A 63,320-nucleotide genomic window follows, 5' to 3' on the forward strand; every position below is an offset into this window, starting at 1 on the left:
CAAGTGCCCATCAGTAGATGAATGGATAAAAAAGCTGTGGGACATTTACACTATGGAATGCTATGCAGCTGTAAAAAAGAGGGATCTCTTACCCTTTGGGACAGCATGGAGGGACCAGGAGAATATTATGCTAAGTGTAATAAGCCAAACTGAGACAGACAAGTATCACGTGATCTCACTTATTTGTGGAATCTAGTGAACAAAATGAATTGACCAACAAAATAAAACCCAAATCATGGAGGCATGGAACAGACTGGCATCCCTTGATGTGGAGTTGGAGGGACGAGAAGAGATAAACCAAAGAACGTACATACTTCTATGCCCATGGACACAGGCAATAGGGTAGTAAAGACCTGGGGTGGGGGAGGGGAGGAGGTAGGGGCTGGGAGAGAGGGGGAAGGGGTGAGGAAGTGGGAGGTATCTGTAATACTATCAACAACAAAAAATATATTGAAAAATAAATAAATCTGTGTCTTAACAAGTCAACCCATCAAAGATTCAGGTGCAGGTTGGGGCAAGAGAATGAGAGCTGGAAGCTGGGCTGCGCAGGAAGCACCGCGGATCACACCTTCTCCACCTGTGAGGAAGCCTTGTTTGTGGTCGGTCCCCAGCCCAGCACCCCTACAATCATATCCCACCACCTCTCAGGTTCCCCGGCCTCCATCTGCCATCTGTCTCCCTGCTGACTCTGCCGTCTGCTCCCTAAGGCCTCCCGGCTGAACAGTCCAGCACTTTCCCCATCACCCGGCCCATCACCTTCCACGTCCCCAGACCCACGACCCCTCCTGCTGTTTTAGGACAAACACTGCACTCGGTCTCAGCTCACGTGTGGAACCTGCGTTTCTGCCTGGAGACGCCTTCCTCTCTGGTTAACTTCCTGAGACTCAGTGCCTTCCCTTGTCGGTTGGATGAAACCAGAGGTCCCAGAGGTTACCCCAGCTTTCCCACTCATCCCCAGAAAGCTTCCAGCCCCCATACCCAAAATGCCTCCTCCCCATTGAAGAAGCCCCGGGCCAGAGTAGGGGAAGGTTCAAGGGGCAGCAAGGCCAGTGTCCTTGCCTACAGCCCTTGCCTGCAGGTTGTCCAGCAGTGGGCCTGCAGGAAGTGCCTTACCTGAGCTGGCAGGCGAGCCTCGGGGATTCAGGGGGGGCGTCCAAAAGCCCAGGACAAGGGCAAATACCTCAGGATGTGCAGGGAGGTCTCCATTCCCACACTCCCTGCGCCCCCCTGTCCCCCGCCACCCCCCCAGGCAGAGCTCTTCCTCTGACCTCTGGTCCACAGCTGTAGTCTCAGTTACAGGGACCTCGCTTTCCAAACAGAATGCCAAGACACGTGCTCTGACAACCAGACGGCGTATGGAAAACCCGGCCTGTCTCCAAACATCTGGAACATATGGCCACCACAGCACACGGCCTCCAATTCCTTCCAAATTGTGCATTCTCTGGGGAAATTTGCTCAAAAAGATACACTGAATGAATGAGAGAAGGAAGGGACAGAGGAAGGAAGGAAGGAAGGAAGGAAGGAAGGAAGGAAGGAAGGAAGGAAGGTCCACCAGTTACCTGCTCTGTGACCTTGAGCCAAGTGACACCCTGTCTGAGCCTCAGTTTCCTTTACTGTCAAATGGGAGCAGTAAAGCCTACTTCTTGGAGCTGTGTTGCAATAAGGAGCATAGGAAAAGCTCTTGGCACAGTGGAGGCCACTGTCCATGCTCAGTTCATGGCAGGCGGTGCTCCCCAGGTTCACGGGCAGACTGCCATCTCTATCTGTGCACCTCGGGGACTCACTCCCTGCCCAGCCGAACTTCATCTTAGCATGAGGCTGCACAGCTGGGGCTGTTGCAGGCATTCAGGAAGTCTGTGTCAAGCTCTCAGCAGCGCACCTGGCTGGTGATGAATTAGCTATTGTGGCTCCGGGATTCCATACCAGAACCCCGGAGGCAGCTGTGATTCGGAAGTCTGCCTTTTTCAGGTAGAAAGGCACCAGGTATTATGCCATCCCTGCAGCAGGGCCTGAGGCTACACCCGCTGAAGTCTCCGAGGTGAAACGCGAACACCCACGCAGCATGGGACATGAGCGGCACCGACCCCGTGGAAAAGCTTTTGATGTGCAGAGCTCAGGACTGTTGGGAGTTGCACCTAGAGACCGGAGAACCTGTTACGATCATCAGCCTCTCCCGCTGGGAAATGCCATCATTTTCCCTGGGATGGCCTTATTTGGGGTGTGGTGCCAAGGAACGCGGTCAGGCCTGCCGTGAGGCCAGCCGGGCAGCACAGTGGCCAGTGATTGCGATGGCCTCACCGGAGACCTTTGGCCAGCCGCTTTCTGAAGACCCATTAGCCTGCCACTGAGCGGACATCCTTCCCACCCTCACCCTTACCCCCTGCAGCTCCTGGAAGCTCCTGTTCTCGAAGCCCCTAAGGTTGATGGGAATGTCCTGATTCGCCCTCCCCGGCAGTTTGCTGCAGTTGGCACATCATTCTCATTCCAGGGAGCGGCTGGGGAGGCACAGGGCCAGCAGCACGCCCTGAGGCAGCGAGGGCTTTTTGAAAAGGATAAGAAGCGGATGAAGTTTCAAGTCTGCAGGAAAGACGCAGATCACAGACTGAGCAGACGTTAACAAGCAAAGAGCAATGGCGGGGAGCCAACTGCATGTGAATGCGCTTGGCCAGAGTCTGTTTGCAGCTCCACATTCCAGGGACGGGGCCCTGCCCCGTCATCAGCTCTGAATCCAAAAGGGTTAGAGCCGTGGTCGGCAAACCGCGGCTCGCGAGCCACATGCGGCTCTTTGGCCCCTTGAGTATGGCTCTTCCACAAAATACCACGGCCTGGGTGAGTCTATTTTGAAGAAGTGGCGTTAGAAGAAGTTTAAGTTTAAAAAATTTGGCTCTCAAAAGAAATTTCAATCGTTGTACTGTTGGTATTTGGCTCTGTTGACTAATGAGTTTGCCGACCACTGGAGAGGAAGATGAGATGCCAGAGTGGCTGGAGAGAGCGGTGGGCGCGTCTGTGAGTGGTGGTCCTGGGCTCAAGACTAGTCAGCACAGCTCCTGCCCGGGTTTGAATTCTGGCCCTCCATCTACAAGCTGGGTGACCTTGAACAAGTTACTGAACCCCTCTCTGCCTCATCTATAAAATGGAGATAAAATCATAATCACAGCGACCCATCAGGTTGTGGGAAGGTTAAATGCTTTAAACCATGTAAACCTCTGCCCCAGTGCCTGGTACATGGTCACCACTCGTTAAATGTTAGTGGTTTTTATAGCGGGTGCTCAGTAAACACTTGTCAAGTGCTGACCTCAGATCTGAACCCACAGCTCCTGCATTCAAGTCCAGTCCTCTAAAAGGCAAAACTAAAAACAATTTAAAGCATAGATATATAGATATAGATATAGATATAGATGATATAGATATAGAGACATATATTTAAAGGCTTTCTGAAACAGAAGGTGGGGACTGAAGGGAGACCTGCTGAGGAGCCTGTGCCCCCAAATCCGAGCCATTGTCAGCTGCGGAGTAGCCAAGGTAGGGGCTGAGCTCAACCCTGGAGTTCTGTGGACTTGGGCAGAGCCCCCTGCCCCTCTTTTCACCCCTCTCCCCAGGGGAAGAGGCCAGTGTAGAGAGGAGTGCCTGGAGATAGTGTCTTTGCTGGGTGTGCTAAGCCAGGAGAGATGGGCCCTGCCCCGCAGTGCCACAGGCAGCTGGCATGCACTGGGCAGGCAGGGTGGGGCCATGGAGTGTCTGCCCAGGGTCCCTCTTTCGGAGCTGAGCAGACCTGCTCCCATCAGGACACAAAAGTGCTTGCTAGAAGCCTGGGGCCTTGCTCACTGACAGGAAGATTCTGGCTCGGTATCTTCAGACAGGAACTCCACACACACACACACACACACACACACACACACACACCACACACACACACACACACACACACACACACACACACCCTCACACAGACCAGCCACACACACACACACACACACACACACACACAGACCAGACCAGCCAACCCACCCATCTGCTGGGCGGATTTCCCCTCCTTTCCCAGGCAGCCACCCAGACCTATTTCCATGCTCCAGGATGGAGCTCAGTCCGCCTCCCTGAAGGGCCCTGGCCGGCTGCCTTCCCCTGGATGACCCTCTAACTTTAAGCCTCTTGGTCAAGTGGTGTGAAAAGAAAGAAACAGAAACGAGTGCCCTCACTCTGCTTTGGCAATGAAATGTTCCTCCACATTCCTCCCTCCTTAACGCTTTCTAGGATGACAAGAGTCTAGCTCCCACCTCTGGCTGAAGGTAGGTCCACCAGGCAGGAGGGAGGGAGGGGGGACTCCGGAGGGAAGGCAGAACGGGGCAGTTAAATGGACACTGTGGAGTCCAGGAGGGGCACAGCCCTGGGTAAGGGCATCCTAGGGAAGAACTGAGAAGAAAAGGGGAGGAGAAAATGCAAGATGTCAACAGAAGACAAATGTATTGATGATTGAAGAGAAACACCTGAACCTTTGGAAGCCGAACTCCCCCTTCCAAGGGCCTAAATCTTGCCCAGGACACGGCTGCGTCCTTGTGCCCACTGAGGATGCCAGGCATCATAGCTGTTCGTAGTGAGCCGCCCCGCCCCCATCGGAAGCTCCTTGAGACGGTGGTAAAAGATCTAGAGGAAGGCACAGGGCCCCCCCAGGTGGTTTTATGGGGAGCGCTAGCAAACCTTTGAGAAATACATGATTCCTACTTAAAATGTCCAGGACAGTGGTCGGCAAACTCATTCGTCAACAGAGCCAAATATCAACAGTACAACGATTGAAATTTCTTTTGAGAGCCACATTTTTTAAACTTAAACTTCTTCTAACGCCACTTCTTCAAAATAGACTCGCCCAGGCCGTGGTATTTTGTGGAAGAGCCACACTCAAGGGGCCGAAGAGCCCCATGTGGTTCGCGAGCCGCAGTTTGCCGACCACTGTTCCAGGACACTAAAGATGAAAAATTCTGAATCCATTTCATGAGATCTGCTTAATTTAAAAAATAAGACGGCCATGGAGTGCACAAAAAGGGAAACCTTAGATCACATGTGACTGTATCTGCAATGATTCTAAATAAAATGTTAGCAAATTAAATCCCGTGGTCCCTAAAAGACTAACACGCCGCAGCCCAATGGGTTGATTCTGGGAACGTAACCATGGTTTGGCCCTAGAAGAGAACAGAGAGGGAGAACCAGGATGGCAACGCAGGTAAACACCGGTACTCCCCGCCTCCCACAACCACATCACACAACAAAAATACACAACCATCGGCACCCAAACAGCCTGAAAGCTGGCTGGATAGAAGTGCTCCTAGAGAAGTAAAGAGAAAAAGCACAGTGAGATGGTCCGAGGAGCGAGCAGCGTTCCTGGAGGCCTGGAGCGGCTGGGCTGACACCCACGTGTGCTGGGTTTGTAATCAGGAGGGAGATGGTCTCTGCAGAGGCCGCCCGTGAGGAGCAAGGGGTCCCAGCCCCCCACCAGACCCCCAGCCCAGGGTCCCAGAGCTGGGAAGAGAAGTCCCCGTAACTTCGGGCCATAAAAACCACCGGGGATTGTGGCTGAGTGACAAAGAGGCTGCTGGAACCCCAGGGCCCGCGCACAAACTTACATGGTCCCGCTTCTTCTGAGCTCCAGCGCTGGGGGACCCAGACACATACAGGCAGGGACTGGATGGCCTGGCATCGAGGCAGGAACTCAGGGGTGCCTTTCTCCCACATAGGGGTGCTCGCAGGGGTCATTGTTCTTGTGCTGGGACCTCCCCTGTCGTAGGGCTGACCCGCAGCCATGTCTGTTTCCATCAGTGTGGCCCACACTGTTTGCTCCGCCCTGGTGATTCCCTGAGACTCCGCCCATCCAATTTGCAGCCCCACCGAAGCTGTTTGCAGCAGCTTTTCCATAGGAATGGGCTGTCTGGATCAGGCTTCAGACTTTGCCAAAACCTCTCTAACAAGCTGCAGCTGGTGACACGTGCCCCAAACCTATCAATAAAAGGCCCGAGACCCGGCTCTAGCACCAGCGGGCCTTGCTTCACAGCTGGGCCTCACAGCCAATTGGCCTGGAGGTCAACTCCTCCCAGAGACGCCAACAGCAATCAAGGCTCAACTACAAGACTGTGCACACAGCCCACACAGGGGCACACCTAGAGGGCCCAGCTCAGGTGACTGGGGAGGCTGAGCCACTGGGCCCTACAGGACCCCTACTACACAAGGCCACTCTACCAATTCCAGGAGACATAGCAGCTCTACCTAATACATAGAAACAAACACAGGGAAGCAGCCAAAATGTGGTGACAAATAAACATGTCACAAATGAAAGAAAAGGAAGCAAGCAAACTACTGGATACAGAATTCAAAACCACAGTTATAAGGTTACTCAAGCCTCTTCATGAGAGCTTCCAGGGACTTAGTAAGACTTTCAAGTATCTTAGTGGTTTGAGAGTGAATGTAAATTCTAGAATAAAGCATAGGAGATTACTTCAATAATCTTACCATAGTGACAGCCTTTCTCAGAAGGCATGAAACTCGAGTACTCCAAGCGAAAGGAAAATAGATTTGACTCCATGAAAATTAAAATTTTCCACTTGGCAAAAGGCACCATAAACAAAGTCAAGAGACAAGTGAGAAGCTAGAACAAAATAATTACAACATAACTAAAGGGGAAAAGATTGATTATGCTAATTAGATTCAAAGATCTAACAAATTAACAAGGAAAGAACAAACATCTCAAGAGAAAAAGGTGCTCACAGAAAATCAAATACAAATAACTACTAAATAATTGGAAAGATAACCTCATCAGTGATTAAGGAAATGCAGTTTTAGAAGTAGGTTTCCCTGCCTGGCTAGTGTGGCTCAATGGTTGAGCATTGATCTATGAACCACAGTTTGATTCCTCGTCAGGGCACATGCCCGGGTTGTGGGCTTGATCCCCAGTGTGGGCATGCAGGAGGCAGCCAAACAATGATTCTCTCATTGATGTTTCTATCTCTCTCTCTCCTTTCCCTTCCTCTCTGAAATCAATAAAAATACATATATTTTTTAAAATTATAAAATAAAAGATAAAAGTAGGTTTCCCTATCAGTTGAATAAAAACAAAGTTTGAGCATAGCAAGTGTTGGTGAGGTGGTGGGAAGACATTCAGTCTCCCCCCCCGCTGGTTGGAGTATAACTTGGCACCCCCATTTTGGAGGGAAATTTGGCAGTTTCCCTCAAAATAATAAATGCTCATACATGCCCTTTGAGCAGAAATCCACTTATGCAAATATAGCTGGCAGAAATAATTGCACACCGTGCAAAGATGTTCATGACAGCACTGTTAATGATTGGTGAAAAGTTGGAGCCTCCTAGTGTTCATCCTAATGAGAACAGCTAAGTAAAACACGGCACATCCCTGCCTTGGAATTCCATGCGGTCATCAATATGACCTGGGTTAACCCAGGTGGCTGGTACAGAATGTAGAAAACAGAGTCAAGTAAAAGCAGTGAGCTGACAAACATAGATGATTCTATCCTATATAATAAAAGCCTAAAATGCTAAGTGTCCGGTTGTCCGTTCAACCAATCAAAGCATAATATGCTAATGATATGCTAAGGCCACTCAACCGCTCACTATGATGTGCACTGACCACCAGGGGGCAGACAGTTGACGGGTTGACCAGTCACTATGATATGCTAAGGCCACTCAACTGCTCGCTATGACGTGCACTGACCACCAGGGGGGCAGATGCTCCAACTGGTAGGTTAGCTTGCTGCTGGGGTCTGGCCGATTGGGACTGAGCGAGATGGGCCAAACACACCCTGGAGCCCTCCCGCAGTCCCTCCCTGGGTGGCCAACCTCCTGCGTCCTTCCCCAGCCCTGATCGTGCACCAGTGGGGTCCTTCAGCCTGGCCTGTGCCCTCTCACAATCCAGGACCCCTCGGGGGATGCCGGAGAGCCCGTTTCGGCCTAATGGTGGAACAACTGGTCACTATGATGCGCATTGACCACCAGGAGGCAGACGCTCAATGCAGGAGCTGCCCCCTGGTGGTCAGTGTGCTCCCACAGGGGGCGTGCCACTCAGCCTGAAGCTGGGCTGCCAGCTGGTGAGCGCAGCTGCGGTGGCAGGAGCCTCTCTCGCCTCCACGGCAGTGCTAAGGGTGTTCGACTGACGGCTTAGGCCCGCTCCCTGTGGGAGGTTGGCCAGCCGGGAAGGGACCACAGGAGGACTCCAGGGTGTGTCTGGCCCATCTCACTCAGTCCTGATCGGCTGGACCTCAGCAGCAAGCTAACCTACCGCCAGTCGGAGCATCTTCCCCCTGGTGGTCATAGCAAGCAGTTGAGTGGTCTTAGCATATCATTAGCATATTATGCTTTGATTGGTTGACCGGACGACCGGACACTTACCATATTAGGCTTTTATTATATAGGATTTGTATGCAGTGTGAGTGTAAATAAAAATACAAACATACACATCTCTAGGGAACTTCATGTTTTATCTTATGTGCTTCTATTAGTTATGAATTTGGTTTTGGTGAGCATATATTACTTTTATAATCCTTAAACCAAAAACATAACTGAGTAAGAATTGAACATCTAACGCCTATAAAGACAAAATGCTTAGTGTTTCATTCCTTAGACCTGAGTTGACTTTCAGCCCAGGCAGTTCCCAGCAATGAGTATAACCCATGAAGACCCTTTATCTCATATATGTGTGCGGGCATGTACACATGCCACATACACCTACACACATCTACACACACTCATACATACATACAGACACACACTTGTCCAGTTCTGCATATGCATGTGGGATGCATAATTTTACAGTATATGGAACAGTTCATAGAACATTCTTGAATGTCTTTATTGGTGCAAGGAAGTACATAACCATTGCTGAGAAGGCAGAAAAGAATGTGGTGAGATTGAAAGCCCAGCACCCCTACCACTTCCACGCAGGTGGCATAGCCCATGGCATCCATGCTGCCCTTCTGGCTCTGGCTTTTTCCATTTGTCTTCAAGATGGGCGAACCCAAGGACATGTGGCCATCAGCACAGGTGCTCATCCAATCAGGTCATGCTGTGAGCCCCCCACCAACGAGGCAAGAGCCCTCCTGGGCAGTGTGGGGTTCATGGGTCCTCGTCCCTGAAGACTGTCAGGTTGTGCTTCCAGATGTGTCCCAGAAGGACCTGTCCTCGCCGCTCCAGGGTCTGGAGAACCTGCTTCAGGCCCCGTCTCCCGCCGTGGCTTTCCCAGAACACCGGATCCACCTGCAGTGACTTGAGCAGCATATTCTGTAGACACCCTGACTGGAGAACCTTCACAACGGACTCGGGAAACCTGGACAAAAGTGCCCAAAGGTCAGAAGAGAAAGGAAAAGCAAAGGTGATCTCAGGGAGTTTCTGAGCAAGGTGAAGCCGGAAGGCCAGAACTTGCACAGCCGGGAACCCTGGTCCCAAGGGCCGCACCCTAGATGACTTGTTACCAGGGACTCTTCCACCGCTGAGCTGTGAGAGCAGGCAGGGATGAAGCTTTCAGCTGGTCCCATCCCACAGAGAAGCCAGGCCAGTCAGCTCTGCCCTTCCGGGGACAATGCCTGCTGCTCTGCTGGCAAATGCCAGAGAGTCCTAGGAAGGCTGAGCTGCCTGCCAAGACTGAGCAGGAAGACAGGAAGACATGCTACCAGGCTACCCCCACCCATCTAGGGTAAAGGAAGGGCTAGCCTGCCTCTACCCCACTAGGGCAGCTGATGTCCTGTGGGCCAGGAGGCTCTCTGGATACTGGGGGTGGGGCACTCCATCCAGGAGTTGAAGGGCCTGCTGGCTGTATACCTCTCAGCTTTCCCAGGTCCCCACACCCCTCCCAAGGCTCAGACCTAACAGCTTTTGTCTGATGGCAGACTGTGGACTTCTCCAGAGCCCCGATTTAAGGTCCCGTAGTCTCCAGCAGGGCCATCAAGCCTCAGTCCCTGAACCTCCACCCAACCCCTTTGACCCTCACCCATCTATGCCCTCCAGCAGCCGAAAGTTCAGCCTGTCCTCAGGGTGCTGAAGGTTGCCGGCATTATCGATGTAGACCAGATGAGATGGATCGCTGCTCCGGACCTCAGGGGAGAAGATGGGCAGAGACAGAGGTGGGGGAAGTGGCTGGCGCTCTGGGACTGTGTCAGGGTGAAGGCGCTCGGGGGCCCTGAGCTGTCAGTCGCACTATCCACCTGCTACTTGCCAGATGGTCCCCAGGTGCTGAGCAGTCAGCTGACGGTGCTGACACTGCTCAGTGCTTCCAAGCATCATCTCAGTGAGCCCTCTCAGCAACCTGAGAAGGGGGCCACTAGTGTGAGCCCCATTTTATAGAAACAGGCACAGAGAAGTTAAGTAATTTGCACAAGGTCCCACTGCTAATAAATAGCAGGCTGGTTCAAACCTGGGCCAGGCCACAGCGCCATCCTGTGGAATTGCAAGGCAGAGGGACTGAGTCCTGCTCTGGTGGCCAGAGGGGTGAGGAGCATGGGTGAGAATGGGGCAGGTGCACAGGTAAGCTGCCCGCAGGACTGCAGGACGTATGGCGCATGTATAGGCTCACACACACAGCTCACCACCACCCCCAACACCTGTGCCCAGTTTTACGTATTATTCAAAGGGTTCTGCTACTAAAAGGAACAGGATTGGGAACCCCTGGACCACACGATCCCAGAACCTCACTAACAGCATCTTCGGAAGGAGACAGGGAGACCGGAGTCTGGGTGATGAGGGACATACCAGGATGTGGACCAGTCGCAGCTCGCCCGGGTTTGTGCATTTCTCCCGGAGCCCCTCTTCCACACAGGGCTCTGAGGGCTCAGGTTCAAAGCCACAGCAGTAGCGATCCAGGCGGTCATGGACCTGTGGGGACACCTATCCTCTGAGGGCGGGTGGCACAGCACCCAGGCCACTGGCCCCTGAGCCACGCGCTGGGGGCAGTCCTCCGTGGCTCTGTAGCTGGCCTCTGGCTCCTAATGGGGCTGCTGCTCTGCCCCTCTGGCCGGCGGCCCACCCTGCACACTAAGCTCAGGCCAGCAGGGATTTCCAGCCACACCCACCGCTTCATCTACAGCTGCTCCTGCCCTCGGGCCTGAGGTCTCAGCGTCTGATGCTGAACGCATGTCCACTGGGAGGCCACACGTGGCTCCAGGCCATCCTGTGCAGATTTCAGCTTGCTGCAGTGTTTATTTCCAGAGAAAGCTACAAGGAATACTGGCCTGTATGACACGTGTATTGCTGGCTTCCCCAAATCTTCACCCATTTAGTGTCTAACAAGAAGGGTCTGGCCGGGCCTCGTCGCCAGTTTGATTATTGAGCCACACCATCTGGTTATTTTTTTCCACTTAAGAGAAATTCCGTTAAACAACAGCAGACTAGCAGCCAACAAAACCAACTTCAAATTTCATTTCCACAGCCCTTCAGGATTTGATTCTTTCCCCCCTTTTTGAAAAAATGAGGAGCTACAAAAAAAAAAAAAAAAAAAAATCCTTCGCTGTTCTAATTTTCTGACCAACCTACCAATGTTGCATAATCATGATGTGAACTGAAGTTTTTGTTTAATTGAACTTAAGCCGTTTGCAAAGCCCTTACTCTGTGCCACATACCACTCTGAGTGCTTTACACACCATTAACTCCTCCCAGCAGCCAGGACGTCGATCTGTTATTATCCCATTTCAAGGATGGGGAAACTGAGTCACGGGGGCTGGGTAATGTGCGATGTCTGACAGTGTGCAAGTGGTGGAGTCTAGACCAGGCAGTCTGGCTCTGATGGCTAAGTTAGAATGTGGCAGGCACCTGTTTTCTGGCATCAGTTGATGGCAAAAGTGTAGGTGTGATTCAAGCTGATCCCAGCACCCAACACATTGTGCAGCCCAGCCAGGGACTTAGCCGAAGTTTTGGGGTGGAAGAATGAATGGATGAAGTACATGGCTGGCTGGCAGCAGGAAAGATCTAGAGGGGGCTTCACATGAGGACTGTGATCACAGAAAAGCCTGCCCATCACGCCACCTCCCTGCCCTGAGCGCCATCACCAGAAGGCTTCAGGGGGAGGCCTGGCTCTGTGGTCTCCAAACAGGACATCTGGACAGGACAATACACTGCAGTCTTCCAGGAGGGATACCAGGCCCAGCTGGGGAGGAGGCGCGGTCTGGAGGGAGCCCAGCGCAGGGCACGAGGCGTGGCCAAGTCCTCTAACTGACCCACCAGGCTCCTAGGCCGGGACCGGTTCTTCAGCCAGGGCCTGACCTGGGTCTGGTGGATTCCAGAAGAACCGCAGGCTGTCCCTGGTGGCCCATGCCTCTCTCCCCCCATTCCTGATCCGCATCCATTAAAAGATGACTCCTCCACAGCAAAAACTGTAGAACTTGTCCCAAGTCTGCAGAAACAAGTCACCGTCGTCATGCCATTAATATTTACCATTGCTCTGGAGGCACCAGCAACGTCATGAGGTAGGAGAAAGAAAGAAGAGGTGATTACAAGATATTCATTACAGATAAAATGATGGTGAACTTGGAAAGCCAAGGACAAAGCAAACAACTGTTAGCAGGTGGCCAAACGAAGTTAGCAGGTGGCCAGTAACCAAACTAATACACAGAAATAATAGCCTCCACACAGACCCAGAGCTATCAGCCAGAACCTATAGAGGAGGAGAAAGGTCACGTTTTCAATGGCCACAGAAGACGAGATACCCAGAAATAACCAAACATAAAATCGAGGACCCAGCTGAGGGAAACATCAAGATGCTTTTGGGAGCGTGAATAAAGGGAGAGACATATCCTACTCTTCTCTGGAAGACTCTACATTTCAGAGTGTAAATTATTTCTGTCTCAGTTCACACAAACTTAATTTGATTCCAATAAAATCCCAAAAGGACTTGGGAAGGAGAAGGAAGTAACAAGCTGACTCTTAAGTTTCATGAGAATAGTATGCAAGGATATGGGGGAAATTATAAGAAAGAGCAATGAGAAAGACCACGCCCTGCTGGTTAGTAACATAAATTATGAAGCACAGTAATTAAAACAGTGTGATTCTGGCATATAAATAGACCCTTTACTGGAACAGAAAATAGTCCAGAAATAGACCTACATACATATGGAAACTGGCAACATTGCAGACTGGGGGAAAGATGGATTATTCAGCAAATGGTGCTGGGACATTTGGGTTGCCATTTGAGGGGGGGCAGGGCGGAAATCACTGTTTTGTACCTTATTTTTTGTTCCAAGTAACTTCCAGAAGGATCAAAGATATATGAAAACACATGGGAGAACTTTCAAAACAGCCTAGAAATGAGGACGGCCATCTATAATAAAAGCATAATATGCTAATTAGACCGGACGTCCTTCTGGATGTCCTTCCTTCCAGACAAAGCCACAGCAGGTGGGGGCTGAAGCAGAGGCGGCAGAGGCCCCTGGCCGCTGCCGTGGCTGGTGGGGGCCAGGGCCAAGGCCCTTGCACAAATTTCGTGCATTGAGCCTCTAGTTTGAAATATACTAACCTAGAAGTCATAAAAGAACAGCTCAATAATATACAAATTTTAAAAATTTCTGCCCGGCAGTGTCTGGGAACCCTATGGACTGTATGTGTGGGTGTGTGGCTATAGCACATGTGAGCTTATAAGGTGCATGTATAAGCGTGCATTTGTTTGAGATGTTGTGACTGATTTGATGATTGTCCAACAGATATTTTCTCCGCTCCGCCTTCAACTCTGGGCAGAGTGTGCTTCCCGTCCCTGACAATGGGCGTGGCCATTCACTTGCTCTGGCCAAAGGAGTACGAGTAGAGGCCTTAAACATGCTCCTGCAGTTTGGTTGAGCTCACGGCTTGTTCCCTTCGCCGGGAGAGGGTTGCCCAGGTGGTACTGCTCCTGCAGCCTGGGCTCCGGAATGAGAAGTGAAGAGCAGGTGGAGCCCAAGTTCAACTGAGCCCCCCTGACCCACAGACCCTAGAGCAGGGGTGGGAAAACTTTTTGACTCGAGGGCCACAATGGGTTCTTAAACTGGACCGGAGGGCCGGAACAAAAGCATGGATGGAGTGTTTGTGTGAACTAATATAAATTCAAAGTAAAGGAGCGGAGGGGAGAGCAAGAGAACCGGATAGAACAGCCGGATCCGGCCCGCGGGCCGTAGTTTGCCCACGGCTGCCCTAGAGCAAGACCCGGAGAGCTGGTGTGTTAAGCTGTTGAGCTTGGGAGAGTTTTGTTACACAGCATTATCTCTACAACCACTAATTCAGAGTGTTATGTGGGATTTGAAAAGCATAGGACTCGTGGGGGTATAGAAATGTGTATGTGTGCAGTTCCTGTGTATTCTGTGTCCAGGTAAATGGTATGTTGTGATACACACACACACAGAAAAGCAAGGGTTTGTACTGGATCAAACAAAATAAAGGAGCAAGCATAGAATAAAGTGGGCTGTAGGTGGAGTCTGTTCCCAACGCCCGGTCAGAAGGTACCTCCAGTTCCTGGGCTGGGAAACCCACAGCCCCGCCTCTCTCCACTTGCCAGTGGTCTCTAGGAAGGCAGCATCAGCCAGAGAAGAGTATTGGACTTGACCAGTCTTCAGCAGACCAGGGAAAAGGTGGCATGAGGCCAGCCGAGTCGCATCTGACCACACACCCAACCTGTGTGTGCTTTGGCGGCTGAGACTTCCATCCCCACAGCAGGCCTTGGCAGCTGAGGGAGGTCCCACACCGCAGCCCCGGGGCACAGACAGAGGGCCTCTGTGTGGAGCAGAAAGCTGCCGTGTGCACATCAGCTGGACCGGGGCCTTGCGCGGAGGTACCCCAGTCTCAAGGGCATCCCTGCAATGGTCCCCTTTTCCTGCCCTCAGTCATGGCCAGGTGACTAGTGATGCTGATTGAGAGGGTGAGCTCTGGAGTCAGACCATCCAGGCTGCATCTCCGCTCCTCCAGCTGTGACCTTGGGCAAGTAACGTCACTGCTCTGGGCCTCAATTTCTCCACTTTAACAGAGATAAATGTAGTATCTCACCCATAAGCTTTCATGGAGAGTGGATGACTCCATTCCTGACAAGTGTCAGGGGCAGTGCCTGCTCATTCTTGAGCGTGTGCCTCCACCAGGCACTGCCTTAAGTACATTTCACAAAGGATCTCCTGTGCAGAAACCTCACAGGTCAGTGTCATCATCTGGGACAGACCGAGACAAGGATTCGAGTGAAAGCAGTTTATCTGTGAACTAATCCCAAACCCAAGCAGGGGACGAGACCCAGGGAGGCCAGCAGCGACCACTGCGGGTACCTGGGGCGCAATCCCGGGAGGCAATTCTGAGAAACATGGAATATGCACCACAGAGCGACCCCAGACCAGACAGGTAACAGCTGATGGCCGCAGTCCCCCAGTTACCCCTGCGCCCTGACTGAGGGTCCCCAGAAACTCCAACCTGTTGTCCCCAGAAACTCCAGGTTACCTGCTGGCACAACAGGAACCTCAGCTGCCCGGTGGCTTCCTTCTCTCTTCAGTGCCCAGGCTTGACCTGTATCACCCATTTCCTCTCTCTCTCTCTCTCTCTCTCTCTCTCTCTCTCTCTCTCTCTCTCTCATTTTTTAAATTACACAACCATGTTGAGTCCTTGCCGAGTCACGGATAGAATGTGATAAACAGTCGTGTGCTGGTAAATGGTTAGCTCCCCAGGAGGAGGGGGCCCATATGCAGCACGTGCTGACTCTCATGGTGTAAATAGTCGCACCCTGGCCAATCCGAGCTGCCAACACGACTGACAGCGGAGCTGACAGGAGATGAGCCACCGCTACACAGTATTTCCCAGACACGCAAATAGTCTCAAGCTCACAGATAACAGGGAAAATGTGGTGAGAGAATTAGGAAAATGTGGTGAGACAATTCATTTTCCCTGAATATCTACTACCTTTGTTGCTAATTATTACATTGTTAGTTTATATAATTTTTTTCCTTTTTTGTTTTCTTGTTTATAATTAAATTTTTTCCAGCTCACAAAACTCCTGAAAATATGAACCATCGGCTCTCATGAGCTGCCACTCGCCATTCCAGCACTCGGACCTGGATGAATAAGCCCGTAGGCTGGAAAATAACAAAAACAGGTGCCTGGTGCTCAAAAGACAAGGCTGGGGGAGAATCACCATCCATCGCCACTTCTGCTGCCCTCCAGGACTCAGCCCGGACCCACATACCTGGAGCAGGAAGTCGAAGAGAGCCAGGCGTGCCCACTCGGCGTGGTGGATGTCCAGGCAGGGCGCCTGGCCCGGCCCCCTGCAGCCACGTGCCAGCAGGGCCTGGTACTGCAGCCAGCCCAGGGCCAGAGAGTTCTGGTCATTGTCAGGGTCACCCAGGTGCTGCACGTCAGGTGCCCACCAGATGACGGGCCTGGCGCCACCGTCCGTGTAGCGGTAGGGCAGCAGGGGGCTGTGGAAGCGCCGGGCCACAGCCGGCAGGCTCCGGCGCAGCCCCAGCACGCGGTCCACGTGGAAGGACAGGACCTCGGACAGGTCCCCGGGCCTCTTGATCAGGCCGCAGAGTCCCTGGGAGCAGAGTCCGCTGAGCCCAGGAGATGTGTCCACAAAGGCACCCTCAGCGGAGAAGCCGACCTGCAGCACCTGCCCGTGGCCGGGGACCCTGGCTTTGCCCACCACCTCCCCCTGGGCCAACAGCCGGAGGATCTGCACATCATGTTCTGTGAACCATGGGGGCACCAGACCGTCAGTCCCCGAGCCGGTCAACAGCCCAGGGGTCTCGGGGGCACACCACATGGATCCCTGCAGCTCCCCGACGGAGCCAGGCCACCGGCGACTCCCTGGGGCCGGGGTGGGATCCCCTGCTGGCTGCCCACCAGTCAAGGCACTGCTCCCAGCCCCTGGCAGAGCCCTGCCTCTCTCTGGATGGGGCCGCAGGGTCGGGCCAGCAGCAGTTCTCTGGTGCCCTGTGACGGGGCTGAGCAGGGCGCCTATGTCACTCTGTGCCTCCCGGATGGGACCATTCTCCCAAGGGGGCCGCAGGTCTTTGGCTCCTGGACTCCTGACCTCATCCTCCCTCAGGGGCACAAGACGCGGGGTACTGAGTCTCAGATCTCCTAGAGATGCCAAAGCAATGTCCCTCTTGACCCGCCCCACATGCCTGCTGTCCCCTCCGGGGGACCTGCTGCTGTCCACTCTCCCCCGGTGGCCTTGCTCCTCAGTGCACACTGGGTCGGAACTCGTGGGCAGGGCCCAGCCTCTCCAGAAACGCAGGTTCCTTGTCCACTGCCTCCAGCGAGAGGGCAGAGCCTGCGGGGCGTGGGGGGCAGGGGTGCCGGTGACCCCCTGGGGCTCCACGGCAGCTTGAGGCTGTGCGGGGAAACGGGTGACAGCCATCACAGACAGGGTCATCAGGAGGCAGGATGCCATGACCAGCCGCCTCTTGCCGCGCAGCTTTCTCCAGACCCAAGGTGCCTGGGGGCGGGGTAGAGAAAGAAAGTTTGAGATTGGGGTAACATCAGCCCAACCCACAAAACAAGGGGGCTGCGGAAGGGAGGCCCATCCTGGATCCCTGAGAGGGAAAGGCACAGAGGCCAGGCGAGTGGCATCCAACCGCCTTCAAGAGAGGTGGGCACCTCGGCCAGCACTCCTGCTTCAAAGCTTGGCTTGCCTATGTCCAGGGCAGCCTTGGCAATGCCTGCAGGCAGACAGGGGCTTCCCCCTTGAATAAACCGCCATATGACACTGGTCACCAAGCACCGTAAGTCTCTTCCACATCTGTCCCCACCGCTGAGTGCCGGCCCTCTCTTCATCTCCATGGGAGTCCCAGGGCCACTCTGCGGGCCTCTAGTTCCCACAAACACACTCTTCCTTCTCCCAGGGGCACAGGGCTGCTCAGCTACGGAGGACTCTGCCTCCCTGCCTCCAGGGGTGGCCACGTGACTAAGTCCTTGCCCATGGCAGGAGTCCATCACTTTTACCTGCCCCTCTTGCTCAAAAGGAAGTGGGCTGCCAGCCACCAGCTCTGCACCTGTTGGCAAGGACACACCCTGGGACAGTAATTTTCAACACGTGGTCCCGGGACCATCAGCATCACCTGGGAACTTGTCAGAAAGGCAAATTCGCAGGCCCCAACCCAGAACTACTCGATCAAAACAGGGGCCCAGAAATCTGAGTTTTTACAAGCTCTCCAGGTGACTCCAATGCTTGGGCACCGTGGAGTCACCAGAAGGAAGGAGCTGGGGAGCCTGCAGGACCCATGGGAGCAGGGCTGCCAAGAGCCGTTTGAGCCACTGTGTTGAAGTCAGAATTTATTCATCTTATTACCTATTCAACTTAAGACAGAAGGCAGTTCTATTTTTAATACGTTGAGAAACCTCCATACTGTCTCCCATAGTGGCTGTACCAATTTCTCAGTCTACTACAGGTGGCAATTACTTTTAGCATAAAGGAGGTGACTAGCCCAGCCAGTGTGGCTCAGTGGTTGAGTGTCAACCTAGGAACCAGGAGGTCACAGTTCAATTCCCGGTCAGGACACATGCCGGGTTGCAGGTTCGATCCCTAGTAGGGGGTGTGCAGGAGGCAGCCGACCAATGATTCTCTCTCATCATTGATGTTTCTGTCTTTCTCCCTCTCTGAAATCAATTATAAATAAATAGATAGATAGATAGATAGATAAATAAATAAAAGGAGGCAATTACTCCATAGCTTGCTTTGGTTGACATGACAACATGTCCCGAGGCTGTTTCCATCTCTGCCTTTTTCCATGTAAAGTTACTTAACTTGCTACACAATGGTTTACAGGGGGACTGTGCCACAATCCTTTACCCATTCCTCTACAGGAAGGGTCTTTAGGTCATTTCCCATTTTTATTACAGCCAAGAACTCAGCACTGAAGATCCTGTCCACGCAGCTCCGGGGGAAATGGTGAGGATTTCTATAGAGGAGACCCCGAAGGGTGAAGTGTTGGGCCCCACTCCTTCTCATTGATGTTAACTTTTCATGGCAGGTCGGTTAGCATCTCCTTTCATCTCCACAAGAACATAAGGAAGTGGGATCATAGCATTCCTCTTTTACAGATGAGAAAACAACCAAGTCCAGAGCGCTAAGATCTGCCCAGGCTCACACAGCTGGCAAGAATGCCAATGTTTTACATTAAAACTAAAAGGAGAAATGGCCACTGACAAAGACTCTGGGTGTTGTTTTCTTCCTTCTAAAAAGGAAAATGTTTTCAAGTTGGATTCGTCAGCGGTATTCTCAAATTTTTGGATACCACTGGGGGAAAAGAAATCATCTTTTTAAAATGTCTCAAGTAGACAAAATGTTTGGATCCCTCCCCAGGCCTTCCTTGGCTTCAGACAACCTGGGGGAGTTGGCAAGTGCGCAGCTGTGCCGAGAGAGAGGTTCAAACGGCCCTGAGCAGATGTCCCCGCAGGGCCACCCAAGTAAAGCTTTGAGGAAAGAAAGGCAGCTTTGATCAAATTGGGGGGAGGGAGGAAATCCTCTGAAGAGAACTATTCAGCTGAATAATAAAGAGTTCATGAGAGGAAGGAGAAAGGAGATGACGCACACTGGACTAGAAAGTTTGCTGGTGGGACCCAGCTAGACCGGCCTGCCTCAGTGTGTGCCCTGGTCAAACAATAGGGCGGCTTACTGGTTGGTGAGAGATGGTAACTAGATTTAGAGTGGTGAGCACTATGTAGTGTATACAAGTATTGAATTACAATGGCACCTGAAAAATTACATAACAATAAGGCAAATTAGTTATAGAGAGCAGCGTCCTCCCGTTGACTAACAAGGGTGTGAGTCTGTCACTACGGATGGGGCTCAGACTGTGGTGACATGGCTGGGGCAACCTGGTCACAGATAAACCCACGAACCAGGGGCCCCCTAAGATGGGCAGATGGCACATGGAGAGGAAGCCAGAGAGGTCTTCTGAGAAGGACTTGAAGAAAAATCCCAACACGCGCCGGGGGCCTTTGCACAGGGACAGTTTGAGAGACAAGGACACTTGAAGGAAAGGACTCGAGTACCGTTTGTCCTGCACCTGCCAGCAGGACACTCTGACTCACGTCTGAAGGGTCACAGGGAAAGGACCGCTCTTCTGCTTTGGGAAATCCCAGCCAGGATCGTGCCTCTCTTTGGGGCACTAGCCGTCCTTCCCCGGACCACTTCCCAGAACACCCTGCTCTAAACCCTGGCTCCACCAGCTGCTGCAGAGGAACCGCTGGCAGGGACAGAGGCAAAGCGGCTTTTCTCCACGTCCAGATGTCAAAAAAGATGACCAAACATGGGCCTCCGCTAATGGGCCAGGAAGGACGGGCTAGCATGCTGGGCAGCGAAGGGGGTTCTTAAGGACAGAAAAAGGTCCTTTTTCAAAGTAAAACTCTCTTTTCATCTCCTCCTCACGCTTCCTGAACTGCCCCTGCCAATGCTATCGTTGGCACAGCTGAGGAAAAGCATTTTGAACAGGCAAAGACACCACAGATATTTGGCCTTGGGGGTTTACGGCAGAGGCGGAGCTGAAGGTCCAGGGCAGGGTAACTGGCAGTTCCGCTAGGTTCAGCTTTCCATCTCCTTCTCCCCGAGCAATGCGACCCTGGCTGTCTGGCTGGGTTCTAGCATAACTTCAGGGCCGCGGTCACCTGGTGACATGATGGAAACTTCCTTGTTGCACAAATGACAACAGCGGGTGCTGGGGATGTTAATGGAGACCACGTGACATCTTAGAAAGCATGGCTCTCAGTCGGGGAGAAAAGAAACAGGGAGAAGAGCCCCAGGGAACACCAGCTATGAAAACAATAAAGAGAAGAATGTTACATTTAGAGATCGCAGAAATCGGATCCAGGGTGAATTCTCCACACCCTCCTGAGAATAAGAAAAGCAATTCGAGAAATTATTTTGGCAAAGGCTCGGCCAAAGTAAAAATGATTTCTTCAAAAACAGCAATAGAAATGGAAACGTTAACTCTCTCAGCCCACTTTGCTGCCTTTTACTCAGAACATGACATGCTCCAAGGTGCTTTCACACTTGGGGATTAGGATACAGGACTCCTTCCAGCAAGAAGCCCGGGGCCAGAGGGGACGAGGGAGGGACTGGACAGAGGTACCCACTTTTGAGTCTAGCTCTGTAAGACTCATTTTGGACTTCTGGCTCCCAGAACAGTAAGAGAACAAATTCTTGTTGTTTTAAGCCATCAAGTTCGTGGCCATTTGTTAGACCAGCAATAGGAGACTACTGGCCACATAAATACAAAAAGTATTGGTGACCCAGAGTCCCCCAACGCTGGGGCTGTAATGACCTGTCCCCTTATTGTCTTCTCCTCCTCTAATTTCTCACTGAGGCCCTGGCAAAATGAGGCATTCCTGGAAGTCAGCAGCTGCAGCCCCCCTTCCCCCACCACACACACACACACACCTCGAATCTCAGCTCTCCTCTTTCAAAAGGGGTGAAGGCAGTCCATCACGTTTCCGTCTCCGCTCTGTCTTGAGTAAATAAGCAGGCACTGTCTGCCCGTCCATACACTTGGCAAGGGCTGCGTGAGCACACTGACACAGACCAGTATTTCATAGCTCTGGCTCCGTCTCTTCTGTCTGGCCTCCTGCCCTGGTCCAGCTGGATGGGGCCACACGCTGCTTGGATTAAGTTGCATCAGTGTTAGAAGGAATGGTCCCTGACGCCGGACCGTACATCACCAAGTTCCACCAAGGAAAGGAGCTGGGAGGGTTACACTCGGCTCCTCTGTGTCATGAAGTGAAGTTGGTCCAGCACTTGACCCTCTCCCTCCTGTGACAGGCATCTCCTGGGTCCTCGACAGGGCATGGCAGTGCCACGGGGTCCAAAAGAATGAGGTTTTCCTTCCCTGTCTTCAAGAAAATGTTCATCTGAGTTCAGGAAATGGGTCCAGGGCAAGACTTTAAAAGGCAAAACTAGCAAGGAGGAGAAATTAGTCTCCAGTGTCTTCCAGACCGCATCCTGCCCCCAAATACAATGAAAGCCAAACTGTCCTCAACTCCAGCCACTTGTTGGATGACCTGACAGTGGGTCTCCTGGATGCAGCACTCTAAACCAACAAGTGCAAGAAGGAATGCATTTAAAGGACCATCGTGCTTTTCCTGTTTGCATTCCTGAGGCCCTGAGCTCCCCAGACGTGTTATAGGGAGCATCACAGAGGGTTAGACCGAGGAAACGAGGAAACGTCTGTCTTCTGACAGCCTGGGGCCTGTGGGAGGGGAGGGTATTGGCTTGTGGGGACGCACCAGTGTGCCCCAGGTTGGTCCAGAACACAGAGTGCATGTTGGCAGGAAGGTGTGGTGATCTCAAAACGCAGCAACAGCCCTAGCTGGCTTGGCTCAGTGGATAGAGCATCGGCCTGCAGACTAAAGGGTTCCAGTTAGATTCTGGTCAAGGGCATATGCCCAGGTTGCGGGGTAGATCCCCAGTGTGGGGTGTGCAGGAGGCAGCCAATCAATGATTCTCTCTCATCATTGATGCTTCTCTCTCTCCCTTCTCCCTTCCTCTCTGAAATCAATAAAAGAAATATTTTTTTAAAAAATGCAGCAACAGGCACACTGCCTTCCAAACTGGCCGCACCCCCAACACCCTCACCCCACCCCACCCTTCGGGGACATCTTCCAAGTAAAGCCCCTGCACAGGGATCATTGTCTGAAGGTCGGCTTCAGGGGAAGCCAGCTGAAGATGTCACCTTCCAGGGCAGTCATGCGAATTGAGATAACATGTCTAGTGCTGACAGTTATTCCAGACTCAGAGTAGATGCTCAATAAACGACATTTAGAAGGAGGTGGCGGCGGCGGAGGGCTCCTCCCTGGGTGGAGTCGTGTGGGGGACAGCTGGGAGATGAATCTGCATAGTGAGGCTCAGAGCTGCCCCTGGCTGAGAACCCCAGGACGTGCATTTTTGGAAAAGAATGTGCTGTTTTCCCATCTGAAGACTCTCCCCATCTCTGCGAATCCCAGATCTATCTATCCCGCTCTCCCCCACTCTCTCAAGCAAACAGCAGCCTGCACGCCAACACCTGCCACTTGAAAAAAAGAATAGTCAGGCCAGGAGGGAGCCCTGCTGAGCAGGGAGCAGAGGCCAGCAGGGGGACCAACAGGATCTGCTGAGGGCCTGCCCACCCTCAGACCCGGCAATTTGATCCCAGACCCCTTCGCCCATCCCCAGACACAATCACACAAAACTATCTTCCTGTGACTGCTAAAGGGAGTGGCAGGGGGTCACCCAAGGTGTGGGTCTCAGAGGGTGAAGCGTGGTCAGGAAGAAAAACGTCTGCATCACCGACACCAAGCAAAGCACCATGGCTTGTGGGGCTGCCCATCACAGGGCCGCCAGCCCCACCACAGAGTGGACAGTGTCCAGCCCACGTTCCAGCCTCAGCGCTGACTCACTGCTCGGCACACGGAGTGTGGAATGTGCACTTCTGCACAAGGCACTTGGTGCGTGCAGCGGCCAGGTCTCTGCTCCAGGGACAGAGTAACATACTTGTCATCAGAAAGACAAACAGCCTCTGAGGGTTTGTGCACATTCTCCGGAGAGGCCGCAAGACCTCAGGCCCAGTGTGAATGGCCCACAGCCCACAGACAGGCTCGGCAAGGGCCTGAGCACCCCACATCCCAACAGTCCCAGAGGGCCCCACCAGTCCCCAATGGAAAGATGAGCTCCCGGCACAAATCTGCTCACCACAGCCTTTCTCCAGACCCTGAGCTGGCTGCCAGAGGAGGCGGGGCCAGAGGCGGCGGCAGCTCACCCGGCTTTCCTGCGGCCACCAGCCCATTAACGCTGAGCTCAGAGCCAGGCTGTCTGAATGTTGAGTCCAGCTCCCCTGCGTCCTTGCTGTGTGACCTTGGGCCTCGGTTTCCTCGTCTGTACAATGGTGGTAAGAACAGTACCTCCCTCCCAGGAGGGTCCATTCATTAGTTCATGAAGCAGCAATTCCTGAGCCAAGCACTGCTCCAGGCAGGAGAGCTACATCAAACACCAAAGGGACAAAAGTCACTCCCCTTATGAAGGTGACAGTCTGGTGGGAAAAGAATGTGACTTGTCACTCATAAAAACAAATCACTCCACTAAGGGAGTTTTATGAGCTGTTGTAGGTAAAGCATTCAAAACAGAGCCTGCCATAGAGTTGGGTTCCATTAGTGTTGCTGTTACTACTACGATGGCGGTAATTTTCTGACAACGCCCACGAGGTTACCTCCGTCCCGTCGTAGGGGTCCTGGGACCCTAGAGATGGGCCTGGGAATCCTCTGCTCCCTAGACAGGAGGGAGTTAACCATTGTGTTCTTTGTCTCTCTCTCCTCCCGCCCCCCTGCTCCCCATTTACTGGTTGTGGGGCTCCAGTCTCCACGCTGATTATACGTTGGGGCAGCCCTGCTGGCCCCAAGGGCCCTCTCCATACCCATGACTGAATCACCATCTTGTTCCAGCGCACAGAGCACCAGTGTGGGCACACCGCGGAGAGAAGGAATTCTGGAGACCCTGTCATTTGTTGGAAATTTTCTCCGGTTGCCTTTTATTAGCAGCCTTACATTTTGGTCTCGGGCTTGGGGAGGGAGGGAGTGGAAACGGCTGCAGAAAAAAAGTTAAGCACGTTCCCTCTGGGCTCTTCCAGACTTCCAGAGATTTCTGCTCTCTGGCCACTCAGGTCCTGCTAACACTCCTGTGGCTTGTGCCTACATTCACCATCGAGGAAATGCCGCATTTCCATCAGAGATCCGTGCCCACAAAGGTGGAACTCTTCTTCAACCAAGTTTAGGGCTCCCCCAAATCTTAAGGTCAAGAACCCTTAAGTACTAGACATATCGGGTGACCACTCTGTAAGGTATGTAAGTGTCTAATCGCCCTGTTGTACACCTGAAGCTACTATCATGCTGTATCTCAACTGGAAAATAAATTAATTTTTTTAAGAATTACATCTATCATTCGATTACATCTTTCTCTAGCTCACCATTGCAGGGATGGTCCGCATGGCTGAAATAAAGGCAGTCCGTTTATAGCACACATCCCCCAATCCAGAACCCCTTTTCCTGGGAGCTACCCCCCAACTCATGCTCCCCCTGATGCTCCCCTGCAGGATCCTACTAACTGTCCTAGAGGCCCCGTTGCTGCATCTCCAGCCCTGTCTGTTGTCCAGAGGCCATGTAATCCCAGCTCCCATTAATTGAACACTTACTACGTGCCGATGACTATTGTGCGAGGCTCTTTATGCTCATTGCAGCATGGAACACACCCCCCACAAGAGGGCAGTGTTCTCTTCCTGGGGGAACCTGCGGCTGCCAGGTTAAAGGTTCACTGACTTGCCCGAGGTAGGAAGCAGCCTGAATCGTTCAGATGACCACTCACCCTCTGAAGTGTTCATGCTTTAAACTGTACAGAGTCAGGTGCTGTGACAATTACAGTTTAAACCCAGTCACCCTGGGCCACGGCCAGGGAGATGCGTGAGTGTGAACGAGCAGCCGGAAACCTTTCCTGACTGCCACTGAAGTGACTAAACAGGGTGGCATTGCCCAGTCAGCCATCCGCAGCGCGCCCGCCCCTCCCTCCCCCCGCCCGCCGGCAAAGAGAAGATTCTAACTCAAGTTGCAAGAAAATGCTCTGAAAGAAAGAAATACAATAGCACTTTTGTAATTGCAATGGGATCTCTAAGGCACCTGGAGAAGTGGGGGTGGTTGGGGCTGGGGATAGAGAGAACTCGCTGGGTGAGCTAACTCAGACCAGAACCTGCAGGCAGTGAGTGGCCGGGTATGCGGGGAGAGGGAGGAGGTTTGGCGGGAGCGGGCGGCGGGGGGGGGGGGGGGGGGGATATGAGTGCTGTCCAGGAGGCCACCCACTGCCAACGGCCAGTTCCTGAGCCAGGGTCCAGGTCCCCCAGGAGGTGCACACTCAGCGTCTGTGTGGACAGACAACAGAGCCACTCTGTCCAGGAGAAAGAGGCCTGTGTGTCCCGCCCACCCACCTCCCAGCACAGGGATGGACATCCACATGGCCCATTCACGGGCCGTCCCAGCCTCCAGTCCTCAAACCAGCTGCAGTTTTCCCCTCTACTGGACCCAGGCATCCTGACAGTGTGACCCAGAGTCCCACCCAGCCTGGCTTCCGTCCTTTCACCCACCAAACACTCCTGCTTCGGAGCAGGGTGCCTGGACCCCCACCCCGCAGCTGCTCTGTGGGTCATCCGATTACCCCTGAGGCTGGGCTTCATTCATCTCCTTTGGGGAAACGGATGAAGGCAGCTTGGATCCTGCACTTTTTGAAATCGTGACCCTTTGATCAAGTTACAGGTTTGGATCTTCCCTTTCCACTCAAACATGTCACCAAGCATTTAAAAGTACCAAAGCCACTTTTTAAGTCCTTGACAGACTGTCTTGAGAATTCCCCTGTGCCAGGTGCACTGAAGTCACCTCACAGCACTGGTGCAAAGCCAGTCTGGACAGAGGCAAGGCCAGCGCTGGACAAGCCCAGTCTGCCCTGCTGATGTGCTCCATGGCAGGAGCCTTCACCAGCCAGGCCAGCGGGAAACGTCCCTGCTCTGCGGAGACCCAGCTCAGAGCCCTGCCCCGTGCAGCCTCTCGGGCTGGGAGGACACCTGTCTGCCCCAGTGCAGGTGCCCACAGGCGGGGGCCGGTCCTTTCTGTCTAAGCCTCACTCTCCTCACCTCCCATCCACACAGCTCCGGCTCTGGCTTGTCCCTTTTTTCTCTCCCACCCTCTCTTTTAGCCTATCCCTGCTGCTGTCTTTGCCCAGTTTTTTGGCGGATGGTGTTTCTGGAAAAATCCCTACCTGACTTGGCTCCTAAACGTGGAGCCGAGAACCTGCTGCCCAGCCAAGATGGAAGGATCTGAATTCTCCAGATGGTTCTGAAGAGACTGTTTGCTCACTGCAAGCAAACACCCTCGAAAGCCAAACGAAAACTGCCCACAAGTAAACAGCACGTGACACAGCCCCTTCCCACCACCACTTAGCAGAAACCCAAGCCCACGGCCGTTGGGGAAGCTGGGCTAGGTGAGGTGGCGCCGCTACAGCCCCTAACCACCCTCCCACAGGGGCGGTCAGCTGGGCCTGTGGCCAGGGGGACGGAACCGGTGTGGCTGCGCTGGCTGGCAGAGGGCACCAGGGACCGCGGGCAAGGTGGCCAGGGCAACGTAACACCGTGGTCATTTAGTACGGCAGCTACATCTATCCATCGTACCATTAGAAAGGCAGAACCAATTCAGAGGATGAAGGGAGAAATGTCAAAACTTCACCACTGCTCTTAAGAATATCACATATTTATCTGTTTTATAGAATTAAAATGATTGGTATCATTTTCAAATAAGTTGCTTCTACATCCTGATTACTTCTAAGTGTGACTACAGGACACATAGGATAAATGAAAGTGAAGATGAAGAGAGAGGAGGAAGGCAGGTAGACAAGGAGAGGCCTGTATTCCCAGATGCCTGAGCAAGAAACTGAAGTCACTCCTGACCTGCCCTCGGGCCCCCATCTGAGGTCACCAAGGGCTGAAGTTCTGCCCACATATCCCTCCCAGCTGCTCCCTCTCGCGATGCAGGGCCCGTTCCTCCATCCTGTCCACCAGGATCATAACTGATGGATCATCCCCCAGACATTCCCCCTCCTCTCCACTCCCTGCACTACCCCCAACTGCGGTCTAAAATGCAAACACAACTCCGCCTCTCCAGGCTTTCTCTCTCTCTCTCTCTCTCTCTCTCTCTCTCTCTCTCTCTCTCTCTCTCTCTCTCTCTTTCTCTCTCTGTAACAGCACAAATTCCTGGCTGGGTTGGGAGACTACTAGTGCCCAACAGCCAGGCTCTGCCTCCAGCCCCATTTCTAGGAGGGTTCCCCCAACTCCCTCCCAGCCAACTTTTGACAGATCACTTTTGCCTCTAGGGCTTTGCACATGCTGTTCCTTCTGCTAGGTTGCCTTCCCTCTTTTTGTTGTTTTATTCTTTTTTAATTTACATACAGTAAAAGTAAAAACTTTCATGTGCAGTTCTATGAGTTTTAACACATGTATAGATTGACCACTGCCACCAACCAGCATGTTAACGGTTCCATCGCCCCAAAGGCTCCCTTGTACAGCCCTGTGGTCCCATCCCACACTTTCCTTTTCCAGATGTCACATCAACAGAATCACCCTATACGGAACCCCCGGGACTGAGATCTTCCCCTCAACATGATGCCTCTGAGAGTCACCCCACGTACAGGACCTTTTCTCCTTACTGCTAAGCCCGTGGTAGAGATGGGTCACAGTGTTTATCCAGTCCACAGCTGAGGGACATCTGGGTTGTTTCCAGCTTGGGGAAATTATAAATAAAGCTACTACAAACATTTGGATCCAGGTTCTTGTATAGACATGTTTTCATTCTTCCTGGGTAAATACATGGGATTGCTGGGTACACAGTAAGTGTATGTTCACCTTCAGAAGAAACTGCTTTCCAAGTGGCTGCAAGGCTGTGCGTTGCCACTGAGCGTTCCTGTCGCTCCGCATCCCGGTCAGCACTTGATACTCTCAGGTGTTTTGTGTTTGTAGCTATTCCAGTGCATATGTCACGGCTTTTCTTTTCTTCACTTGACAAAATCCAGGCTATCCTGAGACACTCCCTGTCCCCGGTCCTGGAGCCTCCCAGGCCCCCTCACTCCTCAGGCTGGGGGCACCCAGCACGAGGATCCCCCTTCTCATCAGAGCACGTAGCTCACGGGAAAGAAACACTTCTTTGTGCTTCCCTCTCCCCTGAACCTACTACCTGCTCCACCCCACATACGCGCCCACACAGGTGCACACACACAGGCACACACAAGCAGCATCACTGACTGCATACGCCCCAGGGGACAGGGTCTGTGTTATTTTTGGTTGTATCTTCTGCCCTAGCACAATGTCTGGCTTAAAGCAGGCATTTTCTGATGGATGGATGGATGGATGGATGGATGGATGGATGGATGAATGAGAAGGCAGCAGGGAGCGAGAGGGAGCACGAATATGCACTCATGCATAGACTGTGAATTCCCCTTTCGTGGTCTTCTAGATGTACCACTCAAGAGTTCCAAAGCCACTGGGAGTTAAGACTCACGCCATGCCCAAAGGAGACACGTGTTCATCAAAACCAGGCAAGGCTTGGAGACCAGCATGAGGCACCCACTGTTTCCTCATCTCCCTGCACCCCACATCCCCTCTCCCTTCCTTCCACTCTCATCCCTTCACCCTGAATTCACCAGCTGCTACTTAAGGACCTCCTAGCTTCCTCTCAGTGAGCACTTCTGGAGCCATCAGGCCAGGCCCTTGGGAATATGGCCGGACCCCAGGCCACTTCCAGGACCAGGTGTCTGTGCTTGTGTGCAGGACATAGGGGTCCACACAGAGAAGGGCAGCCTAGAGTCACCCACAAACCACCGCTGCATCCTCACTCTCAAGGCCTGTAGATGCAGGCCAGTGTAGACACATCCAACAATGCAGGGATGGTGCCCCACTTGGCCCAAATGGATACACATTAGCAGTCACATCAAAAACCATCCAAGCAAAGGCAGCTCAGGTGGCTCAGCACCGGGGCCTCAAAGAGACCCGTTTCCACGTTGGTACTGTGCATGCAGAGGGATGGCTGGAGCTCCCGGCCTCCTCCGAGGGGGTTGTCAGCATCTTTGCGGCCCGCCTGAAGCACGTTTCTCCCACTGGCCCAGGAAACAGCCAAGGCACTCATTTCTTTGTGAGGCCAATCCACCCTCCACCCCCACTTCAATACACTGCTTTAGGACCAACTCCTGCTTGGTGTGGTTGGGCCAGTAGATTGTTTAAAACCCTCTGCTCCCAGCCAGCCCTGTGCTCACCTGGCTCGCATACGCAGCAGGAGCTGCAGGTGAGGCGGGTGACCAAGCAGAGAGGGTATCCGATTCCTTCAGGCTCAGCCTGGATTGCCAGTTCGGATTCCAAAACTGGTTTAACTTCTTGAGGGACTCAAATGCCAGCGTTAGACCCCAGGGGCTGCAGCTGAGTGGGGGCTGCCTTCCCACCCAGCATGGAGGCCCAGAGAACAAAGACTGGGCCAACCTCTCCACACACTGGGCATTTCCTGCCTGGTGAAGACAGAAATTTAAAGGAGCAAGAACACTGTTTTAGAATAGGAACTGTCTGCACCGGATCCACACTTACAGAAGAGTCCCAGAGCACCCCCTTGACAGGTACTGCATGAAATGCGTGGTGACTTCCATAGTGTCTACTTGACTGTTTGCTTTTGGTCCTGAAAGAAGGAAACCCTACTTTTGTGGGACCTTGGTAAAACCCTCATTCTTCTTCTAGCACCCATGGGGACACCGAGTGTTTTCACCTCTGTGATTCCACTTGCTCCTTGTAACAACCGATTTTATAGACAAGGAGTCTGAGATTCAGAACACTAGAGTGCTTGCTCAGAGCCACACAGCAGCCTAGTCCAGCACAAACCTCATTCTGACTCAGTCCCTCTGCCTTTTCCCCATCACTCCAAGCTGCACCCAATGCCTCAGGCATGTGAAGAGGCCACTGTGTCTGTGAGGGGACCTGCACACTGATGGGGCGAGGAGAGGAAGAACTGGGAGACCTAGGCTCCAGGCCAGAGTGACCTTCAGGTCACATTATTTCACCTGGACTCCTTCACCTGGAGACTGACTCCCCTCTGAGCTTAACCTCTAGCAATTTTAGCTCTTGGTTCTTTCGAGGAGAACTGACCCATGTGTGGGCTCTCCTGGGACCCCCTTTTCCCCTCATGGTGCCTGCCTGATGACATGCTGACAGCACAGAACGCAGACAGACAGGGGATGTGCCTCCCACACCATGCTCCAAGCCCTCGGGTGGCTAGCTGCGGTAAAATCTCTGATGAAGATGCTGAAGCAATTTGTTCCCGTGAGCTTGTCTGACTGCCACTTAGCCGGGCACTCAGAAACCCACTTCCATGGATAGTCAGAAGCTGGCCATGTGCCACTGCAAACAGCCCCGAGTGGGAAGTCCACAGCAGGGAGACGATTATAAGCATCCTGGTACTGAGCATTAGAAGGATGGTTATTAGAAGTGTGGGCGTGGAAACACGCTTTGATAAAAAGTGAAGTAAAATCAGGTTGTAAAACTGCATGTTTGGTATGATTTCAACTCTTTAAAACACTGCTCAAAGAGTAGGAAATACATCACGGCGATAACCATGGTTACCTGAAGTAAGAAGTTGGCCGCAAGGCTGTCATTTATATATCCCCCAACAACCAGGAAGAAAACTTTTTTAATTTGTCAGTAAAAGTCTTAATGTATCAGTATTTTTAATCCAAGCTCGGAGTCTTTGGGACACATCCAGTCTCCCTCCATTACTGTAAGGAAAGATGGTGAGCACCCCAATCTTAGCTTTGGAAATACACACACCAAGCCTTGGCACAGACTCCTAGACCCTTCGGCATAACCGAAAATGCCCTCAGGCCCTAACCGGTGTGGCTCAGGTGGTTGAGTGTCGTCCCATGCTCTGAGAGGTCACCGATTCGATTCCCTGTCAGGCCCGGGTTGTGGGGCCCGGTCCCCAGTAGGAGGCATGCAGGAGGCAGTGGATCAAGGTTTCTCTCTCATTGATTTCTCTCTCTCTCTCCCCCCGCCCCCCCCCCCCATTCCTCTCTCTGAAATCAGCAAAAACATTTTTTTAAATGCCCTCAGGTCTTGCAGCTCAGTGTTTGCCTTTGCAAAAAACATTTAAGGATTCCAGACTTTTAGCTTTACATTTCTAACTGAGGCTTTCCCATCTTATGTACCTTGGATCCATAAAATGATGGTGTTAAGGAATTACTGGATAAAGTCTTCCATATTCAAACAAATTGGGGAAGTTTTAAGGAGTTTTCTCTATGGAAGGAGTCCCCAAGAGGGGATGTGGTATTTATTATCTCCCAGATGAATTTCCCCCCAAACCTTCCATTTCAGAACTTTCGATCACAGAGTGGCAGCTCTACTTGGTGCAGGGATTACCGGGGAGGTGCGGTTTTGAACCCTAGCCTTCTAGCTGTGTGGTTCTCAGTCCTGGCTGCACACTGGGATCACCTGGGAGCCTTAGAAAAAGACCTTGATCCGGACCCCACCCTAGATTTGGTCTGGGGAGCAGACAGAATCAGGGCTGGAACTCCTTCCTCACACCATCTAAGCTGCCCATGCTAAGAAGAGCCACCACCAGGGTTGGGGTTCACCTTCTCCATTACTCACACATCATCCATTTTGGGAGTGAAATGGAATCTCGATAAACATCTGGTCCAGTCTCTCATTTTACAGAGGAGGATTCCCAGCCCCCTGCCTCTTCCTTTGCTGGGTCCAGCCAGTGCCTGGCTGCCCTGGGGCCCCAGGCTTCTGGACCACAGGACCCTCCGTTCCTTCAGAGGGAGAAGCAAAGGAAGCCTTCAGATCTCAAGGCCATTTTGCTGCCAGAGGTTGCCCACTGGGCCCCTATCTCTGGCAAGTGAACCCTGACACAGTGACATCCTGACAAGTCTGCCTCCTAACACAACCCCAGAACGGAGGCTGAAAAGCCAGGAGGGGCTGGCTTAGGGGGAGAGGAAGCCACACGGCAGCGGAGCAAACACATCCATGCCCCCTTCGGCTGCCAGAGCAGAAGGCAGGCAGGCACCTTCTCCCCTCCCTGCACTCTCCCCCACCGCAGGGCACTGACAGGCTCTGCCAGACACCTTTAAAGCTCAGAGACTCCTGCCCACCAGGAAGGGCCCTCGGAGTGATGGATGGCCTTGGCCTCCACTCTTGCCCCTGAACAGGGAACTTTGTAGGAAAAATCTCTACACTTGTGTCACATTCTGTTTCTTCAATCACTCCCCCTTTTCAACCTTAATTTCTCTTTAGCTGCTTTGAGAAGAAAACTTAGGAGGACTGGGGACAAGGTGTTACTCGGAGGTGGGTAAGGGGGAGATGGCGCGCGCGCGCGCGCGCACGTTCCTGAGCCCCCAGCTCCTGTTGACCAGCTCTGGGCCTCCGGTGCCAACACTGCCAGGACACCCTTGCACAGGGGAGCTGTTCTCCCAGAGACCCTCCATCCCACGTGGAATCCCTAAAGCCCTTCTAAAATCCAGGCCCACAGCTACACTCCCTGAGAAGTATCTCCTGAGCTCCAGTTTGCCCTCTGAGCATGGGCGTAGGGGAGGGTCATAGAAGCAGCCAGGAGAGCCATCCCAGGGACTGAAACCCCACAGGGCAGGGCAGTGGACTGTGGGAGCCTGTGGGGTGGAACCTGCAGGTAGCTTCTCCCTGGAACAGAGCTAATAAGCAGTCACCCAGGGGAAGCCCCTTTCCCAAAGCTGCAGGGGGCGGGGGTGCAGCTAAGCTGCCTCGGTCATGTTCTCAGAGGGTCTGACCATCTTTTCTGCTTGCTGGTGTCTGTGAGCTCTGTCAGTGGAAGAGAGGCTTTCCCATGGTCCCCAGCCTCATGAATGACATCCCAGACCGGCCAGCGCTACCACACCTGTTCTGTGGTCCTGGGAGGTGGAGAGGGGTGGGAGCCAGGCATTGGAACCTTACCAGGGCCAATGTGATTCTATGGTAATAAACGTAAGGCATTACTTTTTAATATTCAAACATGGCTAAGCCACAGAATATAAAATTCACATGCATTTCCCAGTGGAATAAAGCGACTTTAAGGGGTCTCACACATCTGAGGCTGCCATGGGTGCCTGCCAGAATCTCCTCCTCTCCCGGCCAGTGGATTGGATGGAGTTTGTGCAGAGATGAGAGGAGGTTATGGAATGTGCGGGTCCACAATGAAAGCCCAGAATTAGGGTCCTCCCCACCAAGTGGAGCAGCAAAGCTGAGTGCCCCCGTCCGAGGTGCAGAAATGAAAGGCGCCACTGCCCCCATGGAACCTTCGGGGAACAATTCAAGCCTGGAGGTCGCAGGATGCGCAGGTCCCCATGCCCACAGGGGTGCACGCTGCATGTGGCCACCTGTGTGGGAATCCGCCCCACCCTCCCCCCGCGCTTCCCTTCCTGCGATTCCTACCATGTCCCCCACGATGGCTGGACCCACTCCTCGGTGCTCAGTCGGCTCACCAGCTCATCCTGCCACCCCGGCCGCCCCGGCACAGTGGCTTGCCAGGCTTCCCTGGTCGTGGGTTTCCAGGACCAAAGGTCCACAGCTTCCCAGCAGCCAAGTGGCCCCTGGACAACTCCTGGGTGTGCGATGTGCGCTGGGATGCTTGCCAGTGGAGTTGATAGAGGAGGTCTGGGCAAATGCACGTGGGATCTGTGGGTCTGCGGGAGCTCTCCCGCAGCCTCGAGCCTCTGCGATCAGCTAGGTCCTAGGAACGTTTGCCGATTTTGCAAAGTCCCTGCGGCAAGTCCTGGCCCAGCCTCTCCACTTCCCCGAAAGCGCGGAAGGGGGAGCTCCTTTCACAATAAAAGCCCTGCCTGGGGCAGCTGCAGCCGCCTAAAGCTGGGGCCCAGGTGCTAGGAAGGAACTGTCCCGCCCTCCGAGGGCTGATGAGCCAGGGCAGGAGGCAGGGGGCAAACCGCATTGCCCAGATCCCGCCTCCAAGGTGTACAGAGGCGCTGCAAGCCGGCAATCTGGAGGGACCTGCTGGGAGTCGCCAAAACCATGGTTCTCCTCTCCTCTGGGAACCTTGGGAAAGAGAAGCCCCTTTCACTGGCATCTCATAGCCCCTTTAGGGCAATGGAGTAAATGACTGACAGCGACCCCTCCCGGTTAGCATCCTCCTCCACAGAGCCGCGCCTGTGCCTCTGAATCAACAGGTCTACTCGCGGACCTCTGTTGTGCACTTTTTCGTTTGCTGCCGCCCTGCTTCCTTGCTCTCCATGCATGCAATCCAGGGAACACTTGCCACCCACCCTGTTTGGTACTGAATGTCAATAACAAGCATGAGGTACCACTGGGTTGGAAAACACTCTGGCTATCTACTCAAGTTAAATATCCACATGCTGTGACCCAGCAAACCAGACCTGTCCCCAACAGATGAGCACCAAAAGCCAGGTGACCAGAATGCTCATAGCAGCATTATTCTCAGTGATCCCAAACTGGAAACACTCCAGATATTCAAGAGATATGAGTGAATACGTCAACCAAAAGACATGTAAAAGGGTATGCATAGTAACTTTTTTCACAATAGCCCCAAATCTGAAATCACCCAAATGTCCATCAGCCAGTAGTATATCCAGTCAATGGAATAGCAATCAGCAATTTGAAAAGGTCTCTGCTACATGCAACAACATGAGTAAATCTCACAGACAAAATGTGCTGAACACATCTAAACATAAAAGTATACATACTGCCCTAACTGGTTTGGCTCCGTGGATAGAGTGTCGGCCTGCAGACTGAAAGGTCCCAGGTTCGATTCCGGTCAAGGACACGTACCTTGGTTGCGGGCACATCCCCAGTAGCAGATGTGCAGGAGGCAGCTAATCGATGTTTCTTTCTCATCGATGTTTCTAACTCTCTATCCCTCTCCCTTCCTCTCTGTAAAAAATCAATAAAATATATACTTTTTAAAAAGTATACATACTACCCTGGCTGACATGGTTCAGTGGTTAGTGTTTCAGGTTCAATTCCCAGTCAAGGGCACATACCTGGATTGCAGATTTGATCCCCAGCCCTGGTCTGGGCATGTGCAGGAGCCAACCAATCGAGGCAACCAATCAATGTGTCTCTCTCACATGATGTTTCTCTCCCTCCCTCCCTTCCACTCCCTCTAAAAATCAAGGGGAAATGTCCTTGGGTTCGAGTATTAACAACAAAAAGTATATATACTAAATTATTTCCTTTGTATGCAGAACAGATAACCCAACCTATAGTATGGAGTAGAAATGGTTAACCCTGAGAAGAGGTTGGCTGGTAGGAAGCAGTGGGAAGCCTCCCGTGCTGTCTAGATCTGAGCAGTGGACACAATACCACCCACTGCTGGCCTCCACTGAAGACTAACTTGCTGGCCTCCACTGAAGACTAACTTGCTATTCACAACTTGCTTCTTCTCACTTATCAATATATTGTAACCATTTCCATGTCAACAAAAGTAACTCCCTTTCATGAGTTTTAAGTTGCCGTCGCCTTATTTTATTAAACACACTTTTAGGAATCTTGTCTCCCTAAGTTAGTTATAAATGCTGCAAGGGCAGGGCTCCATCTTACAGATCACATGGAGAAAGAGAACTTAGGGCCTGTGGAAACAGTCAGACCTGGGCTTAAAACAGAATCACACCACTGTGAGCTGTATAACCGGACCAAAAAATGCACCCATCCAGCCTGTTTCCTCATCGACAAAATGGGAATAATGCCTACCTCGTGAAATTTGTTAGAAATTTTTAAATAGACAATGAATGCAAGGAGCTTAGCACCTCACAGATGCTCATCAGATGGTAGCTCTTCTCTTCCACCCTCGCCAAGGGCTTGCTCACAGAGCCCTTGAGAAGGCTATGTGTTGGGGGGTGGGAGCGGCTGGGGAGAGGTCAATGAGGGGGAAAGGAGACATATGTAATACTGTAAACAATAAAGAATTTAAATTAAAACATAATAATGAAAAAAGGGGGGGGGGAGAAAAAGCTATGATGATCCCTTACCTTGTTCCTGTACCCAAGCAGCAGTCTAGGATGAATGAAGGGCTGTATCAATTCAACATGCTTCCCAATGCCAATCACTTCTCCTCCAGGTCAGCCGACACTCTTTAGCTGACTACATCATTTAAGATCTGAAGATGAATTCTGAGAACTCAGGTGATGTGTATCTTGAATGGCTCTCACAGTCACGGACAGTGATCTCCTTGGAGGAAATGCACTGAGCTTCACGGCTGGCAGGCAGGATCGGCCCCATCCAGGCTGGTCCCAGATCAAGGGTATACAAGAGAAATGTTTTAAATAATGCGGATTTGAAGAAGTAAATAGCACCACCGTGTGGTCAACATTCCATGTGGAAGCTGTTCTAGGCCTTGATTCGGTCTTGAGTTTTTCCTACCTACTAATGTCCCAGCTTCACAAGGGTGGAGACAGAATTCAGAATTATCCTATGACCTAGCAAGTACAGAGTGGGGCAAAAGTAGGTTTACAGTTGTTCATATGGAAAATAATACAGTAATTAATAACTAATAATACAAAAAAATAAACTGTTTCACGTACTCACAACTACAAACCTACTTTTGCCCCACCCTGTATATATCTAGAGTATGTACCCACAAGAAATGAAAACATGTCTGCATTAAAACCTGTACACTAATGATCACAGCAGCATCCTATATAATAACAGGGTAATATGCAAACTGACCAAATGGCGGAACAACCTGTTGCTATGACATGCACTGACCACCAGGGGGCAGACACTCAGCGCAGGAGCTGCCCTCCCTCTGGTGGTCAGTGCACTCCCACAGGAGGAGCGCTGCTCACCCAGAAGTCTGGCTCTTGGCTGGTGAGCGCAGTGGTGGTGGCGGGAGCCTCTCCCACCTCCGCAGCAGCACTAAGGATGTCCGACTGACGGGCCTAAGCTATCAGTCGGACATCCCTCGAGGGCTCCCAGACTGCGAGAGGGTGCAGGCCGGGCTGAGGAAACATACCCCCCCCTTCTGAGTGCACAAATTTCATGCACCAGGCCTCTAGTTATTCATAATGCCAGAACTGTGGAAACAACTCAAATGTCCATCAACTAATGAATGGATAAGCAAAATGTGATATTATCCATCTAATGGGTATTATTCACACATAAAAGGAATGGGGCACAACATGTTACAAAATGGAAGAACCTTGAAAACCTGTTAAGTGAAAGCCAGCTGAACATGACCATATATTGTATAATTCTATTAATATCAAATATCCACAAGCAAATCTGTAGAAACAAAGTAAATAAGTGGCTGCCTAAAACTGAATGGGGGGGGGGGGGCGGGGAAGAGGGATGGTGACTGCTAATGGATACAGGGTTTCTTTTTTAATAACAAAATTGTTCTAAAAGTAGATTGTAGTAATGCTAACATGAATCTGAATGTACTAAATACCGCTAAACTGTACATCTTGAATGGATGAACTGCATAGTTTGTGAGTTATACCTCAATAAAGCTGTTTTTTAAAGGACATGAAAGCAAGCTTTGTATATCAACATGAATAATTTTAATGAATGAAAAAACATTAAATCTAGGAAATGCATGTGTCAGCAGAACAAGAAAATGCATACTTGACATCATTTCAGATGGCTCTTAAATCAACTCCTTACTCTGAAAAGTGGTATTTAAACGTAAGGAATTAAGCCTTTGTCCTGTCTTCCCAGAAGAGATGATTCTGAATAATTTTTAATTTTATGGCATATGACATCATTTTAGCTAAGTAGATACATCTTCTTATTTTTGCGCTGTATCCTAAAGGGAAGGAAAAATCAAAGTATCTGTAAACGACCTTAAAGTATTTCAATATAAAAAATAGAATTTTAATAGATTATCATGAAAAGCAAAAATAAATTTTTCTATCTGTTCTGTTGGTTAGTAGATAAATAATACTACACTGAGTTTACCAATTTTGTAAAACTGGGGGAAACTGGAAAAAGGTGATCACACATAACCAGACAAGTATTTATTATTATTTTTTAAAAATATTTATTGTTGAAAGTATTACATATGTCCCTTTTTCACCCCCCATTGATGTCCCCAGCCCACTCCCACCCCTGCCCGGGGCCTTCACCACCCTATTGTCTGTATCCATGGGTTATGCATATATGCATACAAGCAGACAAGTATTTAGAAAAAAGTTTCTACACATCCCTAGGGATAAAAGTATCCCAGTGCGTGAAACACTCAGGCAGGGTGTTTACTACAGTGTAAAGCAAGCATGTCAAACTCGCAGCCAGCAGGCCGCATGCCTCGTTCCACGAGTTTGACATGCTTGGTGTAAACGGATAGGAAGCAATGAATCACAGACCAGTCAGAGTGTGAGCAAGGACCCCAATGTATTCCATGATGCTTTTCACAAAGAACACACATTTTTCATTTTGATGAAATAAAAGCAAAGGAAAAGACATCGCTGGCAAGGGCACCCCTTGCTTAACTCACCTGCAAGGTCTGCTCTCCAACTCAGGGCTCCCTGTGGCTCGATGAAACACGGCTCTTTCCCTTGTTCCAGCTGAGAGATCAGAGCTGGTTTGAAACGGGGTGATGCTGCTTGAAGGAAAGAAGACGCAAACTGAGTTGTAGCCACAGGTGAGGAGAGCAATTCCTGGGTGGACTGAGCTAGAGATACCCTAAATAGGGGTCCTGGGAAGAAGCCTCAGGATCATGCTCCCAAGGAAGCCTGTAATAGCCTGGGAGGCAAATTTCTATGTAAGGAGAAACAAAATTTCTTACCTTCTTTGCTAGGGGGTGGAAAATTCTCACTGGGGGAAAACAGACACATGGCTCTTAGGAGCAACTCCCACAGGGAGACTAAGGGGCCGAGTTCTCTCAAGATAATCTGGAGGTTCAATGCTAGGGTGAGGGTACCTCTCTAAGGCAGGGAGGGAGCGTAGCTAGGTAGGGAGAGTAGCTTTTATGGTGGGAAAAAAAGGAAAGTCTTCTTGTAGGTCAAATAGACACCGGGGCTGTCAGTACCTGGCAACTCTTGACATTGGCATTTGGGGTCAGCTAATAAATATAAGAGAGCCGCCGAAACCGGTTTGGCTCAGTGGATAGAGCGTCGTCGGCCTGCGGACTGAAGGGTCCCGGGTTCGATTCCGGTCAAGGGCATGTACCTTGGTTGCGGGCACATCCCCAGTAGGAGGTGTGCAGGAGGCAGCTGATTGATGTTTCTCTCTCATCGATGTTTCTAGCTCTCTATCCCTCTCCCTTCCTCTCTGTAAAATATCAATAAAATATATTTAAAAATATATATATATAAGAGAGCCCTTTCACTTCTGAGGGCCCAGGCAGAGACCCGAGGCAGAGGCCTTACCTAGGAAGGCCACAGCCGCATAGTTCTCCAGCATCACATCCCTGTACAAGGCCCTCTGAGCAGGTACCAGGCTGGCCCATTCCTCCGCAGTGAAGTACACGGCCACATCCTCAAAAGTCAGCAGCTCCTGAAACAACAAGCTCCTACTCTTCCAGGCCTCAGGGCTTTGGTGATGGTCAACACTGACAATGAGAGGCCTGGCAAGGGCACCTACAATGGTGTGTATTTAGTATTGGGTCCCTCATGTGCCTGGTGAGTTTTTGTGTAAATTTTGGAAGGTGTGGGGAAAGAGGATGCCAATTAAAGGCAGCCAGGCAGCCAGAGTTCAGCAAACTTTCCCAGTTAGAACCAAATACATGAGCTTCCAAATATAAGTGACCTCCAAACAGACTACTATATAGGAGCTGGGCTTGAGCCTGAGCGTGATTTTATATATATAAAAGGAGAACTAACATGGAACTGGATATGGCTGACACCTTAGCTCTCAGCCCCTCCCCACTTGGTAATACGGTTGGGTGATTATTTGGGCTGCTCATTTTACTGTCATTTCCCAATTCTGCTTTCATCCCAGTTCTTCCCTCATTCTTGTCTCCTTGTCCACTACCCCAGGCACAGAGCTCTCTGATTTGTCAATGACTCCCCTCCCCCCGCCCCCCGCCAATGCAGAGGTAGTGAGGTTAGAGATCCAATAAGAAAACACTGCTTACTTGGAACAGGCTAGAGAAAAATCTGCTTATCAAAGGACATCACTAAGGGAGTGAAAAAGCCAGCCAAAGGCTGGGAGAAGATATTTCATAACACATATATCTGACAAAGGACGCATATCCATAATACAGAACTACAACCAGGAGAGAAAAATTGACACACGATGTATTAAAAAATGGGGAAAATAACTGAACAGGGACTTCACATAAGACAAGATCCATGTAGCCAATAACCATGTGAAACGGTGCTCCATCACTGGTTGTGCGGAAAAGGAAATTTAAAAATTAGTTAGCAATAATGAATGGCAAGTGTTGATAAGAATGTGAAACAACTGGAATTCTAATGTACTTCTGGTAAAAATATAAATTGGAACAACCATTTCAGAAAATTGTTGGGCAGCATCTACTAAAACTAATCAAATGTATACCCTATGACCTAGCCACAGGGCATATACAAGAATTTTCACTGCATTCCTATTCACTGCATTCTGAAAACAATAAAAATATCCATCCACAGAAGAATGAATAAATAAAATGTAATATAATCATATAATGGAAAACTATTCAGCAATTAAAGAGGACTGTTATGTGTAAAGTTCATAAACACATTGGTGAACAAAAAAAGGCAGATACAAAAGAATACATGTTGAATGATTCCATTTACATGAAGTTCAGGAACAAATAAAATTAAACTATGGTGACAGAGGTCAAAATAACAGACAACTTTGGGGTGGACTGCTTGGGATGGCAAATGACAGAGCTTATTGTGGTACTGATAATGTTCTATGTCTTAATATGAGTGATGGTCATACAAGCGTCTATATATATTTTTAAAATATGTTTTCTTTTAACTGATTTTAGAGAGGGAGGAAGGGAAAGGGGGAGAGAGAGAGAGAAAGAAATATCGATTGGCTGCCTCCTGCACACTCCCTACTAGGGATGGAGCCTGCAACCCACTTTGACAAGGAATCAAATTGGTGATATTTTGGTGCATGGGACAACATTCAACCAACTGAGTCACACTGGCCAGGGCAGGTGTGTATATTTCTAAAAAATGAGCTATACAGTTCAGATTTGTATTGTAGATAAATTATACCTCAATGAGAAATTTACATATTTTATATACATAAATGTATGTAATATATGTATATATATGCATGTATACTTATGTATATACAACTTATATGAATGTATATTTATATGTGCATATATATAAGCGTGCATGCATATATAAATATATATGTATATACACATATGTATTCATGTAGAGACAGAGGAAACCCAGCTCACCTGGGGCCCAGCTGTTAAGGACATTGCTGTCATTATCTGACCTCTTTTATTCGGGTCTTGAGGAAAGGTTAAGTCTCAGGAGCTGAAGGTAAAGAAAGAAGCATTAGTAACAATAACTACTGACCATAACTCCTGCACACAACATCTGATCCACCCTGTTTCGAGGCTATATCAACTATTATTCATCAGTTATTGCCTTGTGTCAGTGACAATACACATCTCACAGTGGCCAGATAGCAGGCATGCTGCTAAACTCATGGAGGGTTTAAGTCCAAGGGTAACCAAAGCAGTGGTTCAGATTGAGTAAATGGATACCCCTGTGTCCTCCAGTTCTCTTAAATCATGATATTGTCATCATATCTTTGTAATAAGTGTCCCTTGCAGTGGATACTTAATAATACTGACATATTAAACAAAATAACTTAAGCAAAAAGGTCTGATGCACAGTTGATCTAAAAGTAGAATGGCAGCACTGGTCACCCTACCAAACATTCCCCTCCACTTCTTCCTCTGGGGAAAAGCATAACCATGGAGCTGAAGCATAAATAAAAACCCAACGGGGAACAAATCACAACCCAATACACTCCACTAACGAATCACAACCCAATACACGGCACTAACAGGACCAAAGGCTTAATCCCATTGATCACCAACCTCAACAGTTAGGTTAAGACAATGAGGAAACGTTAAATGGATGTAATGACAAGAGAAATAACGGATTACTTCTTGGTCCTGAAATCTTTCCCTATCTCCAATACCGTACATAGGAAATTACATGCCAAACACTGGACATTAGGTGCTTGATGGATATGACTCGTCATGAGATTTTTTTTTTTTTTATTAAACATTCAAATGGGCCAATCCAAATCCAGGACTCCACATTCTCCAATTTGTGAACTAAGTAGCCTCCATCCCGGAGGGGGGCCGGCGGTGGGGAGCGGGGGAACCATTTCAGTACTTCCAAGACTTTGCCTGCTCTAGGGACACTAATAAGCTTTCAGATGGGGTTGACACCAGGCCAGGTGAGTAGATAAAAGTGCTCACAGACCGACTTCCTGGGACCGCCTGGAGAGGGAGAAAGACGTTAAGGTGTACACAGGCCGAGGGGTGCGGCTGGGGTCTCCGCAGCCGGGACAAGAGGAGCTGAAACGGCCGAGGGACCTATTCTCTGTGGATAGCGTGTCCTGGAGCTCAATGAAGGCTTTTTAAGAACCTCAGTGTCAACGCCCCTCACATTTTATCAGTACCCAAAAAGAAAACAAGCCGCTGGCTGTGCTGGGGACGAGAAACCAGGGGGTCGGAGACGAAGGCTAGCGCCCCCTCTCGACAGGATCGACCCGAGCCCGGGGGTGGGATGAGGACCCCGGTGGCAGCAGCCGCCGCTCTCGTCTCCCTGCAGGGCCTCCTCTTCCTGCTCGGGCCGAGTCAGACCCGCTCACCCTGGGCTCTGAGCGGCCTACGCAGAGTCCCAACGATCAGAGCTTTTGCACGCGGCCCGCGAGTGTTCACAAACCAAACTCTCTGCGTGAACAATGGCTGCGCCCCGGAAGTACTTCCTCACACTGACCCGCTGACCCAAACCGTCCTTGAGATTCCCTCTAGTAATTTTGGAGGACCCCACATCTCGGTGGTTCCTCCTACTTCCGCGAGACAAGCCTAGGAGACGGGAGGACAGGCTAGATAAATCCCATCTCCTTCCTACACCCCGGGTTCCGGGCCCGGGTCCTGCTCCCCGCACCACCGACCTCCTCCGAAAGGAGGCGGAGTCTGAGGCGGGAACTAGAAGCGGAGCGTTCCTTCGGTTGCTGCGGAGCCCGCTTAAGTAGTCCCTCCCCTTGGAGGCGGAAGCCACTTCTGGGAAGAATCAGGCCCAGGCCCTGCTGGACGTATTTCCCACCTGCGGGTGGACCTTTCCCTTCAGGGCCTGGAAGAGCAATCTGGAGCCTGGAGGGGGATCTGAACTGGGCTGAGGGACTACCCTGGACGGGGTGGAGGCCGCAGGACAGAGGAGCCTCCGAAATGTTTGCTGAATAAATGGAAGTTGAGGAACGGAGTGGCGATCTTATTCTATATCCAGAAGACCCCCAGGATGTCAAAAAGGCAGTGCTTTTTGGTCCTTCATAGAGAGAGCCACCACGAATGAGGGAAGGTCAGGAGCAGGGAGAAGTGAGTCCAGGCCCCAGCTAGAAGCCTACCACACTGCCCCTGCATATCTTTCTTAGACTGTCCTGACCGGTTCGGCGAACTTCACTCGTCCGCCACTGTTGATGTCCTCATTTGTTTAGTTCCTACCAGGCCACTGTGATGCCCCACATGGAGCTCAAAGTTACAGCTCTTTTTACCTCACATTCATGCTCAACCATTGTTTTCCACAAAACAACCACTCTACCAAGAAGGCTGGGTCCAGAGGAAGTATCCTGACCTCAGCCATATCCTATTGAGACCAACACTTCCCCGGGATCCACAAGGTCCTTGTGTGGAACTTAAGTCACATCTTTTCAAGGTTATTTTATCTCAAGTTCTGGATGGTATGCATAACCTGGGACCTTTATAGGAGCTCCTCTGATCACGCCCCAAAGACTTAACTATGGAAGAGCAAGGGTTAGGATCTCATTTCCTACTAACAAGAAATTGCATCATCACAAGATACATTGTTGGTGGGGTAGGTATGCTAAGGCAAAATCAAAAGAAGCTATACCAGAGTGGTTTGCATAAATAATATTCATTTTAGAACAATGTAGTTTCAGGGGGAAAAAATCACTGTCCCTAACATAATACAATTTTAATACTGTCATTAGTGATACAGCTTCATTTCTCTGTTTTCTTGACTCTGCTCTCTTCCTTCTTGCCCTCACAGGCTAAGCAACCTTAAATGAGTTTCATAACCTTTCAACCTCAGATTTCTCATTTATAAAATGAGGATGAATATCTACCTTAATCAGACTGAGAAAAATTAGAGGATGTATGTATAGTAGTTAGCACAGAGTAAGTGCTCAACTAAATGTTGCCTAATATGAACATGGTTGAACAGGGGGACCAATCTTGCTAGAGTACAGGGTATCTGTTCAGGAGTAGAAAGGTAATACTGGCTATTAGAGCTATAGCAAATGTGGACAGTCATCTCATTTTGTCTCTGGGGTTCCTGTATCATGAATATCACAAACAAGTATCACCACTATGTATTCTCTAATCTTCCAGAAGGTGGGAGGTCTGACAGTTAATAGGTTTTTTCTCTAGCATGGCACCTCTGGTGCTTAATCAAAACAGATTTCTGATTGAAGGCCTTCCCACAGTCATTACATTTATAGGGTCTTTCCCCAGTATGGATTCTCTGATGTCGGATAAGGTTTGCCTTGCAAATGAAGCTTTTCCCACAGTCAGTACATTCATGAGGCTTCTCTCCAGTGTGGATCTTCTGGTGCTGAGCACGATCTGAGTTCCATGTGAAGCCTTTCCCACAGTCCTTACATTCATAAGGCTTCTCCCCAGTGTGGATTCGCTGATGTCGAAGAAGAGCTGGGTTCCGAATAAAGCTTTTCCCACACTCCTTACATGTATATGGTTTCTCCCCTGTGTGGATTCGCTGATGCTGTAGAAGGCTTGCATTCTGACTAAAACCCTTCCCACATTCCTTACATTCAAAGGGTTTCTCTCCTGTGTGTATTATCTGGTGCCGAATCAGTTTTGACTTCCAAATGAAGGCTTTAGCACATTCTTGACATACATAGGGTTTTACGCCTGTATGAATTATCTGATGTGCAATGCAATGTGATCTAAAACTGAAAGTCTTCCCACATTCCTTACATCCATAGACCTTCTCTCCATTATGAATTCTCCGATGTTGATACAAGTCTTCAGTTTGATCAAAACACTTGCCACATTCTTCACAGATACAGAATACCTCCTCACTTAGAATTTTCTGATGTATAACCAGGTGGGTGTTAACATCAGTATTTTCTGAACTCTTTTCTACTGAGATCATTTCATCTTTGGCAATCACTTCCATAATATCATTTGTAGTGTTCTCCACACTTCCCCCATTGGGGTCGTCACACCATCTTCCTAACCTGCATTTCTCCTCTTCACAGGTTTTTCCAAACCAGAATCTCCGGGACCCACACCACGGGGGTCCTCTTGATGGTACCATGTGGTCCTGTGGCTCCTCAAAAATTTCCTCCTTCAGAATAAAATCTTCTTTCTCATCACTCTTCAACACACCCTCTGAAAGAAGAAATCAGAGCTGCAAATGTCTTGATTACCCATGACAGAGTGACTAAAGTCACCAATATATCCATTTCTCTTCAAGTGCCAGAGGCCTGACCTAGCAGAAATGACAAAACAGAGCTAACACACAGAAAGCCACCAAAAACAAAGGCAACAACTAGACAGCGAGTTCCTAAGGGCTGTGAATCTCAGCACCAGACCCAAGCATGGGGGCAGTGGTGCTCTTGGGAAATAGTCCAATTGAATCTAAGGGGGACAAATCAGAATTACTTCCAAGTGGTCTAGTTTATAAAATGAGAACAAGCCAGGATTCGGGGCAGAAGACCTGGTCAGAAATCAAGAATCCTTGTGGTATAGCTGCGGAACCTGAGCTCGTCACACATAGAGGGGAGCAGCGAGAAGAATCTCCCTCATACTTGTTAACATTAAAAGGAAGTGTAATTTTCTCATTCAATCCAATCACCAGGTCTGCCATGAAAAGTACTTCCCCAAACTACCTGAGACAGAGCTGGGAAAAGACTGCCTCCTCTTTTTTTCTCATAGGGTCTTATTCACACCTCTTTCACAGTATCATATTTTGCTATAATTATACATTTCCATATAATGTCCTATTATTAGATTGTGAGCCCTTCTGGAATAAGCACCAAATATTACTTGTTTTTTTTATCCTTGGCAACTAACACAATGAGTAAAATACAAGTGTTTACTTTTATTTTTTTAAATATATTTTATTGATTTTTACAGAGAGGAAGGGAGAGGGATAGAGAGTTAGAAATATCGATGAGAGAGAAACATCAATCAGCTGCCTCCTGCACACCCTCTACGGGGGATGTGCCCGCAACCAAGGTACATGCCCTTGACCGGAATCGAACCTGGGACCCTTCAGTCCGCAGGCCGATGCTCTATCCACAGAGCCAAACCAGTTAGGGCAAGTGTTTACTTTTAAAATGTTGGCTGACTGTAGGCCATCTATTCAGTTTGAGTCTATGACCCAAAATGCACCCAATTTAATTAATTGTGCCTGTTCAATTGAAGCTGAAAGCTTGGAGTTTGTTTTCTCTTGATTGATTTGGAGATTTTTAGAGGATCTTTATTTAGAAAATAAATGGTAAAATGAGCTTTTAACATTTTACAACAGGAAATACAGAGGAAAGTATGTGACTAGGAGAAAAGTGCTCATTTCCTTCTCACTTACCAGTAAGTGGTTTCAGGTTCAATGGCTCTTCCTCCTGCTCAAGATGGGAAATCCAAGCAGGAAGGGACACCATGGCAGGAGGGAGCACTGTGTACAGTGTGTCATAAGGGAACACTGTGTACAGTGTGAGTCTCCTGATGCAGGGCCCCGGGTCATAAGGGAACGCCGTGTATGGTGTGAGCCTTCTGACTGTGGCAGGACCCACTGTGTTAGAGAAACACTATGCCCCAGATGAGCCCTCTGGTGCAGGGAAGGGTAGCATACAACAAAAAAAGGAAAAGTAATGGAGAGCCTGCCAAGATATAGAGAAGGGTGGCTCAGTGGGAGGAGTGGAGCCCATTAGGAAGGAAGCAGAGATGAAAGTTATAAGAAGAGAATGAAGGTGGGTGGAAAGACTGGCAACACAGATGACTTGAAACTTAAGGGGCATAAGAACATAAATAATAAGCCCTGGCTGGGTAGCTCAGTTGGTTAGAGCATCATCCTGATATGCCAAGGTTGCTGGTTCAATCCCCAGTCACGGCATATTCAAGAATCAATCAATGAATGCATAAATAAATGGAACAACAACTGATGTTTCTCTCTCTCTCTCTTTTTCTCTTCCCCCCTTCTTCTCTCTCTAAAATAAATAAAAAAATATAAAGGATAGGAAATAGAGGTACAGGAAATTGTTATTCTATCAGTTCCCCAAAATATGAAAACAAATCACTCACTTTAAAATGTCAAGAGTAGGAAAGGCTAAGGTCTCTTCAGTCTTCCACTTAGGAAAGAATCAGGATAGGATGGACTTGCAAGGAGCTGTACCAGAGGCTATGTCAGGAAACCATGATCTCTTAGTTTCCTTCCTTCCTATCCATCTTTCTATTGCCATCTCTTCCACAAAGAATCGACCATGGGTCTCTCCATAAGAAATGGCCTCACAGCCTCACTCAGCCATTTCCAGAGTCACTTCTTACTCTAATGATAGACACCTCTACACAAAAGTCCACTCTAATACACTATTCTTTGGGCTTAGCTAAGATCTGTCCCTTTGGAATGCCCATCTGAAGCCTCCAAAGAAACAAATCAACTCTACACCTTCCAAATGACAACCTTTTAATGCTGCTAATGCCAGGGACTATGTGTTCCCTGAGAAGTCTCTTCTCTTCTCTGAGACAAAAGTGGACTTTGAGTAGGAGCGTGAGCTCCAGGGAGATCTGCTGCAGTTCAGGGAGCTAGGGTATGGCTTAAGGAATAACTTAGCTGTTGGCTTTCTGCCTAAATTCCCTTGGGTGGCAGGGAGAGTAAGCATCGAGATCCTGAGAATACAGAGGACCCTGTAGGTATTTCCCTACATCCATTCTATCTCTCCCCCATTATGGAGAAGCCATGCCCTTCGTGTGGAAGTGATCCCAACTCCAGCTCCTAGTGTAGGCCTCTCACTAGTCTAAGCTAAGCAGGTTGTCCCACCTGACTCACTACATGAGATCAATTCAGGGACCACAGTCCAAGCCAAGTCAATTGGTGCACAGTATTTCCCTGGACAGTCATTGATTTAGAGCTGGCATAAGACTTAAGCTGGTTCATTGGAACAATACTCAAACTCCGATTAGCAATGGTTCAAGTCTGCAGAAGGCCTGCTTCACTTCCCTCTCAGGTATGAGTCACAAATCACCTTTACCATCATGAGAGAAGCCAGACTGTAGACAAGGCCAACATACAAGGAGATGGAAATGAGCGGACATTGAAATTCTTATTAAATTACTTGCAGCCCTCTCTACCTATGGACTTTCCAGTTACATGAAATAATAAATTCCTCTTTACTGTTTAAGCCAGTTTGAAATGGTTGTTACTTGCAATCAGGAGTTTGCAAACATGGAAAGACTGATAGATGCAGCAAGGAACTGTGAGAATGGAGAAATTGAGGACAGAGTTTGAGTCCCACTGTGCCCACAAAAACGCCCCTGTGGGGAGAAGATAGAATGGGGCCAACGAGGCAATAAGGGGACAGAGTTCTCACGGAGAAGTTAGGAGCAGGAAAGCCCTGTGTGGGGCCTAAAGGAATGCCATAGCTTTCCCCACCAGAAATCCCTGAGCAATAGGGACTGTTTGGTTCAGGGTTATTGAGACTTCTTGATTTATCATGATAAAGATGGCCGTGATGCCCCAAAGGGCAGTCAGAATCTTCTGCTGGACATTATAAGCAGGCCAGGAGGGTGGAAAGGCCACCTCAATCAGAGAGTAAACAGAAAAGTCAGGGAGTAACGTAAGTGGTGGCCATGTAAGAACATCAAAGATGGGGAAGAGCCGAAACCGGTTTGGCTCAGTGGATAGAGCGTCGGCCTGCGGACTGAAGGGTCCCGGGTTCGATTCCGGTCAAGGGCATGTACCTTGGTTGCGGGCACATCCCCGGTGGGAGGTGTGCAGGAGGCAGCTAATCGATGTTTCTCTCTCATCGATGTTTCTAACTCTCTATCCCTCTCCCTTCCTCTCTGTAAAAAAAAAAAAATCAATAAAATATATTTAAAAAAAAAAAAAAAAAGATGGGGAAGAGAAATAACATGTGAATGAAGATGGCACCCAGAGGAGCCAGGATGAATAAAACAAGAAGATGGAAAACCATGGGAACACAGAGAACAAAAAGGAATCCCCCTGCTGTTCACAACACCAGGTTAAGAGAACACATAATTATTACAATGTAAAGATCGAGACAAGGGAACTGGTCAGGTGACTGACACGTGTGTCTCCACTCACCTGAGGACATGCCCTTTGAGCCCATTCCATCCAGAGCTCCCTGGGGAGCCGAGCACCAGGGGGCTTCCCCTCGCTCCAGCTGGGAAATCAGAGCCGGTTTGGGAAATGGAAATGCTGCTTGAGGGGAAGGAAATGGGACAGACAGGTGAGTGGGGCGACACAGAGTAATCCCAGGACTCCTCTCCAGAAGGCTTGTGTCTCCAGGGAAAGGAGGGGAAAGAAGGGAAATTACCAGGGAGAACAAGAAAAGGACATCCAGGGAAAGGGGAAGACACCCAGGGAAGAGGAGCCAGAGCTTCCAAAGGTCAGCAAGTAGAGCAGGAGATGCTTAATAGCAGTTTGAGTGAGCAAATGGGCGATTTCACTCACTGAGGAATTGAGCTTTCTGGTTCTCTCCCTCAGAGCTCTCAAGTTCAGACATCTGCATGGCCATGTGGTATGAGGCTGCATCTCCCAAATTTAGGGGATGGGGAACTGAGGGCTCCGGGGGGCACCAGGAATCTGCTCCCTTCTCACTGTACCCACAGCACAGGGGTTAGGAGGTGGGCAGCTCTGACCCTGGGGCAAGGAGGTCCTATGTGAGGCCCGAATTGATAACAGGACCTCCTCCTGCCCAGGAACCAGAGGTTGGGTCATTAAGAATCCATGACCCTGAAGGTGCTGCTCAGCCGAGGGCTCTCGAAGAACCCAGAGCCTCTGAGGAAGAAGGAACCAGGAAACTCTGAAGGACAGAGACAGGGTCCTAGGGGAAAGACCCTTACCCAGGGAAGCCACAGCCCCATAATTCTCCAGCATCACGTCCCTGTACAGGGCCCTCTGAGTGCAGGTCAGGCAGGCCCATTCATTCTCAGAGAAGTAGACGGCCACATCTTCGAAGGTCACTGAGCCCTGAAACAACACGTGTTTAAATGCCCTAAGGACAACCCCAGGACCGAGGTTTGGAGTCAGGGGTACACCAGGCACCAAGAGGTACTGGAGGGGATGCTGGTTGAGTTTCTGGATTCTGAATGTCTAAAGGAACTGTCAGCAGATCTTGCCCCTACTTACAAAGATGAAAGCCATCAGCCATCAGTATTCTCATGTCTCTTCATCTCTTTTCAGCAAACCTCCTCTCACCTCCTTCATGATTCTGTGCAGGTTTCCCCTTCCCATCCCTTATGCCAGAAACAACTGTCTGAGCTCTAGGTGATATCCTTCCCCACAATGAGTCCTCCTTCAGAGGTCACCAATGGTGATAACAAAAGCAACCACCACTCATTGAGCCTGCGCCAAACACTTCACAGATATTACTTTGTGTATGTCTCGTGACCTATGAGGGTGTTAGATCCATTTTATGGAAGAGGAAACCAAGGATCAGAGATTACCTTCCCACAAGGATACAGACTGAGACACAACTCCCGCCTGTCTGAATCTCTGGCTCTTATCTGCTATGCCATACTGCCTTCTGTCTTCACCCTCCCCACCCCGCACCCCTTTCTCTTCTCTCCCTCCATGTCACTGCCACCAGCCAAGGAGGCAGCTAAGGGCTTCCAGAACACTCAAGTTGCTCTGGAAACTGTACTCAATGGGACATACTCAAACTCTGACTTTACTCTCTGCTCTCCCCCACCCCAACATACTCTCTAAAACACCCCACCCTGCTTTTTCTCCCCCAGGCCCCAGTCTCAATGTCCCCTTTTTCCAGAATCTCCCAGGAGCCAGAGCTCCTGCACCTTTTCTTTCCTTTCTCTCTCACCCTCTTAAGAAACAAAGAGCGCTTAGCACCATCAAGACTTATAATTCCCAACCATTGCCTCAATCAGGATCGAAATCTCCATTGTATGGGGACACCAGTCTGGTCCATTTCCTGCCAATTCTTGCCTATGAAGTCCCCACAGGGACTTATCCTGCACTCCAAGGCTCAAAGGCTGGCTCACCTACGCCTACCTGAAAAAGTCCAAATCCTCTGCACCGTAAACACCCCCATTCACTATTCAGGGGCCCAATTTACCTGCCAAGGATCATCCCCAGCCACCACCCTTACTTATCTTTTATCTTGTCACCAACCTGTTATGAACTCAAACCCTTTCTTTGCCCAGATCTGAGCCCTGGCACCTGCAGCTCCCCCTGCCTGAAGATCCAGGTCCTCCCTCCTGAGCCTGCAAACTCATGTTCATCTCAAGACCTAGCTTAAACATAACCAGTTCTGTAAAACAGGTGTCACGGAAATTCTGGGCAACTGTCACTGCGCATAGCGTGGTGACCACCTCTGCCCCAGCACTCGGCTCATGTGCAGCTAGCCAGCTGCGTGTGTGCTTCTCCATTTCATCATGATAAAGATGGCCGTGATGCCCCAAATGGAGATTATAAGCAGGCCAGGAGGGTGGAAAGGCCACCTCAATCAGAGAGTAAACAGAAGAGCCCCTGCCTCCCTCCTGACGCAGCTACACCCCCAGGCTCCCTCAGCAGAGCTCATCTAGGTGGCTGGGCTGGGCTGCAGGAGGCGCAGGGCCTGGCTGTGGGACAGGAGGGCTCAGGGGTCTGCGGCCTGGATGGGGCCCACAGCCACACTTGTCCTTGGACCCTTTTGTGGCCTCCTCCAGTGGTGCCCAGGCTCAGGACACAACTTTTCCCTGACGGACCCCGTGGGCTTCTCCTGGTGTGTCACTCTGAGTGTCAAAGCCACTCTGCTCCCAGCCTCTTCCTCCAGGTCCTCCACTCTGGGATGTAGCCCCATTTCCCGGGGGCCTCACTACCCCCTTTCCGCCCTTTATCTGGGCCTAGAGTTGGGGGCACAACTGAGTCAGCTTTGTGGTGCCGGTGCCGCACTCACCAGGCACATCCAGGGCCAGTGCCGGCTGTCCCAGCAGCAGCTCCAGTGGCCTGGCCATGGCCTGGGCCGCCCATGGGGAAGTGAGTGTGCCCTGGGCCCACTCGGGGGCTGCCCAGTGTGGGGAAGGGGCGCTCCAGACAGGGGAGGGCCTGACATAGCAGCCCACACCCAGGGGTCCTGCCAGCCATGCTAGCCCCACACCCAGCAGCCCACGCTCTGCATGGGCCAGGGATCCACAAGGGAGAGGTGAAGGCTGCAACATTCATGCCACTCTGGCTTCTCCAGGATGATGGAAGGCACCTCGTCTCTGTGGTCCTTCTTTCTTCCCTCCAAAGGTCTCCCCGAAACATCCACTGCCCGGGACACCACAGGCTTCCTCTGGGAATCCTCTTCCCACAGACCACACTTCTCCTTTTCTCTGCACCCTTGTAGGGTGGATGCTGATATAAGCTAGTATATACTTCACCTGACTATGTGCCTTATATCTGCCTTCCTTTACTGTTTTACATTCCTAGAGAACAGATGACTTCCTGGGTATGTTCATCTTTGTGCCTCTAACATCCGCCCAGTGTCCAGCACCTCTTAGGGCCCAGAATCTTAAAGTGCCAAGGAGTATTTGTTGAATAAAATAGATGTTGAACATTTCTTCAAATGTTCAGTTGGAGAAAATAAGGTCCAAACAGAGGAAATGGCTTACCTAGCATCACACAGCATGTCAGGAAGTTAAACTTAAACACAGTTGTGGAAATAAATGAAGACCACCCAAACGGGAACAAGCAAACGATATTTATTCAGAGTTTATTATAGCAAGGGAGTTGGCCATAGTCACCTGCATTTGGCAGAAACTCAAAGTAGGCAGAGCAGTGGGAAAGCTTTATAGTAGGAAAAAGGAAGGCTTCGGGTGTGTTCTGAGTGGAGATTTGTTGGCATGAGGGTTGGCTAGAAGCAAAATATTGTATGTAATTGGCTAGGGGAGCATATTAATCAAACTCTGGCTGTTAGGGGATACAAGGATTATTGTGGCTTCCTGGACTCGTTGACAGAGAGAGTAGTTAGACTTGGACTGGTTACTGCAGGTAATGGATTACCTTCCTGGTCTGATTGCTTAAGGTTGTAGGTCAGAGTTCTGTTTTTCTAGATGGTCTGGCCATTATCCGTATGTATATTCAGTCTCTTCTATTCACATAATTATTCCCCTTCCCTTCACCCCATAATCAGAACACTCTTTGGGCTTCTGCCTGAATCAATGCTTCCTGAATAGCTATTCTCTGATGTTAAATAAACACCGGCTGCCTCTCACTTCGGCTTTTTATTTTTAGGTTAACAACGATGTAGGTATGTGACCTGGGCCGGGTTGTTAAGAGCCCAGCTGCCATAAAGGAGTTCCCTTCAATTCCTGGAAAAAAAGAAGAAACCCTGAATGCTAGGAAGGCAAAGGAACCATAAGCCCATCCCGAACTTACATGAAACTATTACCCGATCTAAAGGCAGAGTGAAATAATTTCTCCCCTGCACCTCCATTCCAACGGGACTGCTGTTGCATTCTGGGGATGAGGCAGTGGGCAGCAAGTGGCAGGCATTGGGGGGAGCAGTCACTATCGTCTAGCATTGGAACAAAGGGCAAAAAGACTGGGGGATTGGCGGTGCAAACGGACTAGAGATAGCACAGAGAACCCCAATATTGTAACCACAACAGATAAATGGAACCTTCTGGTCGGTGCCCAGTTGCTCAAAATCCTGAGCATATATATGGATAAATGCGGAAGGACACCGAAACAATGCTTTCGCGGGGCTTATGAGAACTGCCACGAGTCTGGGCCAAGTGGTGGCTTCGCTCAACGTGCGTATTCGAAACAGCGGTGATGGGAGGGAAGGAGGCTCCCCCTCCGCTAGTCCTTCTCCAAACCCAGTGAAGAGACAGAAGAGGGCTAGGCAGCCAGGGACGGGATCACAGGCGGGGTGTGTGGAGGAGAACATTACAGACCAGGGCAGAATGCAGCTTGCTGACCACGCCCTGTTCCGACAAAACCGGCAACCCAACTGGGCAGGAAAGAAGGGTGGGCGGAGACGTGAGCTTTACAATGTATGGATGTTACTAAGGCAGAATTCTTTGAAAGAACCAAGCAGAAGCCAGCAAAGCATATGTCTACCCCTAGACTGAGAAACTTAACTGGCAACCCGGTTGGGCCCCCTCCCTGCTGCTCCCTCCGGCGGGGAGTCTGTCTCTCTCTCAAACTTTGCTTCCGCTTACCGTCTTTGTCCGTGAACTCATTCTTCAATTTTGCAAGATAACGAACTCGGACCCGAGCAGAAATTTTGACATCACCAGTCCCACTGCCTTACTGACTGCTCTGCAGACGAAATGACAGACAGAGCCTAGGCGCAAACTCCCCCCGAGGGACTGGCGGAGAACACCTACACATGGACCCTAGCGCAGACTACAGAGCCGGAAGTGCATCACCGCTTTTCCGGCCGTGGGGGCCCCCCGCAGCCGCTCTAGCACGCCCGGAGGCCGCCTCTGCGTGTCGTTGGTCCTTTCAGGCCATCCTGCCCGCCGAGGTAACCCCACCCCTACGTTCTGCAGAACTGTGGCTGAAGAGTGGGTGGCAGAAACCTGTCTCGGGGTGCCCTGCTCTGTCTAGATCGCTGACCGCGGTCAATTCGGAGGAGTTGGGAGGCCTCTGCCGGCGGAAGAGCCAGGAATCCCTGCCGGTCCCTCTGGCCGCCCCCAAGTCTGGATCTGTTGGCGGCAGCGGGAAGGGCACCTGTGGGGCCAGACTGGGACCTGGGTTCAGCAACCTCAGTACTTGAGCTCTGGCTAGGAAAGAATTCAGAGCCAAGACTCAGACTATAAGAGAACATTTATTTATAAGATCACAGAGTTAGAAGAAGTAATTGGTAGAAGAAATTGGCTTATGAAACAAGTTGTAGAGGCAAAGGAAGGGCCCTTGGAGCTTAGAAGTGTGGGAGGTAAAGGTGACAGGCCTGGAGGGGAAGGGGGAGAAAGTGGGTGCAGGCATGCTCCCAGGAGGGAGAGACTGGCTCCTCCTTCCTCTGAGTCCTAAGGGTGGAGATTTTAGGGGAGGTCCCAGGGCAAGATCTCAATAGCATATTCAGCAGCTTTCCAGGTGTGTCCTTTCAGGGTTCTGGTCTCCACTGATTGGTTGGTGGGCACCAGGGCAGGGGGTCATTATTCCATGCAACTGGTCCTGAGGTCAGTCTTGGTGTCGGTTGTCTGGTTTTGCTGCTTTTCTGGGTCTGCAGCTGCAATACTAGTACAACTGAGGCCTAGATGTCATCTGTAGGGAGGAAAGGTCAGGGAGGTCCAGACCACAGGACAAGCCAGTGATATGCTAGGGAAGGAGAGGTCACCCTGGGCAAGAGGTCCCAACCTACAATTGTCTGTTGCTAGGCACCTGAGGCTTTCCACCTGGTGACCTTCTGTACTTGGCCCATGGTCCTTGCTCTGCTCATGTCTGTCTAACTGGCCTACCACAGATTCAGACACCCCACGGCTGGTGAGAAAGGGTTCAATGCAGTGGGTCAAAGCACGAATCCAAACTGAGCCTGGGGAGCCACACCCTGCTGGAGGCTCTTCCCCTCAGCTCTGCAGCCACATTGGCCCAGAGTAGGTGTGCACCCTGTCTGTACCTTAGGACAACCCTGACATATGCTTTGAGCAGCACACTCCACACACCTTTATCTCCATCTCTAGCACCACCACCACCCAACACACCTGGCCTTGGCATCCTCCAGGCCTTCATTTAATTACCACCAGATTATGTAGCCTTCCCGATTCCCCACTCCCCTTCTCGATCTGCTCTTCTCTGTGCAGCACTTAACACAATTGTAATGATATACTGCTGTGGGCAATGATTTAATATATTTCCCCTTAGAGTCTACCAGGGGTCCTCAAACTTTTTAAACAGGGGGCCAGTTCACTGTCCCTCAGACCATTGGAGGGCCGGACTATAGTTTAAAAAAAAAAAAACTATGAACAAATTCCTATGCGCACTGTGGGCCCGGGACGAGTCGGCTGCTAAGCAGGACAGGCAGCGGCACCTGGTGGGCCGGATAAATGTCCTCGGTGGGCCGCATGTGGCCTGAGGGCCGTAGTTTGAGGACGCCTGGCTTAGACCATAAACTCCATGAGGGCAGGGACTATGTCTGTCTCATTCAGGTTGTAGCAACATTTCTGGCAGTAAATGACCAGTAAATATCTATTGAAAGGATAGATGGGGCTGTTCCAAGGAAGGAGGGAATGAATAGATGAGTGGGTGTGAGTGAATGAATGAATGAATGAAAGTGAGAATGAATGTAAGGTGGTACCGCCACCCATTAAAAACTGGGGGACTAAGTTCCACTCATTGGAGTTGGCCCACAATTTGCCAACTGGATTCTAAGGCTGGAGAGAGTTAATGGTGCTGAGTTCCTGCTGTGCCCTAAGCAGTCAGAGAGGACTTCATGGAGGAAGAGTGGGGAAGTTTCCAGCTCCTGTGGAGTGGACCTGCACACGCAAAGGGAACTCACTCGGGAGGGCATGTGGAAATCCTGTGGTTATCTGAGGAGACAGAGTCCCTGTTTGCAGGTCATTTAGGAAATCAGAGTCTTTCGGGGGGTGATCAGAAGTGGTTGGATTGAGTCTGAACTTCACCTATCGCAACAATGGGCTGGGCTGCTTGACTGGTATGGATACCAGTCCATACCAGGCGACCACCGGATGAATGGGACAGCTTTCTCCTTCTGGGGCCTGCTGGCAGGGACCTGACCTGACACCTCACAGAGGCCCCTATCATCTGATTCTGCCTGATCTTAAATAAACACCAGCTGCCTCTCACTTCGGCTTTTTATTTTTAGGTTAACACCGATATATGTGACGTGGGCCGGTTGTCAAGAGCCCAGCTGCCATAAAGAAATTTCATACTTTCTCAAGATTTCCAGTATGTCCTTGCTAGACAAGTATGCAAACCAGTTGGGCCAGGGCCAGGCCCCCAGGCCAGAGGCTCAGAGACTGAAGTCAAATAAAGAAGGGTGGATGTGAAACTTAGTTATCGCTTGGTACATTTCTGATGAATGAGATAGCAAATTAATGAATCATTGCACATGAGTAAATAAAGGGGTGAGTGGTCAGTAGATCATGGAGGTGGGAGTAGAGGCAAGGAAGGCTTTATGGAGATGATGCTGGAGCTGGTAAGGGGCTGTGACCCTAAGCTACAGGCTTCCTCCTGATCCCATCTCCTCCTCCCCCACATGACCAGGCTCTAGCAAGTGCTAATTTCACTTCCACATACTGTCTCACCGGGATTATTTACTGTAACTTGCAGCCACAGGGCAAGGTCCGTGTGGGCAGATCTTCCCATCCCCAGCTTGCCAAGGCCTCCCAAAAGCTCTCTGGACAGTCTGTCCAGAGTTTAACCTGGAAGAGCACAGCCATGGTGCTCTGGGGTCCGGTGCTGGGAGCCCTGCTGGTGGTCATTGTAGGGTACCTGTGCCTGCTGGGGCTACTCCGGCAGCGCAGGCCCCAGGAGCCCCCTCTGGACAAGGGCTCTGTGCCCTGGCTGGGCCATGCCATGGCTTTCCGGAAGAATATGCCTGAATTCCTGAAGCACATGCGGGCCAAGCACGGGGATGTGTTCACAGTGCAGCTTGGGGGCCAATACTTCACCTTCGTCATGGACCCCCTCTCCTTCGGCCCCATCCTCAAGGACGTGAAGAGAAAACTGGACTTCGTGGAGTATGCAGAAAAACTGGTGCTAAAGGTATTTGGATACCAGTCCATACCAGGCGACCACCGGATGATACACTCCGCCAGCACCAAGCACCTCATGGGCAACGGCTTGGAGGATCTCAACAAGACCATGCGGGACTGCCTGTCCTTGGTTATCCTGGGACCCGCGGGCCCGAGCCCGGATGCCAGCAGCTGGCATGAGGATGGCCTCTTTCACTTCTGCTACAACGTCTTGTTCAAGGCTGGCTATCTGAGCCTGTTTGGCTACACGAAGGACACGGAGCAGGACCTGCTCCAGGCGGAGGAGTTATTTACGCAGTTCCGTAAGTTTGATCGCCTGTTCCCCAGGTTTGTTTACTCCTTGCTGGGGCCCCGGGAGTGGCTGGAAGTGGGCCGGCTCCAGCGGCTCTTCCACAAGACCCTCTCTGTGAAAGAAAACCTGGAGAAGGATGGCGTAAGCAACTGGATAGCCTACATGCTTCAGTTTCTGAGGGAGCAGGGGGTAGCCCCGGCCATGCAGGACAAGTTCAACTTCATGATGCTGTGGGCCTCCCAGGGGAACACGGGGCCTACCTCTTTCTGGGCCCTCTTGTTCCTCCTGAAGCACCCAGAAGCCATGCAGGCTTTGAGAGAGGAGGCTGCCCAGGTCCTGGGGGAGGCCGGGCAGTCTTTCAACTTCGACGTCAGTGCCCTGCAACGCACCCCAGTGCTGGACAGCGTGATGGAGGAGACACTGCGGCTGGGGGCAGCACCCACCCTGCTCAGGGTGGTGCACGATGACCACGTCCTGACGATGGCCAGTGGGGAGGAGTACCGGCTCCGCAGCGGAGACATCGTGGCCCTCTTCCCTTACCTCTCAGTGCACATGGACCCTGACATCCACCCCGAGCCCACTGCCTTCAAGTACGACCGCTTCCTCAACCCCGATGGCAGCCGAAAGGTGGACTTCTACAAGGCAGGCAAAAAGATCCACCACTACACCATGCCCTGGGGCTCGGGGGTCTCCATGTGTCCCGGCAGGTTCTTGGCCCTCAGCGAGATGAAGCTCTTTGTCCTGCTCATGATCACACACTTTGACCTGGAGCTGGTGGACCCCAACACGCCTGTGCCGCCCGTGGACCCCCAGCGCTGGGGCTTTGGCACCACGCAGCCCAGCCATGACGTGCGCTTCCGATACCGCCTGCGGTCCCTTGAGTGAGCTCTGCCAAGGGGGGCGCAAGCCTGGCCAGAGGGGCTCCCTGGGGGTCTTCACCTCCTCTTGCTCCTGTGCAGCCAAGACCCCCACCAACTACTGCTCCCTGGGGTTCTGCGGCACCCCTACCTCTGTCCTGGTGGTTCTCCTTGCTCTCTTGTCTCCTTCTAGTCACCTCACAGGCTTACCATTCTCTCGCTAAAGCCCCCTCACAGTGGTTCTGCAGGCCCTGATTTCACAGGAAGGCCAGAGGAAGGGAAATGTCCGGAGGCAGCTCAGTTTCGGAGATAACACGGGCCTCCACCAGTCCTGCGGGATAGAAGCTGGTACCCACGAGGAGCTCAGCATCTCGCCAATGTGACCTGCATCCCCCCCACTTAATTTTCCCCCTCAATACTATTCCATGTCTTCTGGAATTCACATTCTAGAACCATGTTGTCCAATAGCAATACAAGGCAAGCCACAAGTGTAATTTTTAGTATCCTAGTTGACATATTTTTTTAAAATAAAAGAAGGGGTGAAGGGGTAAAAGATCAACCAAAGGACTTGTATGCATGCATCTGAGCATAACCAATGGACACAGACAGTAGGGGGGTGAGGGCATGTGCTGGGGGTTGGGAGCAGCCTGGGAGAGGTCAATGGGGGGAAAAGGAGACACATGTAATACTTTAAACAATAAAGAATTTAAATAAAAATAACAAATAAAAAAAATAAAGGAAGCAAGTAAAATTTGTTTTTATGATATACTAGAGGCTTGGTGGACAAAATTCATGCACAGGGGCGGGGGGGGGGTGTCCCTCAGCCCAGCCTGCATCCTCTCCAATATGGGACCCCTCGAGGGATGTCCGACTGCCCGTTTAGGCCCAATCCCAGTGGATCAGGCAGTCGGACATCCTCTCACAATTCAGGACTGCTGGCTCCCAACCGCTTGCCTGCCTGCCTGCCTGATTGCCCCTAACCATTTCTGCCTGCCAGCCTGATCACCCCCTAACCACTCCCCTGCCAGCCTGATTGACGCCTAACTGCTCCCCTGCCAGCCTGATTGCCCCTAACTGCCCTCCCCTGCAGGTCTGATCCCCTCCAACTGCCCTCCCCTGCAGGCCTGGTCCCCCCAACTGCCCTCCCCTGCAGGCCTGGTTGTCCCCAACTGCCCTCCTCTGCTGGCCCAGTCACCCCTAACTGCCCTCCCCTGCAGGCCTGATTGTCCCCAACTGCCCTCCCTTTCAGGCCTGGTCCCTTCCAACTGCCCTCTCCTGCTGGCCTGATCACCCACAACTGCCCTCCCCTGCTGGCCATCTTGTGGTGGCCATCTTGTGTCCACATGGGGGCGGCCATCTTGTGTGTTGGAGTGATGGTCAATTTGCATATTACCTCTTTATTATATAGGATTGTACTTACCCCCATACTAGTATATCTAAAATATTAGCATTTCAACATGTAATCAATATAAAGAATATTTCTAGATTTCTTTTTGGTATTGTCTTCCATATCTGGTAGGTACTTTTTTTTACTGGTATGTACTTTTTAAAAAATTGAATTTTGGGGGGTGACATTGGTTAATAAAATATATAGGTTTCAGGGGTACAATTCTATAAAACATCATCTGTATATTGTATTGTATGTTCAAAAATCTGGTATGCACTTTTTACCCTTCCAACACGTCTCAGTTCAAGCCAGCCCCATTCCAAGTGCTCCACAGCCACGTGTGGGTAGTGGCCACCAGACAGGGACAGCCGGTAGAGAAATGCTGCCTTCATGTAGGAGTGATTCAAGCATTTCTCTCCACGCCCAGCCTGCCAGGCCCTCTGCTCACTCTGCTGCCAGAGACCTTTTTCTAAAAGCATCTCTAATTGTCACTATTCTATTTTCTGGTTCCCCATTCCCTTCACACACCTGATATTTAAGTTTTGCCTTAGTTGGTCTCCAAATTGTCCATCCAGTGCAATTCAACGTCACCAGCTTTCCCTAGTGGAACTCTCTAGGTCTAGAAAGCACAGCTGCTTGCTTGTCCTGCCAACCCCAGTGCTGGCTACTCCTGGAAGCCTTCTTAGGTCTGGTCCCATCCCATCCTCTGGCCTCCAGCTACTGGGGCTCCCCAAGTAATGTTTGCATCACAGCACATCTGTTATGTGTCCTTGCTGTCTGTCCAGGATTTCTCCTCCTGTCCCCTCCCCACACTGGAGCCCATGGGGCTTGGTATTGTATTCCTCATCTCTGACCCCCCAATTCCCCAGATGTGGATTAAATTATAGAAACCTGACTTCCAGTCTCGGCTAATTTACTTCACGTCCTCAAATCACTTCCTTCCCTCCGTGCCCTCAGCTTTCTGGCATATGAACTAGAGACAGTCCCTGTTGCCAGGCATGCTTACCAGGGCTGGGAGAGGGGGAGGGGATGCTGCCAGAGCTGCAGCTGGCTGATGGCAGGGCCTGGCTGGGGCTGTGATCATGGGAACTAGTGTAGGGTCCTGGAGGAGGGAGGCCCCAGCAGCATGGACTCCCTGCAAGGACCGCCCAGTGGGGCTTCTCTCTGCTACTCCTCCCCCACACCCCTGACTGGCCTCTTCCTGTTGAGGTTGCCTGTCTGCCCTGAGTTTTGCCCAGACCATAGACTAACAGGAGTCTGTCCCCACCAGCTATGTGACTCTGGGTCAGGGCCTGCCTTTCTCTGGGTCTAGCTGCCCCCAAATGATGACACCTACCTGCAGCCTGACAGAGCTTTGACTGGTTAGGAGAAGATGGGACATCCCATCCTATTCCATGAGGGGCCAGCAGTATACAGAGTTAGTAGGGCGCACAGGAGAGGGAGAAGGGGGCTGAGAGGCTGGGGGCTGACCATGGGGAGCTCCCCAACAACCTGCCCACATAGCCAGGCCTGGTGCCAGCACAGGTATGGAATGTAGCAAAGTGGCAGGGCCTTCACATACCTCCTTGACCCTGCCCAGACCTGGGTGCTGCATCCTGTCTTTTCCCCCTACACCCAAAGGACCACGGGCCAGGAGCCTGGCCTGTGGACAGGCTGGGGAAGGCCTGAGGGCTCTAGTTCACTGAGTCAGGGCCAAGAGTCTCAATTGAGAGCGAACCTCATGGATCCTGTGACCTGTCTGAGGGGTTGGGACCGAGCGAAGCCTCGGTGGTCAGGTATGAAGTAAATACAAGTGTCCCATCCCACAGCCAAGGACATCCACATAACAACAGGCCTCCCACGAAGCCGTGAGTTCCCAGAATTAGAGAGCGCACTTACAGGCCAATGCCCACCGCTGGCCCCCCATGGGGACTGCTGGAGACACCCTCTCCAAGGGTCCCCCTTCCTTCTTTGCAGAGGCTTGAGGCAGTAGGAAGACTGAGACCTGTCCTGACCCAGCAGTTCTCATTTCTGCACCAGTTTTTCTCTCCCTCAGCGAAACACCCACTATGTGTATTCTCTGAGGAAAGCATATAACAAAGCCAGTCAGGAATGACGTGCCAATGGTGCAATTCCAGGCACCTAGGAAGAAAAGAGATGTTTTCCTAGGTAGTAACTGCTGTGAATGCCCTTGCCACACTTCCCAGGGTGGAGGGTGGGCAGTCCCGCTCCTGGACTGAGCCACGCCTGCCTT

The 63,320-nt window shown here is 50.9% G+C and overlaps 3 protein-coding genes across 4 annotated transcripts; 1 reads left to right on the forward strand and 2 right to left on the reverse strand.

Moving 5' to 3' along the window:
• Positions 1-8,822: 8,822 nt before the first annotated feature.
• GASK1A (golgi associated kinase 1A) lies at positions 8,823-34,269 on the reverse strand. 2 transcript variants are annotated; one of them, XM_080675376.1, is made up of 5 exons: positions 33,942-34,269; positions 16,160-17,413; positions 10,738-10,860; positions 9,980-10,083; positions 8,823-9,319 (listed from the first exon to the last, which is right to left on the reverse strand). In XM_080675376.1, the coding sequence occupies exons 1-5, from the start codon at positions 33,942-33,944 to the stop codon at positions 9,109-9,111; spliced, it is 1,695 nt and encodes a 564-aa protein (XP_080531502.1). In that variant the 5' UTR covers positions 33,945-34,269; the 3' UTR covers positions 8,823-9,108. The 2 variants fall into 2 exon arrangements, with proteins under 2 accessions (XP_080531502.1, XP_080531503.1); XM_080675377.1 differs by lacking the exon at positions 33,942-34,269 and adding an exon at positions 21,356-21,661.
• A 3,767-nt stretch (positions 34,270-38,036) lies between these two features.
• On the reverse strand, positions 38,037-43,373 carry KRBOX1 (KRAB box domain containing 1). Its single transcript, XM_080672249.1, has 5 exons — positions 43,278-43,373; positions 41,839-41,920; positions 39,845-39,971; positions 38,971-39,078; positions 38,037-38,283 (listed from the first exon to the last, which is right to left on the reverse strand). The coding sequence occupies exons 2-5, from the start codon at positions 41,869-41,871 to the stop codon at positions 38,171-38,173; spliced, it is 381 nt and encodes a 126-aa protein (XP_080528375.1). The 5' UTR covers positions 41,872-41,920; positions 43,278-43,373; the 3' UTR covers positions 38,037-38,170.
• A 14,832-nt stretch (positions 43,374-58,205) lies between these two features.
• Positions 58,206-60,408, forward strand: CYP8B1 (cytochrome P450 family 8 subfamily B member 1). The gene is made up of 2 exons (XM_080673346.1): positions 58,206-59,724; positions 59,927-60,408. The coding sequence occupies exons 1-2, from the start codon at positions 58,235-58,237 to the stop codon at positions 60,081-60,083; spliced, it is 1,647 nt and encodes a 548-aa protein (XP_080529472.1). The 5' UTR covers positions 58,206-58,234; the 3' UTR covers positions 60,084-60,408.
• Positions 60,409-63,320: the final 2,912 nt, after the last annotated feature.

Source organism: Plecotus auritus, assembly GCF_963455305.1.
Source record: "Plecotus auritus genome assembly, chromosome: 6".
NCBI classification, from domain to species: domain Eukaryota; kingdom Metazoa; phylum Chordata; class Mammalia; order Chiroptera; family Vespertilionidae; genus Plecotus; species Plecotus auritus.

Excerpts from the sequence above, each read along its gene's own strand:
- KRBOX1 (XM_080672249.1), bottom strand. The coding sequence starts at position 41,871 with ATGACAGCAATGTCCTTAACAGCTGGGCCCCAG. Across the intron at positions 39,972-41,838 it reads CCTTAACAGCTGGGCCCCAG|GAGCTGCTGACTTTTGAGGA; the intron begins GTGAGCTGGGTT and ends TTGTTGTTTCAG. Across the intron at positions 39,079-39,844 it reads TGCGGCTGTGGCCTTCCTAG|CAGCATCACCCCGTTTCAAA; the intron begins GTAAGGCCTCTG and ends CTTTCCTTCAAG.
- CYP8B1 (XM_080673346.1), top strand. The coding sequence starts at position 58,235 with ATGGTGCTCTGGGGTCCGGTGCTGGGAGCCCTGCTGGTGGTCATTGTA. Across the intron at positions 59,725-59,926 it reads TACCGCCTGCGGTCCCTTGA|CCCCCTCACAGTGGTTCTGC; the intron begins GTGAGCTCTGCC and ends CTCTCGCTAAAG.
- GASK1A (XM_080675376.1), bottom strand. Across the intron at positions 10,861-16,159 it reads TCTTCGACTTCCTGCTCCAG|GTCCATGACCGCCTGGATCG; the intron begins GTATGTGGGTCC and ends GTGTCCCCACAG. Across the intron at positions 10,084-10,737 it reads TGCGACTGGTCCACATCCTG|GTCCGGAGCAGCGATCCATC; the intron begins GTATGTCCCTCA and ends TTCTCCCCTGAG.